This window comes from Cyprinodon tularosa, unplaced genomic scaffold (assembly GCF_016077235.1).
Source record: "Cyprinodon tularosa strain WSP-4 unplaced genomic scaffold, ASM1607723v1 ctg920, whole genome shotgun sequence".
Classification (NCBI taxonomy): Eukaryota; Metazoa; Chordata; class Actinopteri; order Cyprinodontiformes; family Cyprinodontidae; genus Cyprinodon; species Cyprinodon tularosa.
In genome coordinates, this window is record NW_024039697.1 from 270200 (window position 1) to 342288 (window position 72089).

A 72089-nucleotide genomic window follows, 5' to 3' on the forward strand; every position below is an offset into this window, starting at 1 on the left:
CTATACGTTTACTTTCAGATTTTGATATAATTTTACTGGCATATCTTCTTTTTTAATACTTCTTCCTTATTGTTTATTTCTATGGCGCCAATTCACAGCACATGTCACCTCAAGGCACTTTATAGTTCACCAGATCATCGACTCATTGACTCTTCAGCAATCCCTCACTCTAAGCATGCTTGTAGCGACAGTGGAGAGGAAAAACTCCCTTTGAACAGGAAGAAACCTCCAGCAGAACCAGGCTCAGTGTGAGCAGCCATCTGCTGAGGCCCACTGGGGTTCAAGGAGACAGAAGCAGACATAGAAAAAGAAGCATAGATACAAAAGGCAACTGTCAACCAGCTCCACAGGCGGCCCCGTCCAGGAAACACACAGCCAGGCAGACGAGCTCCGAGCCAGCTCCCATGTCAGAGGATGAAGAGAGCACATCCAGTTAGTCACAGTCAGAGAAACAGGACTACACTGGAAAACAAGCTGATCTCCAGCATCTATAAACAAGAGATAAGAGATTGAACTATCAGATATTGCAGAGTAGGAGAATAGCGATAGAATCAAGCAGAATGATGAAAAAAGGGGTTCCTATGTCCTCCAGCAGTCTAAGCCTATAGCAGCATATCCATAAAGCTCTGGAAATGTGGTTGTGATCTTAATAAATTTAATTTCTGAAAACATATTTAAAGATAAATTCCTCTTAACTGGGAGAGGGAAAATTTGGTAATTTATATGCTGTCTTATTATTTTTTTGTTGAATGTGAGATATTTATTTATAAGAGGAGTGGGAAAGATCAGAACAGATTTCTTGATGGGTTGTCTCTCGTTTTATTTTGAAACAGTCTGTGTTTAGTTTTCGGTTCGGTGGGGTTCTAGACCGGAAGTTGACCTTAAATGAAAATGGTGACGTCATATAGCGGCATAGATATCGCAGTTGGTGCTGAGGAGAGAGCATCTGACCGACATCATTGAACAGAAGCCAGCGATGGAGCAGAGAAGGTTCTGGAGCGGCCGCTCATAGTCAGCTCCGCCATGGTGGACTCGGTCCAAACTGCTGCGGACAGACATGGGTCCGGTTCCCTGGCGAGTAAAGGGAAGAAATCACCCAGAAAGGCGCGATCCAGGCGAGGAAGACAAGGCAGGAAGAGGCGGAATAAAAGGAAGAGGAACAACAGAACCCCGCCGCCCACCTTCCCCCCGGAGGTAGCTAGCTTGTTATGACTGCGGCAGAGCAGAACCAACATGGCGGCTGACAGCAGCCGAGCCTGTTAGGACTGAGCAGCTGCAGAGCAATGAGAGGATGTTCTATGACTAGCTGACAGGGCCGCTAATTAAAGCATTTAATAAAGATGTTAGAAAGACTTCACCACCGTCAAAGATTGAGGAATGAACCCTGATGGTGGTCAGACATGATGGGCAGGTCACAGGGTGATCAGAGATAAACAGCAGAGATGATGATGGGCAGGTCACAGGGTGATCAGAGATAAACAGCAGACATGATGATGGGCAGGTCACAGGGTGATCAGAGATAAACAGCAGAGATGATGATGGGCAGGTCACAGGGTGATCAGAGATAAACAGCAGAGATGATGATGGGCAGGTCACAGGGTGATCAGAGATAAACAGCAGAGATGATGATGGGCAGGTCACAGGGTGATCAGAGATAAACAGCAGAGATGATGGGCAGGTCACAGGGTGATCAGAGATAAACAGCAGAGATGATGATGGGCAGGTCACAGGGTGATCAGAGATAAACAGCAGAGATGATGATGGGCAGGTCACAGGGTGATCAGAGATAAACAGCAGAGATGATGATGGGCAGGTCACAGGGTGATCAGAGATAAACAGCAGACATGATGATGGGCAGGTCACAGGGTGATCAGAGATAAACAGCAGAGATGATGATGGGCAGGTCACAGGGTGATCAGAGATAAACAGCAGAGATGATGATGGGCAGGTCACAGGGTGATCAGAGATAAACAGCAGAGATGATGATGGGCAGGTCACAGGGTGATCAGAGATAAACAGCAGACATGATGATGGGCAGGTCACAGGGTGATCAGAGATAAACAGCAGAGATGATGATGGGCAGGTCACAGGGTGATCAGAGATAAACAGCAGAGATGATGATGGGCAGGTCACAGGGTGATCAGAGATAAACAGCAGAGATGATGATGGGCAGGTCACAGGGTGATCAGAGATAAACAGCAGAGATGATGATGGGCAGGTCACAGGGTGATCAGAGATAAACAGCAGACATGATGATGGGCAGGTCACAGGGTGATCAGAGATAAACAGCAGAGATGATGATGGGCAGGTCACAGGGTGATCAGAGATAAACAGCAGAGATGATGGGCAGGTCACAGGGTGATCAGAGATAAACAGCAGAGATGATGATGGGCAGGTCACAGGGTGATCAGAGATAAACAGCAGAGATGATGATGGGCAGGTCACAGGGTGATCAGAGATAAACAGCAGAGATGATGGGCAGGTCACAGGGTGATCAGAGATAAACAGCAGAGATGATGATGGGCAGGTCACAGGGTGGTCAGAGATAAACAGCAGAGATGATGGGCAGGTCACAGGGTGATCAGAGATAAACAGCAGAGATGATGATGGGCAGGTCACAGGGTGATCAGAGATAAACAGCAGAGATGATGATGGGCAGGTCACAGGGTGATCAGAGATAAACAGCAGAGATGATGATGGGCAGGTCACAGGGTGATCAGAGATAAACAGCAGAGATGATGATGGGCAGGTCACAGGGTGATCAGAGATAAACAGCATCTCATTCATCCTTGAAGGTTCCTTTCGGTCTAAGTTTCCTTAGAGAAAATGTTAAAAAGGAAGAATATGGAAGTAAATATGTGCCATCAGAATTTGAATAAAAAATACCTCTGAAATTTGAATGTTGTATATTAGTGCTTACTTTTTCAGTATTAAAAAAAATTCAGAATATATTTTTAACCTAAAAAAAATTCAATGTCATTATTTGTACATTAAAAAAAAAATTCAGTGTAATTTTTTTTACATGGTTGCATTTTTTAGTTATTAAAAAAATTCACATTCCTATTTCAAAGTGATAAAATTTTCAATATACATATTTTTCACAGTTTAAATTTTCAGTGTTAAAAAATTCAGCATATAAAAAAATCAACTTTTCAAAATTCAAATGCAATATTTTCGTTGTCCACCAATTCAACTTGCTCAAATTCACTGTCTCAAATTCAGCGTCTAAAAATTCGCTGTAAAAATGGCCAAGGTTACTTCAGGTCACAGACATTAGCAATGGATGTCCGATTCCAACATCCACCTAATCACGTGACACAACCGTCATATTGAAGAAGTACTAGTATCACCCAGGCTGGCAACCATGGAGGCGAACTCAAACCCAACGCTGAGTTTAATGCTTTCATATTTCTGTAGTATATTTTATTTTGCGCATGAAGTTTGATACATTATCTTAAAGCCTGATTTAAAACACTGGTTTGGGCCGTTGTTAATCTTACACCGTGTGTGATATGCCGGCACACCGTGCAGTGCCGGCATATTACTTCTCGCCCCCCCCCCCCCCAAATTTCCCCCGTTTTATTTCAAAAAGAAATACCCCTTGCGCCAAGTCTAGAATCTTTAAAAAGAACTGATGGGTGGTGACTTTCTGGGTTGTTTGTATGTTGTCTTAGATGCCTACTGTGCTCTTCTCCCATTAAAATTGTAGAAACTATATCAAGCACAAATAAATCTACAATTTGGTAGGTAACTGGTATTTTGAATGATGTTGTAATGACAATAAATTTCTTAATTAATTCATAAATGAAGTCACCTAACAATACAGTAGCTGATCAGAGTGGGGTCGGAACTGTTCACAGCCCCTCTTTGAAGCACACAAGGCAGCCATATTAGCTTACTACATTAGCGGTAGCATCTCCTGAAAAATTACGGCTTTACTAAGACTGCCTGGAAAAGTGGTATTTCTTTTTGAAATAAAACGGGGGAAATTGGGAGGGAGGGTGTTTTAAATCAGGCTTTAAGATAATGTATCAAACTTCATGCGCAAAATAAAATATACTACAGAAATATGAAAGCATTAAACTCACCGCTGGGTTTGAGTTCGCCTCCATGGTCACCAGCCTGGGTGATACTGGTACTTCTTCAATATGACGGTTGTGTCACGTGATTAGGTGGATGTTGGAATCGGGCATCCATTGCTAATGTCTGTGACCTGAAGTAACCTTGGCCATTTTTACAGCGAATTTTTAGACGCTGAATTTGAGACAGTGAATTTGAGCAAGTTGAATTGGTGGACAACGAAAATTTTGCATTTGAATTTTGAAAAGTTGAATTTTTTATATGCTGAATTTTTTAACACTGAAAATTTAAACTGTGAAAAATATGTATATTGAAAATTTTATCACTTTGAAATAGGAATGTGATTTTTTTTAATAACTGAAAATTGCAACCATGTAAAAAAAATTACACTGAATTTTTTTTTATGTACAAATAATGACATTGAATTTTTTTTAGGTTAAAAATATATTCTGAATTTTTTTTAATACTGAAAAAGTAGGCACTAATATACAACATTCAAATTTCAGAGGTATTTTTTATTCAAATTCTGATGGCACATATTTACTTCCATAGAAGAAGCTTCAAATGACCTCAGGCTGTTGGTGCGCTGCTCACAGCTGTTTTCACTAAACATTGAAGTAGTGATGATCAATGATGCATCTGGAGGCGTTTCGACCGCTGCTCTCTATTCCCTGGATCGCTAATTGAAAGTTGGTAGTACAAGGTTGAAGTGAAGCCACTGGCTGCCATATTGGTACTCCCTAGTTAGACAGGTGGCAATGTAAACAATCTGTGCGCTACAGCATCGAACATCGATGATGCTCTCATTTGATCTTTATTTTTGGAATAATAAATTCATCATCACTTTGACACTGGCTGCTTCATAGAATCAATAGAGTACTTTAACTTAAAATAATTTAAAATGATAGTCACATCACATTGCATAGTCATTGTGAAGACAATTAAGTCTATAAATCATGTGATATAACATATTATACAAATCCATCACAATAAATTGAATGTGTTAATGGAGCAGAATAATACAGATGAGCCAAAAGTCCTAAATGGATGATGTATGTGTATACATGTATTGATGACATCGTTATAGTAATAACATATTACATGTCTAGTAATACAATACACACACACACACACATATATATATGTATATATATATATATATATATATATATATATATATATATATATATATATATATATATATATATATATATATATATATATATATATACATAGATATGTATAAAGGGGTCAAATGTTTGAGTTGCTTTTTTTTTCCGTCAATATAACGTGCAATATATTTCATGACTTTTTCAAATGACAAATAAACCAAACACTACAAAAACAAAAGCATCATCCACCTAATAAAGAATTACTACATTGACATTTCACCGTGAATTACTTTCTATTTTCTAACGTTAGACACAATGACAATGGCTAACTCAGTCAATGTCTTCCAGTCAGTCCCAGATAGCCAGACTAATGTTACGCTACAGACTATACTATAGGATCCATCGGCTATAGATGGATTTATTGGTTAGTTCATCCACTGACTGGGAAAAACCTGTGGATCATCTTCCCACAGCCAGAATACTGCTGGTTTTTGCAGCCAAGTGCAGCACAGGGAGGCATTTTTACTGCACATCACCGTGGGAGTGGGGAGTACCAATGAGGCGGGAGGTGGCTTCACTTTTTTTAGCCAATCAGCAGTAGTCCAGTTGTAAAAAAAAAAAGAAGGGGCATGGTGGAATTTTTTTTTGGAAACATACGTAACCTAATTAATATAATCTATTAACCTAAAGCAACATGCATGGTCTGGTTGTTCCATGTCAGGCACGTCAGTCATTCACCTTGACCAAGGCACCTTCCAGTAGATTTGCAGACAGTTCCTGAACTGGCATGACTATCACTGCCCCTACACAGTTAGCATGGCTATCACTGCCCCTACATAGTTAGCATGGCTATCACTGCCCCTACACAGTTAGCATGGCTATCACTGCCCCTACATAGTTAGCATGGCTATCACTGCCCCTACACAGTTAGCATGGCTATCACTGCCCCTACATAGTTAGCAGTGCTAGCACTACGCCTACACATTTAGCAGTGCTATCACTGCCACTACATGATTAGCATGGCTATCACTGCCCCTACACAGTTAGCATGGCTATCACTGGCCCTAGATAATTAGCATGGGTATCACTGCCCCTACACAGTTAGCATGGCTATCACTGCCCCTACACGGTTAGCATGGCTATCAATGCCCCTACACAGTTAGCATGGCTGTCACTGCCCCTATATAGTTATGATGGCTATCGCTGGCCCTAGATAGTTAGCATGGCTATCACTGCCCCTACACAGTTAGCATGGCTACCACTGCCCCTACACAGTTAGCAGTGCTATCACTGCCACTACATAGTTAGCATGGCTATCACTGCCCTACGTAGTTAGCATGGCTATCACTGCCCCTACACAGTTAGCATGGCTATCATTGTCCTACATAGTTAGCATGGCTATCACTGCCCTACATAGTTAGCATGGCTATCACTGCCCCTACACAGTTAGCATGGCTATCATTGTCCTACATATTTAGCATGGCAATCACTCCCCCTACATAGTTAGCATGGCTATCACTGCCCCTACACAGGTAGCATGGCTATCACTGCCCCTATGTAGTTATGATGGCTATCGCTGGCCCTAGATAGTTAGCATGGCTATCACTGCCCCTACACAGTTAGCATGGCTACCACTGCCCCTACACAGTTAGCAGTGCTATCACTGCCACTACATAGTTAGCATGGCTATCACTGCCCTACGTAGTTAGCATGGCTATCACTGCCCCTACACAGTTAGCATGGCTATCATTGTCCTACATAGTTAGCATGGCTATCACTGCCCTACATAGTTAGCATGGCTATCACTGCCCCTACACAGTTAGCATGGCTATCATTGTCCTACATATTTAGCATGGCTATCACTGCCCCTACACAACTAGCATGGCTATCACTCCCCCTACATAGTTAGCATGGCTATCATTGCCCCTACATAGTTAGCATGGCTATCACTGCCCTACATAGTTAGCATGGCTATCACTCTCCCTACACAGTTAGCATGGCTATCATTGTCCTACATAGTTAGCATGGCTATCACTGTCCCTACACAGTTAGCATGGCTATCACTGCCCCTACATAGTTAGCATGGCTATCACTGGCCCTAGATAGTTAGCATGGCTATCACTGCCCCTACACAGGTAGCATGGCTATCATTGTCCTACATAGTTAGCATGGCTATCACTGCCCCTACATAGTTAGCAAGGCTATCGCTGCCCCTACACAGTTAGCATGGCTATCATTGTCCTACATATTTAGCATGGCTATCACTGCCCCTACACAACTAGCATGGCTATCACTGCCCCTACATAGTTAGCATGGCTATCATTGCCCCTACATAGTTAGCATGGCTATCACTGCCCCTACATAGTTAGCATGGCTATCACGGCCCCTACATAGCTAGCATGGCTATCACGGCCCCTACATAGTTAGCATGGCTATCACTGCCCCTACACAGGTAGCATGGCTATCACGGCCCCTACATAGCTAGCATGGCTATCACGGCCCCTACATAGTTAGCATGGCTATCACTGCCCCTACATAGTTAGCATGGCTATCACTGCCCCTACACAGTTAGCATGGCTATCACTGCCCCTACATAGTTAGCATGGCTATCACTGCCCCTACATAGTTAGCATGGCTATCACTGCCCCTATATGGGAGTTAGGACAACTGTTAGGACAGCTCAGCAACAGCAGTAGGGGAATATTTTATAATTGGAATATTAAAAAAGTATATAGTTTTGACTAGTTCAAATCAACTGAAATATTTTGATTATAATTCTGGAAGTGTGACACTTTAAATGACAAATCAGATGACGTCATTTGAGATATCTCAAAATGCATGTTGACTCTCCAAAATGTGATTAAAAATATCTTTCCCTAGACATAATATAAAATATAAAACATCATTAAGGGCAATCAAAATTGAGTAAATAATGTTTGTCTATTCTATTAAAATTTCTGTATCTCTATAATGGGTCTTTCTTATAAGTTGTTTTCTCTATTCAGAGGGCCCCATGTGTGTCTTTGCCTAGGGCCCCAAATTTCCTAAATCCGCCCCTGCTTCGATTCTCTCCTCCGGGTTTCATCTGTTGTGTTATTTCATGTTTAAATTCAAAATATCTTTTGATATTTTTAGATGGAGCCAATGAATAGTGTCAACTCATATCAGCACCGATGCAGTGTTTAGCTATATGGGCTCCATGCATGAACCCACACATCACTGTTAATGCAGCTATTACTAGATTGAAGGTTAAATGTGTTTTGGTCGGGCCAGGAGCTAAGATATTTCTCACTGCTGTTCTAGCAGCTTTACACCATCAGATATTCGTTTTGTCTCTGATTGTTTTTAATAAAGTAGAAACATCATTTTCATCATGGTCATTCTGTCTGAATGAGGAGCATCTCTTCCACTGCATGAACAGTGAAAGCTTTCACCCAGCAGGGGCTTATTTTTCAGCTGAAAGTCCCTTCCATAGTCTCTCAGTAAACTCTTCATATTATTAAGTCAATTTTTCTCCAAATAAAGTCGACATTTTATTCAGTGATTTATTTATTTGGGCAGCATAACTAAAAAGTTGCCCTATTATCCGATAGTCTTCAAAATGGAATCCAGGTAAAGGTGAAAAATAAAGAGTTATTCCACCTTTCTGATTCCTGATCCTCCACGGACGGGTTGGTCGTTGGATCGCCAACTTGAAGAGGGAGGATTTGCCATCGAACTTCTGGCCAGAGAAAAAACCCGTAATATGTAGCCAACATTTGGAAGAAGAATGTTTTCAAGATGACTTGGATAATAGCGCGTTGTGACAAACACCAGATACAGCACTGGGACTTGATCAACAGCCGATACCGCACCGTGACGTCACAAACCAGTAGGTGGCAGTAGTGTTCTTTGACAAACATGGATGCCTCCAGTAAAGCACATTCAGATGAAAATTACTCTGAATTAAAAACACTGAGCATTTAATGAACAGCATGTAATAATTTGATATTTAGAGTACTTTTAGAATTTTGAATTCTGAATATGACCAGACTTTTCCTTTAAACCTTTCAACCATAAATCCCTCACCTCAAGTTTAAAAATATGAATGACTCCCAAGTTGTAAAATATTCAGTTGTTTTGGTCTCATAATGCCCTGTTTCATACTGCTTTACTAACCATAGCTTTGTTTATGTCTAGGAATATAGGGAGGGCCAATTCTTGGAAATGTTAACTGAATCTGAGCCAGGGGCCAGTCGTGGCCCCCAGCTGCTGATGCATAAGGAGACTTTTAATCATCATAGCATTAAAATCTGCTTATAGTTTGGTTTTTAACCTGACCCAATGGGCTGCTTGTCATCTGTGGCCCTACAGTAACGTACCCAGAAAGGTTGGAGCTAGCTGGTTGTGCTGCTGAGCAGGTCATCTCTGTGATAAACACAGAGATCCAGTGACCTGCCGGGGGCCTCATGTGTTGCATCTTTTAAAACTGTTCTGACTCGGAGGATCAGTGCTGCTCTGCTTCCCTGTTCTGGATCATGGTGTTAAACAGCAGGCAGGTCCGTGTTGGCGTGTTCTGTGTTTGATCCATGTGCTGCTGAGGATTCTGACATGCTTTCTGTTTCTGCTTGTTTCCAGGCTGAGGAGGGAAACATAGAGTATAAGGTAGGGTTCATCTTTCTGCTTGGCAGAGCTGCTGTGACCAACTTTATCTGCTGGGGATTAAAGTAGCTCCGTTGTTTCTGCTGTTCTCACAGTTAAAGCTGGTTAACCCCACACAGTACCGCTTTGAGCATCTGGCCACCCAGCTGAAGTGGCGTCTGCAGGAGGGCCGCGGCGAGGCCGTGTACCAGATCGGAGTAGAGGACAACGGCCTGCTGGTGGGTCTGACAGAGGCCGACATGAGGGGATCGCTGAAGACCCTGAAGAGGATGGCAGAGAAGTAGGTGACCACAGGCGACCCTGTCTGCCAGGCATTAGGGCAAAATCTACAGTCCTGCAGATCAAGTATTAATGTCATTATGATGATGATGATTGATGACCCGCCTCAGCCAATCAGCATCAAGTATCTGCAAAAGTAGTTCCCTCCTCTGGAAACAGAGAATATGTGTTAATTAGTGATGGTGAGATGAAGCCTCATTGAACCGTTTGGGCTAATTGCTTCAACGATCCCCACAGTTCATGAAGCTTCATGTGAACATGTCACCACCTACTGGTGGAGTGCAGAACTACAGATAGTAATATAATTGTGAGTTTTTTTTTTTTGCAATTGTTTTTCTTGTTTTTTTCCCATTTAGGTTCCTTTAAAATTGTTAATGATTGGTGTGTATAATAAATCTTTTGTACGTTTGTTTAGTGTGTAAAGGTATTAGAAGAGAACAATCATTTAAGGTACACAGTTTTTCTGCCATTTTAGTGAAATAATTGCAAGCAGACATTGAAAGTGTTTATGCAAATTGGGCAATGATGAGCAAAATGAAAGGTGTTAGTCATTTTATTTAAAGTTAAAGTTTTTTGTCTGGTTGGCAGTTATGTGTTCAACCAATCTTTTGGCTAAACCCTCCAATCTAATTTGGCAGGTTTTTTTTTATCCAATCTATATTTGTACTAGGACCAATCAATACAAATTAGTCACATTACCCAAAATACTTGTTAAATATTATCGTAACTTTCAAAAATCTAAGGTGGGTCTGGAACCAACAACCTCAGGGCTGCAGGACAATGTCTTACAGCCGACAACACTATCAATGGTTACTGCAATTTAGAGAGAAATACTACTTAAAAATAAAGTTCAGAGATGGGATCTGTGTTAATAGAAAGATGATTACGCTGGGCAGACCTATAAGGGAGCCTTTACTTTGAGCACTTTGGTCTTTAGATGGGAGAATTCAGTCCAGCAGCCTTTAGAAGAACGGCAGCTCATCCCATCCAGTAAAGATAAGCATCACGGTATTAAATAGAATAGAATAGAATAGAATAGGATAATATAAAATAGGATAATATAAAATAAATTACAATATATCTGATTCTATAATCAAATATGTTGTGTTGTTTAAGGTGGCTGCATGTTGGATTAGCTCTGCTAGCTTCACTTTGATATTTTTTCTTTTACGAGAACTTCTGGTCTTGAGCTGATATTTCTTCCTTTTTGGATACTTGTTATGATGCGTAGCGACAGCAACCATTGAAAGTTGATTTTTTTACATCTTGAAGCAGCTCTATAACATCTATTCAGCCACACTCGTACCAGCTGAGTTGTAAAGGAGGTACCAGAGGTGCAGAGCAGGAGCCAGGAGACTAGAGAGGAAGAAGAAATAGAAGCCGTCTCTTCCATTGGCCATCAGGGGAACTCTTTAGGAAACTAGTTAGAAGACCTCCAAGCCCTGAAAGGACCCAGCCAGAATATCAGCAAAGCAGCATTATGTGTTTTACTCAAACCTGGCTGCAGGAGCATATCTCTGACTCAGCGTGTCTCTGCCAGGCTTTCTGACCAAATGAGCAGACAGAGATTTAAAGAAGACTGGGAAACTCAAAGGAGGTGGTCCTGGGAGAATAAGTGGAGAAGGAGTAGAAATACTCTGGTGTTCACCTGGACAACAAACTAGACTAGAGACACAAATGTGAAGCCGTCTACAAGAAGGACAGAGCAGACTGGACTAATAGAGGAAGCTTAGGTCCTTCAGATGCTGCAGATCTTCTATCAGTCTGTTGGGGAGAGTCTGATCTAGGGCTGAAACAATCAGATTAATCGATTATTGAAATAATTGTCAACTAATTTAGTGATCGATTAATCGTTAACTGTAGTATAGAGACCCACTTAGAGCAGGAAAATGTACCAAAATTGTGAAAACGTATATAAATATGAACCATTTAAGATACAAAAATATATATATATTTTCTTCTTTCAATATCCTCTATCGAGACAGTTTATCGTTTCACCTGGTGTATTTCTTCATATAATCTTCTTTAAGGAACACTAACCGATTATTAATTGATGAATTGAAAAAAATAATCGACAGATTAATGGATTATCAAAAATAATTGTTAGTTGCAGCTCTAGTGTGATCTCTTCCTCCATCATCTGCTGGGGTAACAGCATCAGAGCTAAAGAAAAGCTCAACAATCTAATAAAGAAGACTGGCTCTGTCCTAGGAACTCCTCTAGAACCTCTGGAGATGATTTCACAGAGAAGGAAGTAGATGATGGACAACAGTGAGCATCCTCTTAGAATATCTATAGAATAGCATAATATAGAATAGCACAATATATATTAGCACAATATAGAATAGCCTAATATAGAATAGCATAATATAGAATAGCACAATATATATTAGCATAATATAGAATAGCACAATATATATTAGCACAATATAGAATAGCATAATATAGAATAGCATAATATAGAATAGCACAATATATATTAGCATAATATAGAATAGCACAATATATATTAGCACAATATAGAATAGCATAATATAGAATAGCATAATATAGAATAGCACAATATATATTGGCATAATATAGAATAGCACAATATATATTAGCATACTATAGAATAGCATAATATAGAATAGCATAATATAGAATAGCACAATATATATTAGCATACTATAGAATAGCATAATATAGAATAGCATAATATAGAATAGCACAATATATATTAGCATAATATAGAATATCATAATATAGAATAGCACAATATATATTAGCATAATATAGAATAGCATAATATAGAATAGCACAATATAGAATAGCATAATATAGAATAACATAATACAGAATAGCACAATATATATATTGGCATAATATAGAATAGCATAATATAGAATAGCACAATATATATTAGCATAATATAGAATAGCATAATAAAGAATAGCACAATATATATTAGCATAATAAAGAATAGCACAATATATATTAGCATAATATAGAATAGCACAATATATATTAGCATATTATAGAATAGCATACTATATAGTTGCATAATATAGAATAGCATAATAAAGAATAGCACAATATATATTAGCATAATATAGAATAGCACAATATATATTAGCATAATATAGAATAGCACAATATATATTAGCATATTATAGAATAGCATACTATATAGTTGCATAATATAGAATAGCATAATAAAGAATAGCACAATATATATTAGCATAATATAGAATAGCACAATATATATTAGCATAATATAGAATAGCATAATAAAGAATTGCACAATATATATCAGCATAATATAGAATAGCATAATATAGAATAGCACAATATATATTAGCATAATATAGAATAGCATAATATAGAATAGCACAATATATATTAGCATAATATAGAATAGCACAATATATATTAGCATAATATAGAATAGCACAATATATATTAGCATAATATAGAATAGCACAATATATATTAGCACAATATAGAATAGCATAATATAGAATAGCATAATATAGAATAGCACAATATATATTAGCATAATATAGAATAGCACAATATATATTAGCACAATATAGAATAGCATAATATAGAATAGCATAATATAGAATAGCACAATATATATTGGCATAATATAGAATAGCATAATATAGAATAGCACAATATATATTAGCATACTATAGAATAGCATAATATAGAATAGCATAATATAGAATAGCATAATATAGAATAGCACAATATATATTAGCATAATATAGAATAGCATAATATAGAATAGCATAATAAAGAATAGCACAATATATATTAGCATAATATAGAATAGCATAATATAGAATAGCACAATATATATTAGCATAATATAGAATAGCATAATATAGAATAGCACAATATATATTAGCATAATATAGAATAGCATACTATATAGTTGCATAATATATATTAGCATAATATAGAATAGCATAATATATATTAGCATAATATAGAATAGCATAATAAAGAATAGCACAATATATATTAGCATAATAAAGAATAGCACAATATAGAATAGCACAATATATATTAGCATAATATAGAATAGCATACTATATAGTTGCATAATATAGAATAGCATAATATAGAATAGCACAATATATATTAGCATAATATAGAATAGCACAATATAGAATAGCACAATATATATTAGAGTAATATAGAATAGCATACTATATAGTTGCATAATATAGAATAGCATAATATAGAATAGCACAATATATATTAGCATAATATAGAATAGCATACTATATAGTTGCATAATATAGAATAGCATAATATAGAATAGCACAATATATATTAGCATAATATAGAATAGCACAATATAGAATAGCACAATATATATTAGAGTAATATAGAATAGCATACTATATAGTTGCATAATATAGAATAGCATAATATAGAATAGCATAATATAGAATAGCACAATATATATTAGAGTAATATAGAATAGCATACTATATAGTTGCATAATATAGAATAGCATAATATAGAATAGCACAATATATATTAGCATAATATAAAATAGGATAATATAGAATAGCATAATATATATTAGCATAATATAGAATAGCATAATATATATTAGCATAATATATATTAGCATAATATAGAATAGCATAATATATATATTAGCATAATATAGAATAGCATTATATATATTAGCATAATATAGAATAGCATAATATATATTAGCATAATATAGAATAGCATAATATAGAATAGCACAATATAGAATAGCATAATATATATATTAGCATAATATAGAATAGCATAATATAGAATAGTCATTTGTTGTCCAGTTTCATTGAGGTTTTCCAGCAGGAGGTTTTTTTCTTAGCATATTTGAGCTTAAATATAATCAGACCAGCAGCAGAATATGACATGAGCTAAAATAACAAGAAGTTTATAAAAAAAAAAAAAAAATCATTGTTCATTATTTTATTTCTGCATTAACAGTTTCTATGGAAACCAGAAACTTGTTGGTCAGGTCCGCCTGTCATAGGTCTATAATTGGAAGGAAGCAAATAAAACCAAGCCCTCTGTTCAACTGTGGTTTTGATGCTCATTTATTGGACTCTGATAGAAACAGTTATGATGAAGTCTTCGCTCCTGACAGCTGTGATGTGTTCTGATTTCTCCTTGGAGGGTCGGAGCCGACATAACACTTCTACGAGAAAGGGAAGTGGACTACGGCCTGGACAGAACCAGCCGGAAAATAGCAGAGGTTCTAGTGCGAAAGGTTCCTGATGATCAGCAGGTCAGTGTGTTCTATGTATTGTAGTTCTAGGTTAGGATGTTCAGAGGCTCTAAGCTGCTGTCAGCCCGTCGCAGACTAAATGGTTTAGATCAGAGGACTTCAACAGGGGTTCCGCGACCCCTAGGAATTCTACAGAGGTTCTGCATGGGGGTCGCAAAAGTTTTGGTTGATTAGATTTTTTTTTATATTCCTTCCTGCATTTTTTTCATTAATTGAAATGTCTTTAAATCCACATTAACACGAATTCAACAAACTGTAGTAAAGAGATAAATGGAGGCAGAAGATGTCTTTCAGTCATCAATGCACACATTCAGCGACACACAGGAGCTCTTTCAAGCTGGACACCGTTTCATTCACAACACCTGTCCCATCAACCAGGAATCAGAAATACTTTAATAATCCCAGGGAGGGATTACTTTAGTTACATTACTCCATCTGTAATAGAGTGACTATAGGACCAGTTTGATAGAACACTATTTAATTCAATATATATAATTAGGCAGTCCCTGCTCCATCTAGCCATCAGTTTGGGTTCCTTGGCCTGGAAAACATTGAAGACTCCTGGTTTAGATGAACAGAAAAGTGCTGAAAAACTGAGAACTGAACTCTGTGGCCTCTCTGTCCTTGGGGACGTTCTAGGTCAGCTTGGCTGTCCTATGGCTGTGATGTTTGCTGTGTCCACTCTAAGATGACGTACCTCAGCTGAAGGCTTTCAACTGCTTTAAGTGTTGAAGATGATGCAGTTCTCATCTGTTCCTGTGGGTCCACAGTTCCTGGACCTGCGTGTGGCGGTGCTGGGTAACGTGGACTCTGGGAAGTCCACCCTGCTGGGCGTCCTGACGCAGGGAGAGTTGGATAACGGCCGAGGCAGAGCGCGGCTGAACCTCTTCAGACATCTGCATGAAATCCAGACAGGACGTACCTCCAGCATCAGCTTTGAAATTTTGGGCTTCAACAGCAAAGGGGAGGTATGACACTTCAGCTCTCTATTTAGACCCAAATCACAAGAAAAAGGCTCTGATCCAATCCCTAAGTGATCCAAATTCTGCCTGTAGCACTGTCAAAGTTCTGTTCATGATCCAGTTCTCTGCTAGAGGACAGAGATCGCTGATGTTCATCCAGGGTTCTGTCCCAGGTCCAGTTCTCTGCTAGAGGACAGAGATCGCTGATGTTCATCCAGGGTTCTGTCTCAGATCCAGAACGGTTCTGATCTGAAGGTTCCAGGGTGCTATCTCTCTCTCTGTTTTCTTGTGTCGTTCAGGTGGTGAACTACAGCGAGTCCCGAACAGCCGAGGAGATCTGTGAGAGCTCCTCCAAAATGATCACCTTCATTGACCTGGCAGGTCACCACAAGTACCTGAAGACCACCATCTTTGGTCTGACCAGCTACTGCCCTGACTTCGCCATGCTGGTGGTGAGCGCCAACACGGGTGTAGGTGAGCTGCCGACCCCGCCCTCCACTGGAACAATTAAACCCAAGGGCCTGGGCTGGGGGTGAAATGCTGCTTCAGGAACTGATTGAAGTTCTGTGTTTAGATGATCTTCCACTGAATCCACTGTGGTTCTAGAAAAGCCAAACATTCAGCATTTACACTATTTACTGAGACACACTGGATCCACTCTCACAGAGTGCTCTGATCACGGTGAGGAGAAGAACCGGCCCCAGGGCAGACCCAGTGGATTCCACACAGATATAACTACTAATATAACAAACAACCATTTTTACTCTGGTATTGCTAAGATTCGTTGAGAGTAAAGGTGTGTATTTATTGCTTCTAGTGGAAGCTACTACTATGCACTACGCACCATTCAGTCCACAACAATATTCCTCTAGGGGACAATAGAGTCTACTCTATTTTGTTCTCTTCTCTTCTGTTCCATTCTATTCTGTTCTATTCTAGCCTGTTCTATTCCATTCTAGTTTGTTCTATTTTCTTCTATTCTTTTTTATTATGTTTTATTCTATTCTGTTCTATTCTGTTCTGTTCTCTTCCATTCTATTGTATTCTATTCTATTCTATTCTTTTGTCTTCTGTTCTAATCTAATATGTTCTATTCTATCACGTTCTGTTCTGTTCCGTTCTGTTCTATTCTTCTCTTTTCTATTCTGTTCTGTTCTATTTTATTCAGTTCTCTTCTGTTCTGTTCTATTCTATTCTGTTCTGTTCTATTTTATTCTGTACTATTCTATTCTATTATGTTCTATACTATTATGCAGTATACCTTAAATGCATAACACTTAGAATTGACCATCTATAAAATGGAGCCTTATTGCAAAGTTGAACAAATTTTAATGTCATCATTAATTTAAAATTCTAAAGTAAAACATATCAGTTATTTATATCAATGAACTATTGCTTGTTAATAAAGGACATATTTTCCCAGACATTATAATGATTTCCTTAATGAATAATGTTTTCCATCATTTCGAGGATTCTGTATTAGGCTGATATACATAGATATACATATAGAATGGACTCATGCTACCATTGCGCCCTCTGGTGTTGTAGCAGTGTAAGTACATGCTCAGAGCAGTTGGGCTGCATAAATGGCTACCATCCTACCAGTGGATAAATGGCTACCGTCCGACCAGTGGATAAATGGCTACCGTCCGACCAGTGGATAAATGGCTACCGTCCGACCACTGGATAAATGGCTACCGTCCGACCAGTGGATAAATGGCTACCGTCCGACCAGTGGATAAATGGCTACCATCCTACCAGTGGATAAATGGCTACCGTCCGACCAGTGGATAAATGGCTACCGTCCGACCAGTGGATAAATGGCTACCGTCCGACCACTGGATAAATGGCTACCGTCCGACCACTGGATAAATGGCTACCGTCCGACCAATGGATAAATGGCTACCATCCGACCAGGCTAGCAGCAGCCAGGCTGCAGGAGTCCAAGAGGACGGTGTGTTTAGAACCAAGACAGAAGGCTCCCTAGGTCTAACTGGTCACACTGTGTTTGTTGATTGTGGGACCTGTCCAGGAGACGGGCACTGGCTGCCCCCTCCCAGGCAGGGCTGCAGGTAACATGTGTTGTCTCCTCTCTTCCATGTCCAGCCGGTACCACCAGAGAGCACTTAGGCCTGGCCATGGCTCTGAAGGTCCCCATTTTCATCGTGGTCAGTAAAGTGGACCTGTGCTCGCGCGGCACCATGGAGAAAACTGTCCGCCAGTTGGAGCGAGTCCTCAAGCAGCCAGGCTGCAACAAGGTTCCCATGATGGTGCTGAGCCCGGACGATGCTGTGACTGCAGCGCAGCAGTTCGCCCAGTCTTCATGGTGGGTCCCACCTTCACCAGGAACACTGAAAGCAATAATGCAACCGTTTTAGGTATCTACTTAACCATATTTAGCTACTTTAACACAATTGTTTTTAGTCCTACAATATTAACATGAAAAAAATGTTAAAGTACATAAATATGATTAAGTAGATGCCAAAAATGGTTGCATTGAACCAAGCAGCTTCTATCAGGATAGGAAATCCTGTTTGTGATGTCACCTTAAAGCATGTTTAGTCTCTGAAGCCACTGAAACGCCACGCCTTATGCTTCCTCGCTTTGTTTCTGTGCTTGCAGCATCACTCCCATCTTCACCCTTTCCAGTGTGTCTGGAGAAAGCCTGGACCTCCTGAAAGTTTTCCTCAACATCCTTCCTCCACTGAGCAACAGCAAAGAACAGGAGGACCTGATGCAGCAGCTTCCTGAGTTCCAGGTCTACAGCACTCACACAACATGGAGACCAGGTCACAACACTTTAAACTGCTGTGACTCATCCAGCATAGATTCACCGGGCAGAGGGAAACACAGCACCGATATCATCAAGTTTAACCCATATTCAGAAAGTTAAGTGGAGGGGAAACATGTTCTTGGAGGAGGCTGCGGTCACAGCAGATGAGCTCCTGAACCAGAGACAACATCAGAACCATTTCACATGGTTCTGTTCTGTTTGGAAATGAAGGTCTGGATGAAAAGTGGAGAGAAAAAGAATCAAGTTTGCTTAAAATCCAGCATGAAGTTTCCTGTCAGTGATGGTTCTGCCTTTTATGGCTCTGGTCTACTAGGATTACCAGAACATTTTAGAGCTTTTACTGCTTCCGCTAATCCGCTGGTCCAATACCAATGGTGTTCTCTGAACCAACAAAGATGGCTGCTCTCAGAGCAACCTGTTGGCCCTGAAAAAGTTGCTCTGGGCTCCTTCATGCCGAGTCTCTTTCATTGAGCTCATGTCATATCTAACCACTTGAGACCCAGAAGGTTGTTTATTAACCGTAAGCCAAAAACATCACCATGAGTAGAAATAAAGGCCTGACTGGATTCAATTCAGTTTATTTATATAGCGCGAAATTCACAACATATCATCTCAAGGCACTTTACAGTTGAACCAGATCATCCAGTCAGATTGATTCAAAGTTTTCTATCCAAGGAAAACCAGCTGATTGCATCGACTCATTGACTCTTCAGCAATCCCTCACACTAAGCATGCTTGTGACAGTGGAGAGAAAAAACTCCCTTTTAACAGGAAGAAACCTCCAGCAGAACCAGGCTCAGTGTGAGCGGCCATCTGCTGAGGCCCACTGGGGTTCAAGGAGACAGAAGCAGACATAGAAAAAGAAGCATAGATACAAAAGGCAACTGTCAACCAGCTCCACAGGCGGCCCCGTCCAGGAAACACACAGCCAGGCAGACGAGCTCCGAGCCAGCTCCCATGTCAGAGGATGAAGAGAGCACATCCAGTTAGTCACAGTCAGAGAAACAGGACTACACTGGAAAACAGGCCAAGCTCTAATATCTATAAACAAAGGTGTTGATGGCAGCAGCACAGCTGATATTTCTCTCCAGGATGGAGTCACAGCCAAACAGGAACAGACCAGATGAAGCTACGATGAGAAAAAGCAGAGAGAGCAGAACGTTAGAGATTGAACTAACAGATTCTGCAGAGTGGGAGAATAGAGATAGAATGAAGCAGAATGATGAAAAAGGGGTCCCTATGTCCTCCAGCAGTCTAAGCCTATAGCAGCATAACTATAGAGATAGCTCAGGATAACCTGAGCCACTCTAACTATAAGCTTTATCAAAAAGGAAAGTTTTAAGCCTAGCCTTAAAAGTAGACAGGGTGTCTGCCTCACGGACTAAAACTGGTAGTTGGTTCCACAGGAGAGGAGCCTGATAACTAAAAGATCTGCCTCCCATTCTACTTTTAGAAATTCTAGGAACCACTAGTAAACCTGCAGATTGAGAGCGAAGTGCTCTGTTAGGAACATAAGGAACAATCAGATCTCTGATATCAGATGGAGCTTGGCCATTTAAGGCTTTATATGTGAGAAGGAGGATTTTAAATTCTATTCTGGATTTAACAGGAAGCCAATGAAGAGAAGCCAGGATAGGAGAAGTATTGCTTTTTAAAACAAGGTTAGCTTTAGCTGCATTGCTGAGCGATGGCCTGCTTCCTGCTCCAGATGTCCCATCATGCCTTTGTGTCTGCAGGTGGATGAGATCTACTCGGTTCCCGACGTTGGGACGGTTGTGGGAGGAACTCTGTACAGGTGAGACGCCTCGAGGCTTAACGCCGATGCACATGCTTCTTGTTCTTGTCTGATGCGTCCGTTCAGATCCAGGTTTCATCCAGTCCACTTCATTAGAAGCCTCAGAATAAATGTGCTGAGTCTGAGTCGGCCCTTCTGGATTGTTTTGCCAGCGGAGTGTGCAGGGAGGGCGAGCGGCTGGTTGTTGGTCCCACAGAGGAGGGCCGCTTCCTGCGTCTGAAAGTGGGCAGCATCCACAGGAACCGCTCGGCCTGCAGGGTGTTGAAGGCCGGGCAGGCAGCCACTCTGGCTCTGGGCAACTTTGACCGCTCACTGTTACGCAAGGTCAGAGGTCACCTTCCATTGAGTTGTTGATCTGCTGCAGACTCTGGACTGTTCCTGCGTTTAAAGGGGTCATAGAATGCAAAACTGAGTTTCCACTGTCATAGATGAATAACAATAGTTCAGTGGGTGAAATGGACGTACAGAGAAGTTCAAACCCATCACACCTCCTTTCTTTGCAACTCTCACAATTCTAAACTTCCACAATAAAACGGGTGAATCCAAATGAAGCCCAAAATTGACATAACTCAGGGATGTTGCCTTATTTGGTTCAGGCCTGTAGTTTTGTCATGCCCTGTAATTGACATCCAGACCAGCCCGCTGGTTCACGGCCCAAGAACATGAATAGAGGTAGATGGAAGAAGTTTAGCTGTTTAGTCTGCAGTTGGGTTTACTTCTACAATGATTACAAAGCAGGCAGTTTCTCTATTGGAAAGGAGGCAGAACCACTGGGGTAAATGCAGTTTTCTAGGCTGCACGGAGAAAGGGGAACATTTTTTTGTTTATTAGAGGCTCCCTGCAAAGTTTGCTGCTCAGCTGTTCATTTGCTCTCAGCATTTTACCAAAGACAGCTTTCTAAATCTTGGACAGTTCAAAGCTGAAATTGCTAAACTTCTTTTACTGAAACGAGGGGCTCCGACAGCTGAATGGACCGGACCGGCCATTCGAACAGACCCATCAGCTCCGGGGCTGGTCCGGGTCCGGAGCCGGCCGGGAATGGAGCGGCCGCTGTAAACCAACCAATCAGCGCACAGCTCATCTAAATATTCATGATCATATAAGGAAGAAAAGCTGTTGTTTCATGCAGGGTTTTTAACCAAACTTGCATTAGGGCTCATAGAACAGCAAATATGCCATTTTAGGCCCAACCCATGTTACACACCCATTCAGAGACCTTAAAGGGGAAGACCATTTTTTTACATTAGGCTCTTATTTTACATTATTCCATCATGTTCTACTCACCCATATGAGTTTTGTGTCATTTGGAGCCATTCTGAAGATATTTCAAGTAACGTCTTCCTTTGGGCAACGACTTGAAGGCACAAACTAAACTGTTCATCATTTAACCGCGGTTATATATTTTATATTGATATTTTTTTAAAACAAAGCAGAGCGTGGATGAGGTCATTGTGACAGGCAGCCCGGGCCACAGGCTGCTACGCTCTACCCCTTCTATTCATTCTAGCTAATCTGAATCGTTCAATTCCATTTGGAGAGCGAGATCATCTGTGGCAGCAGCACTAGACATCTTCCAGGCATGTGAGGAAAACTAGCAGCAGTTCAGTGGACAGGATGAATGAACGGTAGCTGGCGCGCGTGGATGACGTCATACACACTCCGCTTTGTTTAAAAAAAATATTAATATAAAAAAATATAACCGCGGATGTCTGGCGGACAGTGATTGGCCTCCATGTAATAAATGCTGGCGTACCATAAAGAATAAATGATGAACAGTTTAGTTTGTGCCTTCAAGTCGTTGCCCATAGGAAGACGTTACTGGATATAACCTAACGGAATATCTTCAGAACAGCCAAATGACACTAAACTAATATGGGAGAGTAGAACATGATGGAATAAAGGAAAATCAAGGAGCCAATGCTTAAAAAAACGGTGCTCCCCTTTAAGGAGCAACACCAAAACCGGATAGAATCATTCTATGACCCCTTTAATCAAAGCAACATGCATCAGCTGGACCCTTTCTCCCTCTGGTTCATTAAAAGGATTTATAAAGATAAAGTTTTATTAGATCAGTAGGAGCCTCCAGAGGACATTGTTTTGGTAGAGTCAGGCTGTCGTCCTAAATGCAGCCATCCAGGTCTGCCTTAAGGGAAAAGTCGCTCATATTCAGAACTCAAACTACTGAAAGTCCTTTAAATAAGAAATGATTCCATCCTGTTCAATAAATGATCAGTGTTTCTAATTCAGAGTCATTTTCATGTGAATGTCCTTTACTGGAGGCAACACTACTGCCACCTACTGGTTTGTGACGTCACGGTGCGGTATCGGCTGTTGATCAAGTCCCAGTGCTGTATCTGGTGTTTGTCACAACGCGCTATTATCCAAGTCATCTTGAAAACATTCTTCTTCCAAATGTTGGCTACATATTACGGGTTTTTTCTCTGGCCAGAAGTTCGATGGCAAATCCTCCCTCTTATTCCAGCATCCAGCTGCCATGCACGTGGGCATTGTCAGTTTCACTATAGCTCTGGTGAATTTCAATGGTGAAGTCCTCTGGAAATCTTCAATAATTGTTGTTGATTGCAGATGTGTCTAGTAGTTCCCATTGATTTAGCTTGTAAAGCGGGGAGAATGGCGCTAGGCTTACCGCACCGTGACGTCACTGCTGGAAGATGGCAGGAGGGAGGGGCTACTATATTTGGGCAAAAATGGCCGCTCACAGACTCAGTGATTGAGACAAAGATTATTATTTTAATATTTTTACATATTAACACTAAATTCATTAAATCACTGCAAACGTATAAGTTTGAGGTAGAGATAATGATCCATTGTTTATTCCCTGCTGAGCGGACTTTTCCTTTAAGCCGGAGGGGAGCTGAGCTGCAGGTCTGCTGCGCTTCTGTTACTGTGAATGAAATGCTTGGTTTCAGGGCATGGTGATGGTCAGCCCCAGGATGAACCCCACTATCTGCCGCCAGTTTGAAGCCGCCATCGTTCTGCTCTTCCACGCAAATACCTTCCGGCGCGGCTCGCAGGTCACGGTCCACGTGGGTAACGTCCGGCAGACGGCTACGGTGGAGCGCCTTCATGGAAAGGTCGGTGAGTCCGTCGTGTTTGGTTTGTCATTGAGGAAGGGAGGTTTAACCCCTTCACTGCTGCTTGCAGGAGGAGCTTCGGACTGGAGAAAGGGCCGTCGTCTGCTTTCGCTTCATCAAGCACCCAGAGTATCTGCGCCTGGGTGCCAAGCTGCTGTTCAGAGAGGGCGTCACCAAGGGCATTGGTCATGTGACAAGCCTGCTGCCCCATGACCAGAATCTGAGCCGGGATCAGAACCTGCAGGATTATTAGAGCCCGTTCATTGGCTCAGGTGCTGTTATCTGCTGCCACATGGATGCCCCCTGCCCTCCCTAAACAACCCCCCCCACCCCCATGGCGCACCGTCTGCTGGTCATCAGTGTTGTGAACGCACCCCTTCAGACGTCTGACCGCTCACACAGAAACCACAAGGAAAGGATGATGAAACCCAGAGCAGTGCTGGGAGGAGGATGGCACCAGAACCGATCCAGAGCATCCATGTGGATCTGCTCCTCCTAACTGATCCTTCCTCCCATCTCTGCTCATCATCCTGTCTCACCAGACTGATGCTGTGCTACGCTAGCTCCCTTCACTGTCTGTTTGTGTGGCAGCAAAATATTCCAAGAAAACAGACTTTCTGATTGAAAGAAGCTAAAGGAGGAAGCTAAGGTTGGGTCCTCTAGGGGCCACTGGGGGCCATGTGAGGGGAGGTGATGCTTAAGGGTAAAGACCAGGAGTTCAGCTGAAAACTGTTTCTTAGGAAGGAAAGAGAATCATGACATCATCATCCAGAGCTGAGAGGGTCTGTCTACACCAGATAGTCAGACCAGCATACCTACAGTCAATACGCAGGAGCAAGACGTCACATTTGCATTTAACCCTTTAGTTTTGTAGGAAAAATACACTTTAAACTACCTCAGCGGGCGTGCATCCCTTTAGTCACGTACAAAAAAAACATTTTAAGGTCAGATCGCCATACGCTTCAAAACACACCAAAAAGTAAGTAATGAAATAGTTTTTTTCACATGACTAAAGGAATACACGCCCATTGAGGTAGTTTAAAGTGTCTTTTTTTGTACAAAAATGTAAAGGGATGAACGGGTATTCACTATGGGTATGCTGCTCTGACAGGAGGTGACATATTGATCCAGAACGAGCGCAGAAGAGGAGTCCGACTTGAAATAAAGAAACAACTAGCAGGGAGGCTTGTTGGTTGTGATGGTGCCCAGAATGGACCCATGGTTCTGCCTGAAGATACCAGCTCAGCAGCTGTTCCTGCTGGAGGAAACAGCTTCTGCTCCCAGAACCTCCTCAGATGTTGTGGATCCAGCTTCAGGTCCTTCATGAGCCTTTTTCAAACCAACTGTGAGGAAGATTCAGACGGTTTCTTCTGATATGGATCCCCGCACAATGGAACCTGTTCTGGTTCCGTTCCTCAGAACATCTCAGCTGTTTGGGGAAACCTGAAGCTTTGGCTTTTTTCCTGGACTTTGTGTGAAGCTGCTGTTGAATGTCCTTCAAGGCTTTTGTCCGTGTTGGAATAGAGATCCAGCCGACTCCTCTCTGCTGACCCACAGTACCGCGGCAGGGCCGGTACTGCTGGTCAGCAGAGAGCCTTACAGCTTTTCCTTCTCTCTGTCCTTCAAGCATTGAAATAAAAACATTTTAAATGCTGAGAATTTCTGATTCTTCTTTCCTTCCTCCTTCCTGAAAGATGTTTCTATGGAGATCATGTTTTCTGACGTCTGTGACCTTTCCAGAGCATCAACCCTGCATGGATGAACAGCTGTGGACAGAATGAAACTGCTGCAGGAATCTGTTTGTGTCGCATTCAAACATCAAGGTGGAGCTCAGAAACCAGCAGGAAGCTCAGAATGAGCCTTTATTTCTCTGCATTACGCCTCAGTCTGCATTTAAAGCAGGAGGATCTCAGACTGCATAGAAACCAGGAAACTGATGAAGCAAACAGAGTTTAGAGAAAACAACAACATGTCGTAACGATCAGCTCCAGCATTAGTGGACATGTGCTGAACAGCATCCCCATCTGCTTCCGTCTACATTAGTGGGAGGACTTTTACAACCTCATATCCCTGTGTCCTAATTTGATTAACCTTTATTAAAGATTACATAAAATCTTACTTTTAAGGTGATTTGATAAAAAAAAAAAATTATATAAAAATGTTTAATGATCTTTTTTGGCCAGTTTTTAAAGTCACTGGAAGAAGAGTCAAAATTGAACACAAGCTTAAGAGTCACACGTATAACATTAAATAGGGTTAGGAAACCAGAAGCACGTGAATTGGCAATGCTGATGTCATCGGACAGGATGAGTCTCAGTGGGAGGTCGTCCTTGTTTGGGCAGGACTCGCCTAACTTTGATCGCACGTTCGCAGCAGCTGCTGCTGGCAACGTTGATTGGAGATTCGACTGTTTCCAGTGGATTGTCAAGCATTTTGGGTTTTCATGCCGAACTGCAGATATTTCATCCAAATCTTCAGCGCAGAACAATCATTTCATACTCTTATCATTTTAAACAATCACAGCTGCCCACAAGGACAAGTTAGAAGTGTTTCAGGTATCGTTAGTGTATTGGTACTGTTTGTTAATTCTTTCTTAGGCTTAACAAATTTAGTCCCACTGACAGTAATAGTGATTTTTTTTGTGGTTTGTGCGTGACCCTTTTCAATGTCTCAGTGGAATAAACATAATGTTACTCATTAAGAGGCAAAAGTTTATCAATTCGTGCTACAGGAAATCATTTTTGAGAAAAACAGTCCAAAAATCATCACCCTGGTCTCCATCCTTCTTCCACACCTCAGTGAAGCAATGAAAGTAGAGGCTGATGTCATGTCTGTCCATCTAGTTCTGCTGCTGATGGACAGCAGTGCTTTGATCTGTGGGAACCAGGAAGCTCTCCTTTCCTCAGGTCCTTGTCTGTTGAGGCTGTCTGCTGTTTCTGCTCATCAACACGTTATGAATATCCCGGTTAGGCCAGGCTCCGCTGCCGGGGCTTGATCCTCGGATAGAGCTATGAGAAAAAGAGAACAAAATATTAAAAAAAATATTAGAGTTCATAGAGCGGACGTCTTTAAATCAAGAAGACCTGGGAAGGACAGGAAGGACACAGACCGACCCGGGTTAACCCAGACTGTCCTCTCTGTGTTCCGTGTCTTTATTAAAGGAGAAGTCGGCTCATATTCAGAATTCACTCCTGAAAGTCCTTTAAATATGAAATGATTCCATCCTGTTCAATAAATGATCAGTGTTTCTAATTCAGAGTAATTTTCATGTGAATGTGCTTTACTGGAGGCATCTATGTTTGTCAAAGAACACTACTGCCACCTACTGGTTAGTGACGTCACGGTGCGGTATCGGCTGTTGATCAAGTCCCAGTGCTGTATCTGGTGTTTGTCACAACGCGCTATTATCCAAGTCATCTTGAAAACATTCTTCTTCCAAATGTTGGCTACATATTACGGGTTTTTTCTCTGGCCAGAAGTTCGATGGCAAATCCTCCCTCTTCAAGTTGGCGATCCAACGACCAACCCGTCCGTGGAGGATCAGGAATCAGAAAGGTGGAATAACTCTTTTTTTCACTTTTACCCGATGTATTCCAGCATCCAGCTGCCATGCACGTGGGCATTGTCAGTTTCACTATAGCTCTGGTGAATTTCAATGGTGAAGTCCTCTGGAAATCTTCAATAATTGTTGTTGATTGCAGATGTGTCTAGTAGTTCCCATTGATTTAGCTTGGAAAGCGGGGAGAATGGCGCTAGGCTTACCGCACCGTGACGTCACTGCTGGAAGATGGCAGGAGGGAGGGGTTACTATATTTGGGCAAAAATGGCCGCTCCTGGACTAAGTGATCGTGAATACAATTATTGTTTTTATTTCTTTTACTGATTAATGCTAAATTCATTAAATCACTGCGAACGTATTAGTTTTAGATAGAGATAATGATCCATTGATTATTTCCTGCTGACCGGACTTTTCCTTTAAATCATAATGTCATGGTTCTGCCCTCTGCTTGGGTTTATTTTTAAGTTTATTTGTGTTCGGTATCTTTGTTAGTTTATTTCCCCTTGTGCTTGTTTCCTTTCCCCTTGGCTTCCTCCTAGTTGGTCCTGCCCACACCTGCTCCTAATCGGCTGATTAGCCCGCCTTGGTTCAGTCTCCCATATGCACACCACCTCTGCAGTCACTCAGTGACGGCTTTTTGTTTTGTTGTTTCCTCATCTCTGGTTTCCCACGTGAGTTCTCCCTGACATTTATGTTCTCAGTGTTTTTGTATTTCTGCCTCGGTTGCCTATTAAATGTGCAAGACTCAACCCTGCCTCTTGATCTCTGCCTTTGGGTCCTCAAAATCCTCCAACCAACCGTGACGCAAACAGCAAGCGGTGCTGAAGATGCTGCGGTACCTATGCTGGGCCTTATGGTAGCGCTGTGACAATGCAACGATGGAGAGAAGTTAAAACACCACCACTTTTGTTTCCTCTCAAAGAGTTTCTACACTGAAAAAACGATCTAGTGAAGAATAAAAAAGTCTTACGTGTATTTCCCCTTAATTTGAGCAGGTAAATAAGTTGATTTGCCAATGGAATTAATCATTTTACTCTTAAAATAAGATAATGCAATTTTTTTCTCTTATGTTAAATGTAAGTCTAAGTGTCCCACTTACCTCCTCATTTCAAGAAAAAATGCACCTGTTTTTATAAAAAAATTACTTATTTAGATTTCAATTTCTTTTTATTTTTTTAATCCTAATACTCTGAATCTGTGAGGAAGTAGAACTGGTGTTCTGTCAGATGAGCATACCCCATCAGACCAGCATACCAATAGTCAATAAGCATGCGCAAGATGTCAGGTTTGCGTTTATCCCTTTAGTTTTGTACAAAAAAAAGACTTTAAAAAAATGTCAGATCGCCAACAGTATCAAAAAACACCAAAAGAAAGACATTAGATTGTTTTCTTGTTTTGTTTTTTGTACAAGACTAAAGGGAACCAATCCTGTTGAGGTAGTTCAGTTTATTTTTGGTACAAAACTAAAGGAAGGGGAAACATTTCAACACAATCTACCTAAAATCACAGTACTGAGAAAGAAAAAAATGTCATCACAGTTTAGTGTAAAGCTTCTAAAAAAAACTATTTTAAGTTCCTTCTTTTGGAAAACTGTGGAAATCTGGAGTTCAGCCAGTTTGGGTTTTAAATGTTTTCATTATTATAATAAACCCAGAATAAATGATCCCAACCAAACACAACTACAGGAAGATTATTCACAGTTACCATCATGAAAATGTTTCTGTTCAGTAAGGAGGAAACGCTGCCTACATCTAGCTTGCAGCATCATTAAGTCCCACCCAGCCTACTGACTCCTCTGGACCAGGACCAGCAGACCAGAGCTGGCTCTTTATTGAACCCTAATGATAGACTCTCCCTCTTCACACCTGCCTCCATTCTGTTATTTTCTATACTATAACGTTCACTTGCTCTGCTGACTTCTATTATAGAAACTGTTTAAATGCACTTACCTTGACTGGAATATTGATTTGCACTGCCGATTGTTTATTTACTGTAACAATTGTTTACATATACATTTGCAATACCGTACTATAACTGCAATTACCTTCCACTGCACTTTAATTTGGAAAGCTGCTGTTTTATTTAATAATAGTAGCATTGTACATCCTGCACTTGCTGCTGTTGCACTTCTGGTTAGACCTAAACTGCATTTTGTTGCCTTGTACCGGTGTAATGGCAATAAAGTTGAATCTAACCTAATCTAAATGTTAGTTTCAGTGAAGTAAAATCTGATGAACTGCAGTTAAACTGATGTGCTGATGGATGGAGTTTATCACTTTAACAAGCAGGCTCCTCAGGGTTCCCCATGTAAGTCACAAACTCCTCCTTTCTATAAGCTAAGCTCACCCCGAGAAGGTTGCGGGGAATGAATCCTTCGTGGTCTCCACATCGGGCCCACCACCACTCCCTCTCCTCCTCCTGGCTCAGCACCGTCAGGCAGTCTCCTTCACTGAAGCCCAGCTCGTCGTGATGCTGAGGCTCATAGCTCCACAGGGCGTACACCACCCCACGGTTCATCACTCCCATCTTCTCCTGGACGCCTGCACAGACAGGGATGGGATACTAGACTCATAGTTCATTCATCAATCCTCTGCTGATAAGGATTCATATTTTAGGTAAAGGAGCCTAAGGCTGTGGCCATGTAGCTTATTTAAAGCTGAAGCAATAAAAACATGTGATGATATTTTATTCAGTGTAGGTGAGACATCCTACCATAAAGGAACTTGGAGCACTGTGCATAGCCCTCCTCCATCTCCTCACACTTGTCAGCTGCAGTCTGCATGTCACTGTATGTGGCTGCAAACACAGCCGCCCCAGATTCCACCAGAAACCTACAAATCTGGAAACTGTTGCAAGAAGCAGCACAATGCAGAGGAGTCCTAAAAGTGGAAAAGACTGTTTTAAATCAGAAGATCTTAGCTTAAAGTCAACGCCATCAAATGACCACCATGGTAATGCTCACCGCTAAAGATGGGACTCACCAGCCATCGCTGTCGGCAGCATTGACGTTGACACCAAATTGGACCAAAAACTTAACGATCTCAAAGTGTCCGGCGCACACAGCATTATGCAACGCTGTGATTCCTTCATCATTAGGCCTGCTGGCATCATCCACCTGCATGGAAAACAGCTATCTGTAATGTCTGTCTGTCTGTCTGTCTGTCTGTCTGTCCGTCTCTGTGTTTCTCTGTCTGTCTGTCTGTCTGTCTGTCTGTCTGTCTGTCTGTCTGTCTGTCTGTCTGTCTGTCAATGGGTGGAACCTAGGGCTCTGGACAGGACAGTAACGTACCTCATAGATGACTCTCTGGACCAGGTCAAATTCCCCCTCAAGAGCAGAATCCAGCAGCAGGGCCAGAGGGCTGAACTGGACATGCTTCCCACGGTCTATCCAGGCTGCTCCAGGCTTATGCAGGATAGACTGTTTACCCTGAAAGATGGTGACCAAACTCTAATAACGGATGTGTTTAGTGTAGAAACGTAAACTATGTGAACAGCTATTCTTTGTGTCTAAATGGTCCAGAACATTGAAAACCTTGTAACATTATGTAACACTATCCTGAAAACAGGCATCAGCTGGGCTGCCACCGTCAACAACTTCCTTTATTTTTAGTATTTAGTCCTGTTTCTTTCCTGAACATAGTTATGTAATCAGGTTTTACTCAACTACTGTCTCACTACCACAACCATATTAGACTGATGACATATCAGACCTTATTTGACTAATCTTACGTGATTCATTTAATTCTATTCATTTTATTTCTATAGCACCAATTCACAACACATGTCATCTCAAGGCACTTTACAGTTCAACAGATCATCCAGTCAGATTGATTCAAATTCTATCTAAGGAAAACCAGTTAATTACATCGACTCATTGACTCTTCAGCAATCCCTCACACTAAGCATGCTGGCAGCAACAGTGGAGAGGAAAAACTCCCTTTGAACAAGAAGAAACCTCCAGCAGAACCAGGCTCAGTGTGAGCGGCCATCTGCTGAGGCCGACTGGGGTTCAAGGAGACAGAAGCAGAGATACAAAAAGCAGCATAAATACAAAAGGCAACTGTCAACCAGCTCCACAGGCGGCCCCGTCCAGGAAACACACAGCCAGGCAGACGAGCTCCGAGCCAGCTCCCATGTCAGAGGATGAAGAGAGCACATCCAGTTAGTCACAGTCAGAGAAACAGGACTACACTGGAAAACAGGCCGATCTCCAGCATCTAGAAACAAAGGTGTTGATGGCAGCAGCACAGCTGATATTTCTCTCCAGGATGGAGTCACAGCCAAACAGGAACAGACCAGATGAAGCTACTATGAGAAAAAGCAGAGAGAGCAGAACGTTAGAGATTGAACTAACAGATTCTGCAGAGTGGGAGAATAGAGATAGAATGAAGCAGAATGATGAAAAAGGGGTCCCTATGTCCTCCAGCAGTCTAAGCCTATAGCAGCATAACTATAGAGATAGCTCAGGATAACCTGAGCCACTCTAACTATAAGCTTTATCAAAAAGGAAAGTTTTAAGCCTAGCCTTAAAAGTAGACAGGGTGTCTGCCTCACGGACTAAAACTGGTAGTTGGTTCCACTGGAGAGGAGCCTGATAACTAAAAGATCTACCTCCCATTCTACTTTTAGAAATTCTTATGTCTTTAACATCTTTTTTCTGGAAACTAAAACAAACTTGAAGCTGCTACTTACAGGTGGGTCTGTACTTTGGGGTATTGGTTGCTCAGAGCTAAGGACACCATCTGCCTTTTCTTTCTCCCCACAGCTGGGATGAGGGAAGCTATCTTTATTTAAGGTGCATGGCATATTTTCCTCTTCTTCCATGTCTTGGGAATGGGAATAGCTGGGCTCAGGGAAGGCGGGAAGGGGGGCCAGTGGAGGTGATGTCAGACCGTCGCTGGGCTTTATGCCAGCTAAGCTTTTTTCTTTGACCCTAGAAGTGACATCGTTCCTGACAATCCTGCTGTCAGGATTTATGACCGGACCATTCTCCCCTGGTGCACTGATAGTCTCCATAGGGATGGCTTCCATGGCAGCCAGAGTTGTCTTCTGGTATAGAAGCTTCTGGATGTTAGGTCCAATGGGGCCTTCAGGCTCCACAACAGAGCTGCGTTTTTTTAAGGGGCGGGGGGCGTGCTGCAGTCGGCGGCGGAATCCCTCCGAATCAACATCAGAGTTCCTATGAGGGTCGGACACAAAGGGGAGGAGCTTGGAGGGACTGAGAGGACGAGGAGTTTCAGCCTCGACAGCTTTGTCATCAGTGGCAGCAGATAAGCTGTCATCGGCCTCGCCCTCATTAAAGTCAGAGAGCCCAGATGTGCCTGAGCTGACCCTCTGCTGCTTCCCCTCAGCAGGAGGGACAGGTTTACCATACGCTGCATGGGAGGAAATACAGAGGAGAGACATTTGAATCAGTCTATTAAAAACCTGATCTTCTTTAAATAAGGATGTAATCATTTAATTCACAGATGTCAAACTCCAATCCTTCAGGAACAGTGTGATTCTGGAAATGCGTTTCTCAACAAGATGAATTCTAATAGAGTTTAGTTTAAATTCAGAAACACTGATCCCAAAGAACTTACCTTCATTCAGAGTTTCTAATTTCACCCATCATCTCTTAGAGCTTCCAATAAGGAGCATAACATTCATGCACCTGGACCCTCATTTTGAATAATACATTTAAACAATATGTCTATTAATGTATTTCCCACATTTTAAAATGCTCTTAAAAGCTTTTCATTTTCTCCTTATAGTCCAGATTAACCTATACATGGACTAACTGCAGTAAACTGCAAAGCCACAGCACTTCCAGCTTAATGCTGAATTGACACCAAAGGTGTTCTACGCGAATGCATAAATCTGATCAAACTGGTCCAGATGCTCTGACGCTCTGGTTGTTTATCTGCTCTGTTCTGTAGCTTCAAGCTAGAGAGCAGCTTGGCTTTATTTACTTTATGAGTTGGAAAAATAGTTTTTAAGTGAGCAAGTCCACCTCCAAACACCTTCTGTTCATCAGTTCATCAGGATTATAATAACACTTAAATCTGCAGTTCTTCTTGGGAGCTCCAGACCTCCAGCATTCTGCCGGGAGGCAGCGCTGGGAATCCCCACTGAAAGCTCTCTGCTAAGGTCAGCCTGAGGGGGATTTCCTGCTGACGTTCGCAGCAGCTTTTCTAATTGGTTGACGCTCCGGCATGCAGCGGCAAAAGTTCAATTTACTGTCAAACGCTCAAATGTGCCTCTGCTGATGCTCAGATGCGCCGCTGGACCTCGCAATGCCGTAACCCCGTAAACTAAATATTTTGACCTCCAGAACGCACCTGGTGATAATGCAGCATTACTGCTACCGTAATTAGAGGCAGATGGGGTAATACTGCGTTTCACCATAATATTACAGTGCGTGTACCAATCAGAGGAAGGACCTAGCTAAGCATGAGATTTAACTCAAGGCTAAGGAGTGTTTACATCAATGGCCTCAGGTTTAACTCCTGGTAAATAATTTGTGTGTGTGTTTAAGGCGATGTTAGCATGGCAGCAAACTTTCGTACTGATGAGTACTGGGTGTGGTACCTCACAGCTAGGGTTGCCAACTCCCTAAAAGATAAAGGGACGCCTCATGTGCGTGCCAGCTGAGCCGAATGCCATCACCCCTCCTGGTGTGGTGATTTTTTTAGCCCCCGTTTTTGTGTGAAATCATTTTTTTAACTATTTGACTCAAATCTGCATTGAACTAGATGGATATTTGTGAGTGACATGAACACATAGAAAACAAATTCTAATCCAGCAATTCATTTTAATACCAAATAACAAACTTTGCTGAATAAAATAAGCACCTTAGACATAAATCTGTCCTGCTGAACTTCAAAGTGTAAAAATGAATATACAACAATAAATAAATCGTGCACATTTTTGGTGCAACAGCAAACTTGTGCAAACTTGAAAACATATTTGTGCCTTAAATGCAAAGATTGCAGGCTACAGTTGTAAAACAAAAAATAAAAAAAATCATTGTGAGGATGAGGGGATTCTGGATCGTTACCTATATGTTGTGCTCATTGGTCATAACGCAGGACACGGCCCAGGAACAAGTTTACCGTAAGTTTTGTATCTAACGTGCCCTTGTTCTTTATTTTCAATTAGCTTTTTACTGACAATATTTTTAAATACGGGACAAAGTGTGTTCCTTTTCCATTAAATACGGGACAGGTACTCCTATTTCTAAATACAGAACGATTTTGTTTTTCAAAGGACGGTTGGCAACCCTAATCACAGCCATGAGTGGAATATGAAGATGGGTGGACCCATGAGGGCCTGTGTCTTCCCAGATTAAGCTCATGTCCTTTTCAGGACCAAGGACACCCAGACGCCCCATGCAGTCATTTTTTAATGATGATTTAATGATTGTTGAAATTATATTTTTTGGCATAATAATTCAACAGCACCAATAAATAAATATAAATTTTGTGAAGTTTCACCTTTGGGCTTGCTGCTGGGCAGTGTTCCCTGGCCGTTTGCCTGTTGGGCTTTACCAGGGCTTGCCTGCTGGGTGTACATCCAGAAAATGGATGAACCTGCCAGAGTCTTCGGTTTGTGTAACTCAGGAGGAGGGCCATCTGTGGGTTCTGGTGTGTATGGACGCACAGCGACCGCGGGAGAACTTCCCCTGTTGCTATGGAGAGGAAGGCTGCTGTTTGACAGGACCGACGTATCCTTCAGCTGACTGCCATACAGTTTCTTTTTACCAGGGAAGGTCCCTGTGTAAAACTCAGGCTTGGAGAAGGTTGGTGGAGCAGGGGACGGTTTAGGTTTGCTGGGTACTGGTGGCGGCACAGTCGACTTGGACGGGCCATTGCTAAATGGCTGTGGATATAACAAACAAACAAAAAGTTAACACAAATATTAATAGCAGGGAAATCCAGTGTAAGTTCAGATCCATACAGGAAGGTAAGAATAAAACACACGGCTTTACTCTGATGACCTCTAAACAGGCAGTCCATGCAAACATGTTCTACCGTTTTGTAGTTTCCTCAGCTTTGGTGTCAAAGGAACCGTCATATTTAGGGGTTACAGAAAAATTCTATGTTTTCTGTAAAATTGCAAATCAAAGCAACTGTTTAAGTCAAATGTGGAACATTTTCAAGTCATTTTTAAATCTAAATACATTGTTTGATCTATAGGCTTTAAAGGACAGCTGTAAGTGCTGGTAGCCATCCCTGAACAAATGTCTGTGTTGCAATGAGGCCTCGATCCAACAATGAACCTTGAACCTGAGCAGCTCAACATATTTAGACCCCATTTTTTATTTATTTATTTTTTTGCCATCAACTTTGTCACGACCCGATCCGTCCCATCAGCTCATCACCGGATATATACCAGCTCCACAGACAGCCTCTTCCAGGAAATGTCAAGGTTTTGGTTCTGGTCAAGTTTTATCTCTGAGTTTTCTTTGCTCTTATTTCCATTTTTGTGTTCTATTTTTTTTTATTGTATTTGAGTTCTTAGGTATCTCCAGTTTGCCCTCTTGTGTCAGTCCCCTTTTCCCTAGCTTCCTTCTAGGCTCCTCTGTTCACACCTTTCTTTCTCTCTCCCATATATTCTCCTCTTGTTCAGTCACTCTTTGCTGGTTTGTCGTCATTTCTTTTCCCCCTTCTTGTGAGTATTTCTGGTTTTCAGTAGTTTTGGATTTTTGTGGATTTATGTTTTAGGATTTTTGCTTCTGTTACCCTTTTTGTTATTAAATGTTCAAGAAACCACATCTGCTTCAGTGTCTGCATTTGAGTCCTATCAAAACTCCAACCCAGTGTGACAGAAAACACAGCCAGGCAGACGAGCTCCGAGCCAGCTCCCATGTCAGAGGATGAAGAGAGAACACATCCAGTTAGTCCCAGTCAGAGAAACAGGACTACACTGAAAAACAGGCCAGGCTCCAACATCTATAAATATCTATAAACATGGGAATTGAAAGAAATACGCTCTTATCGTGTCCTATGAAGACGTCAGACAAGCTGTTTAAAACCGAAAATGTAAAAACCATCAAATTGTTTCAGGACAGTCATAAACGTTTTTTTTCTGAATATGTGTATTAGCATTCTTTAGTTAATTAAGGATAGAAATAACTACTTTTAGTACCATAATTACAATATTTATTGAGACCTGGATTAATATCTGTTTGCACATGTGCTAATGAGCGATGGTACGGATCGTTCTTCTGGGACGGTTCGGGTAGTGACACAGCTAAGCAAACATCTGACCCTGAGACGCCCTTGCAGCGTCTAACTCCCCATTTTAAGGCTTCTTTTTAATAGCAGTGAGACATTTAGAAGAGTCCAGTGATACCTGGGCGTCCTTGAGCTGCTTCTCTGTGGACTGGCCAGGTCTGGAAGAATCTTTGGAAAAAATGTGAAAGTCTTCTTTCAGTGTCTCCAGTCTTACAAAGAATGCTTCACATTTAAATCTTTTATTTAAAGATACTTTCCCCCTCAGCATCATAAACTGTTCATCTAACAGTCCCTTCATTCCATCCTGGAACATTTCATGACCTCTACATCTCTGTCCTGATGGCTGTTACTCTCTACTGCCACACTCACTCTGAGCTTCATATTTACATCATAATACTAAACTATGGAGACAAACTAAACTTTCTCTTCTCTTGATTTGATGGAACTAGAAACAATGAAGTTCAGCTTGACTGCTGGTGTCAGTAAATATCTCACTAAGTTATAAAAGCAGCAGAATAAAGCACATACCAACAGCTGGGACGTCTGGTCTCGGTGGCGGCTTTAGACATACTGGTAAGGTAGCAGTACCATCTGGATATGTAAACTTTACCAACACTTCCTTGGATGAAGGCCCAGCAGGATGCTGGGAGCTGGACCTGGAAGCGGACTTGATGTACGGTCCCACTGCTGCTACTCTGGAGCTCAGCTCATGCTGTGGGTTGATGCTTTCTGAGGCCACCTGACAGAAGATGGAGGAAGCAGGGATTTACCATCAGGCAATGCTAGGCAGTTGCATAGGGCCCCATGTTCCTGGGGGCCCCAAAAAACTATATTTACATGTATGGATAATACAACTATTCCTTATGTGTGCACAATAATTATGTTTTTGATTAAAAAAAATCCTTTGGCTAAAATGCCATCCATCAGAAAGCTCATATTATTAAGTGTGTCTCATCCAAATGAAAAATGGAGAACAGAGAAGCAGATCATGGCTTGTCTACAGTGAAAAGAAGGACTGGGTTATTTACTTTGGCCTTTTTGGAAACACAGGAAGGAGCAATCAGCTAAGTGAGCTTAGTGCTTGGAAAAAATCTTTCATTCCTTTAGAGACAGCATGAAAAGTCAGCTGAGTACAAAACATAGAGAGGAAAACAAGAAGAAAAGAGACAAGAAGAGAGGGACACAACCTAGAACAGATGATGGATGTCTATTCTATTAACATTTCTCTATCTGTATAAAGGGTCTGTTCTATGTATTGTCTACTCAATTCAGAGGGGCCCCTGCCTGTATTTGCCTAGGGCCCCAAATTTCCTAAATCCTCCCCTGCTAACAGGCATGAAATGGATTAAAATAGCAGTCTTTATGTAAATGATCTTTACTAATTGTTACTAAAGTTAAATAAATAAACTTGGAGGAAGCATGCTTTCAAAGAGCTGTACCAAAGCAACAAGCATATGATGGAAATGTTTTGGATATTTGTTCTACTTTGGTTTATTTCCAACTCACTGGCAGGCTTTCTTTCTGCTGCAAGGTAGCCTTCTTTTTGGTGAGTCTGTCTCGGAGCTCAGCCAGACGCTGGTCCATCGCAGCCACTTCCAGATGTCTTTTTCTCAGGCTGTCTTTCTGTTGCTGCAGCTTTAGTCTCTGTTCCTGGTTAAGCTCGCTCCTCAGCTGGAGACGAGGAAGCATTAAGATCAAGAACATGAGAAGTATCTGCTTGGTTCACCAGGTCAAATCTTTTAAGGTGCTGCGGTTGTTTCAGAAACATGTTTAGGTCACTCGTCTCATGCATCATTCAAACAGTCTGACCATTTTAAAATGAAAGGGATTCTTAGGACCATGTTCCTGCTGCTAATTACACACTCGACATGCACTTGAAAGTTATTTCAGTTTGTGATACGAATATGCCGGTGAAGGTTCTCACTCATTCAGGTCATAATCATTCCAAAAAAAATCTAAAGTTTGAAGATGTTTCGCTTCCCACCTAGGAAGCTTTTTTCAAATCGCAACCCCTTCCCTTTTTACAGGGTTACGGAAGACCTCGCCTATTCAGCCAGGCCAACAATTGCCCCTAATGCCCCCCCTTTCAGAGACATAGACAGGTATGGGGCATTACAGGCTAACAAAGAAGCCAAATGACCCCCATTCCAAATGGTTGGACCCGTTCGTCTGTTTCTATTTGCATGTTTTTTAAACCAAAACCAGGCTTTGTTGGGCTGCTGGATAAAACCTGGAACTAAACGCTATTTCTGACATTTTGAAGTGAAAAAGCTTCCTGGATGGAAGAGAAACATCTTCAAACTTGGAAACAAAGTCCAGTGGAATGGTTTTTAACTTTCTTTGTAATTTGTGTTATGAACCATCTGGTTACTGAAATCGTCTGAATCATCACTTCATAAATCTTTGTTAAAAACTTTTACAGTCACAGCAGAAAATCAAAGAAATGTTCCTCCCCATAACTGTGTCTCTCTTCTTTTCTCCTTATATTAGCTTCATCTGGTCTGATCCTGTCTGACTGTAACACCATCTCTTCCTTCAGTGTTTAGTCCTGGTTCTCTCATGGATGTAGCAATGGGCTCAGTTTAGCTGTGACAACCAGCTCTCTCTCCGTTTCCTTCACCTTCTCTGCTCCAGATCCTCTTTGGCTGAAAGAAATTAAACTCCTCCTCCCTACTCTTAACATTTTTTCCACTGAAAAACGAGATACTGAATCACTGAAGAATAAGATCCAACAGTTTTGATAAAGAGAAACACGTGCACACGTTTAGTTTTAATGAGAGACCTGCAAATCCTTGTTTAAGCCTTTAACCTCAGCAGCAGAGGTAAAGTTGTAAGGATGTGAAGGAATAGCTGAATCCAAATGAGTATTCCTCAAAGCCTCCAGCTGCTTGCTCAGATCCTCCACTTTGTCTTCAGCTGACTGCAACTCATTTTGCTTCTGGTGGATCAGGCTGGTCGTCTGCTCAATCTCCTCCACTGGTACACAGAAAAAAATACAAAATAAAAACCATCTCTGCAAACAAATTCCTCTTTCTGAGATCTGTTTTTGTGCTACTTTTAAAGCAGCCATCTTAGATTCAGTCTTAGTCTTCAAGATGAAAACTATTATTAGTTTTAGTAGCATTTTAGTCGTTATGATATGTGATAGTTTTAGTCAGTTTTATGTTGAACTTCAGGGACAGGGAACCTTTACAACTTAGAATAAGAACCAGATTCTTTCCCAGACTGACAGCTCTATCCTAGATGCTGCAGTAGCTGGGTATAGAATGCTGCCGTGCAGATCATCATTGCTGTTGGACAGAAAACATTGATTTAGAGAATTCAAATAAACTTTTTTAATGAATTAATGCCCTACTTTATAAAAAAAAAAAAGTGTCACACAAAAGCTGTGAAAATAGTGGATCTAGTTCATATTGGTTAATATAGCACACAGATAAGCTAACAAAACGTCCAATAAAGGAAGTTTTAGACAAACAAGGTTTCCATCCCAAAGCAAACTCTTCCTGATCTACTATGAATTATTCATAACACACAATCAATAAAATCTGAATTTCTCCAAAAAAAAAGCAAAGAACAAAAACATTCTGCTTTCTACTTTGGCAGTTTTGGCTTTATTTCTGAGAATTTACCCCTCGGATACTACTGCTCAGGGGTCAAAGTAGATTTAAATTCACAGGGTTTTTATATTAAATAAATACAGAGAGAACCTACATCACTGCTGTGTAATGCAGTGGCAAACCAGACCTAAATAGAATGAATATGCCAACAAAAATGTTGAAATATTTAAAGAAAACTCAGAAAATGATTTGAAGAAAATGTTTTGACAAAAGAGAACATTTGTATCATATTCAAATAGAAACAAAAACAATTAGAAAGAAATATTCAAAGATCTACAGTATGCATCTTTTCATCTGGATCTTTATCCAAAGATGAACAGAATGCAATGAAATATTTGCTTTGGATATAATTCAGGGATTCCATTTGGTAGAAATTAAAAGTTTTAGCTTCACCTCTTGTGAGCTGGAAGAAATAAAATCGATATTTAGACAAAGGCTTTTTTTTTTGCTTGACAGAGGATGATATAGTTTATTAAGTAGCAAGAGCAGAAAGAGCCATACTGCTGAGGGCAAACCATCAGAGTGGAGCCTATGCGCAGACTCTGAGCTAAGATACTGTGTTTTTTTGGGCACGAAAACGCATTTCAGCGCAAGCACAGCTGGAGCATCAGAGTTTATCAAAGTTCAGGACGCAGGAACGAACCATTCCGGCTTATTTTCTCAGACCCTGCCGGTGCTGCCATGATCCATCTGTGCTCCTGCAGAATGTGCAATGCTGTGCAGCAGGTGGGTGGCAGGATCAAACAGGACGCAGCAGCACGACTGATACTGCTCACCAGATTACAGCGTGATGATGCATTTTAGACGTGTGACCGACCACTTTTTTCACTTTTCGTTATCGTCATGAATAAGCTGTAATTTAAAAGCTGTAATTTATGGCGACCTGTAAAAGTTTCAGAAATGTTTTATAACGTGAACATGAAGGTAGTGAGGTGACTGACACATTAGGTCTACGTATCCTACACAATGTTAAGCTGTTTCATAAAAGAACTGATGAGTGAATGAGAAGTGGTTAATTCTCTCATTACAGGCCATATTTGTGTCATGAGAGAAGAATGATCCCCAGTCATCAGATTTCATACTGAAATGTTGCACAATGTGAAAACCCACTGACCTAATTTGGCGTTTGTAACACGTTTCTGCTCCACTTGGCTCCTGAGAGCCCAGAGCAGCAGCAGTCTGGCCTCCTGGTTTTTGATGTGCTCTTGGAGCTGCAGCAGTCGCTCTCGCTGAGAAGCTTCCTGGTCCTGCTTCAGATCATGCTGCTTCCGGTAACGCAGCTGATGCTCCTGCAAATATGACCAAAAGAGCCCCTTACACTGCCACTTTCACACAGAGATTGGAGGTAAACTTTTTAGAACAACAGACATGTGAAAAAGCAGATCTGGAAAGTGAATTGGCATGCTGCACAAATCTAGTGCCATTTAACATTGCTTCTCAACACAATTACTAAAAGGTAAATGTCCTTTTCTCATACCAATCACCTACAAATAGTCAGAAAATGTCTTTGTCACTTTTCTGCCACAAAGTCTTGATTTTTTATTCCAAACTTCATTGTTTATCCCACATAGAGATTTTGTATTAGTTAACCAGTTATTAAATATGTTAATAGCTGTAAGCAGCAAGGAGTGTCTGCATTGGTCTGTCATGATGTGGGTTGTCATGGCAACGAGTCTATAGTCAGTGAGGACTGCTGGCCGAGTCTTGTTTGGTCCTGGAACAAGGGGGGAGGTCTTCCACATCCCTGGAACCGTCTCCAGGGTCAGACTAAGGGGGAAGAGGAGCTGTAGAATCCCACAGAGCTGCTCTGCTCAGGCCTCCAGGACTCTGACACCATCAGGACCTGCTGACTGATTACCATTCAGTCTCTCCTGTTGCCTCTTTACTGACTTCTAGAGACAGACAGGTGGAAGGTGGAGGGAGCAGCACCACCTGCTGATCTGACTGATAAACTAATAGCAGGAGAGAGAATATCAGAGGAGGGCAGGATGTCCATGTGACTGTGGGCAGGACAGAAAGATGCTGAGCTTCTTCCTGAACTGAACCTGTTGAAGAATGGATTCAGTTCATTGGTTATCTTTGCTTTATTATCTGGGAAGCTGTTCTGGTAGGGATGGTGTTTTCTACACAGGAGTTGATGTAGTCAGTCTCACTCAGTCATTGCTTTGATGTCCTCTCCATGTGGCTGACACAGAGCATCCCAGTCTGTAGCCTCAAAACAACCTTGCAGGGCTTCTTCAGCTTCCTGTGTCCATCTCCTTACTGTTCTTTTTAATGCAGGTTGTCTCTTATAAAGTGGTTTATAATCTGAACAGAGAAAAACAAGATGCTGATCTGATTTCTTAAGATGATTCTTTAATACTGCAGCTGACAAACTGTTGGAACATTTGACGTGAAGCAGAGACAGGATTCTGCTCCTTAATGCACACAATAAGAAGTTATAGTCTTTGGACTAGAGCCTTTGAAAAATAAGCTGATTAGTCAGTCACTAAATGGGACCTTTTCTCGCACCTTGATGCGCGTCAACCATTTACTTTACATGTTAACTGGCTGCTTCTACTGCTTGTGGTCCGAACAATGGCGTGGATGGAGCCAATGATCTGCATTGGATGGCGCACATGATGTTAAATAAATATTTATAAACATTAACCAGAGGTAACCAATTAAAAATCAGCCGGGTCTGAATAAAGAAAATCATCAACCAGTAAAGGTCTGGAGACCTTGAGTTGTTAAATAAAAAAATATAAAAAGAATAGAAAATGATGTGTTCTTTGAAGTAGAGAACAACAATCGTTCAGTTTAGTATATAGACAATTTCCTGATTCCCATATTTTATCAAACCCCTGAACTGCCTGTTTGTTTTCTTTTTTCTGTCTTAATGTTGGCAGTGGGCTTTATGCTGCCCTGCAATGCTTTAAACCTGGGTTTGAATGGAGACTAAGCCGTTCTAAAGCACATATCAAGGAGCTCATTTTGAGCCTGGATCCAGATTTAGTGTTGATTCTGTTCATGGTGGAGAATCCTGCTTCACAGCAGCAGGTTGAGCCAAACATCCTCTAGATGTTCAGGCTCCGCTCAGGTCCGCTCAGGTCAAGATCCTCTATTGCGATCGCACCAAACAGGAGAAAGAACGGCGAGAAGATCCGGTTTGTCGGATTAAAATATAGTTACAACAGATCGGTAAGTACAGATTAGAGCATTATTCTTATGAATTACAAAAAATTAACACCTTTTATTTAAAAGATTGGATGCAAACTATTGGTACTACTCATCTCCGTCAGAAACCGTACATCTACTGGATGCTGATGGGGATTTTTTAAATGTGTCATTAAATTAAGTGTTAATTTCTGCAGGTTTTGCTCCTACAAATTTAATGATAATATCACACATGCTCTCCTAAAGCTCAGAGGAAGTCAGAGCAGCAAAACAGGAGGAACAGCTGAGGCTGGAGGCTTTGCTTTGCAAGAGGTCTGGAGGGCAGCGGGGAGGAGTAGAGGATGTGGGATTTCAGGGGAACGGGAGAAGCGGCGCAAGTGGCGTTTAGACACTGTTCTTAGACAACGTGGTAATTTATAATTGTTTTAAATCAGGTTGCGTCCAGATTAGCCAGCAGGTGGGTCTGGATCCAGACCATGGTCTGCTAATCCCTGACCTCTGCATTAAACCAAAGCCAAGAGTTACGAGTAACATGTAAAAATGTAAGGAATAAAAAGTACAGATACTTGTGTGAAAATGTAATGAGTAGAAGTCAGAAATACTACAGAAGTATAGATTCATAAAAAGTATACTTAAGTACAGTAAAGAAGTATTTGTACTTTGTTACTTGACACCTCTGGTGAACTGTGCAGAATACTAATTGGAGACCCCAAAGTCAGAATGGGACCCCCCTCCAAAGGTGGTGGAGAATGACAGAGCTAAGGTCGAAACCTATTTGATATGGAATTAAAATTACATCGTGTGTTTTTTTTCCTTTTTTAAAGGTTCTATTTCAAAAACTAATGACACTAGCAGGAATATGCTGTATAAGACACTGCATATGCAGAGTGCTTCAGTGCTTGTTTTGCTACCTTGAAGGCCAAAAGCTGCTGCTGGGCATCAATCTGCTGCTGCTGCCTTGTTGCCAGATCCTGCAGCTCACTCAGCGACGCATCCAGAGGAATAACTGAGAACTGCAACATGAAGCCAAGACAAAGAAAGGAGCTACTTTTCTATATTCTGTTTCCCTCCCTGTGCTTTGATCAAACAGCCTCTGCAGCGTGACGTGATCTCAGTGTTTCTAAAGTTAAAAACTCACCCCAGTCTTCCTGTTTCTTTCCACAGAGGTCTCCACATTCTCAGTCATCACTCCCTGATCTGTGGCTCTGGGCTCATCTGAACATAAAGGAGATGATTTGTAAAATTATTTTCCTTTGCCACTGAATCACTCTCTCAATGAATCATTTACCAACAACCGCTGGTGAGATATGGTAGAGTTTGATAGACAGAAATGTGATAATAATCCCCAATCTTCTGAGAATGAAATATCCTGTCATTCAGCGGTCCACTTGATTTTAAGCTGGTCATTTCCTGTAAGCTGCTGGAGCGACCTCCTGGGGGGGTCAGTGCTGTTTGGAATCTGTTACCATGCATTACTAGACACAAGTTAGATGACATCTGAAGTGACCTGAAGTAAATCAGCCAGAGTAGGAAAAGCTGTGGAAAAGCAGGCTGAGCTTACCCCGTGTTTCCTTCTTTTTCTTTAGCCTGGTGTTTTACCATCTTTTTTAACTAAAAAGATCCTTCTTGTTTTTTCAATCAAAATAGAAATTGCATAATTATTTTATTCTGCAGTGGGTATAACGTTTCCCACCAGTGTTTCTGCATGGAGTTTGCATGTTCTCCCTGTGCATGCGGGGGTTCTCTCTGGGTACTGCAGCTTCCTCCCACAGTCCAAAGACATCACTGTTATTGGCTTCTCTAAATTTTCTTTAGGTGTGAGTCTGTGCGTGGTTGTGTGTCACCCCCACCCTTACAAGAACTAAGCGGGAGAAGATGGATGGATGGATATTGTATTCTTCTCTGATGCATCATGTCTCTGGTTGCACATTTCTACCCTGTAAATGCAATGGAAAGTTTGATGGGGTTAGCAATGATTAGACTTGCTCTTTAAAACCTTTGAGTGGGACTGATTTTTAACAAACAGCCTTTTTCCCTGCAGAGCCAAGCAGCGCTGTGGTCACATGCTGATGTTTTACCAAGATAAGCTTTCATGACACTGACCATCATAATCATTGGAGCAAACACCAAGCATCGCCCCTAACTGTGATAGTTTCCAACCTGTCCCTAGTCCAGGAGCTCTCTGGTGATGCAGGAAATAACGCACCTCCCCCTTCTGCTGCCTGCATCGCTGCAATACCTCCACCATCTGCTCCTCTTCCTTGATGACACGATTTGGAAGGTCAGAAAACAGCTATAGGTCTTTACCAGGCAGCTACTAAAATAGCTGGACTTGGCTTCATCAAGGGAAAACAATTCAGAGGGAAAAATGTGACTTAGACCAAACCACTTCATGCTGCAGGGAGTTCACCGCTGAAGTTAGAAACATTCTCTCATCTCACAACCAACAGACTGCCCTCTACTTCTTTAGCTTAGCAAAAGCATTTACTCTGGATCAGACTTTTAGGTAAAAATAGCTGAAGGTTAGATTTTAATGGACACCTTCATAATTGCAATAACAGACCTTATTTAAATCACAGCTCAACCAGAATGTCTCTGATTTCCATAGTCGGAGGTCATCACTCGTTGACATTATTTAATATAGAGCTGTTCACTTTAAATCCAGTGTCTTTTTGTGCATATTGCATCATGATAAAGACCCTTAATAAACATAAAACCGATGGTCTATTAGTGTCTGCACTGAAAAAACAAACTAGAAATATGTCTTAAGTGTATGTACCCTTAATTTGAGCAGGTAAATAAGATAAAATAAAATACAATAATAATTTAATATGCACTGGAAATAAGACAATGCATTAGTTTTTTGTTTTTTTTCGTTTTTTTTTTTTCCACTGGCAAAGTGTCCCACTTACCTCCTCGATTCAACAATAAATCACTCATTTTAAGAAAAATGACTTATTTACATTTACAGTTTTTTGCATTGTAACAGATGCACTGTTAATGAAATCACCTGAGCCTCTCCACTCCCCAGCCAGGCAACAGTCAGTCTCACAGGGCTCCTCACAGAGCTTCACAACATCTTTGCACAGCATTCCAGGTATGAAGGGATCCTCAGTGTCATTGCTGCCACGGTGCACATTAAGGAACATCTAAAATAAAGGGCAAATTATTCAGGAAATGTTAGAAAATCAAACCTCAAATGCAGTTCCATGTACTTCAGAGAGATTAACACAACAATACCTAAATAGTGATTCTATTTATTTAACATCTAATTTTGATTTTGTTATGGTGGAGAATTGAGCTGCACATGGAAACTATGCTGTGAAATGAATGCTAGTAGCGACATGTTCTCAACAATCTGCTGCTGGTAAATAGTCTGATCACAGGATGGTGGTGCTAAGCTACATCGTAGCCACAGCTACAATGCCCAGAGGTGTCAGGCCAGCGGTCTCAGAGCAAACCTTTGGAGGTTACTTCCGAGCTTCTCCCTGGGCTCCGCCTCCTTTACACCAGTCAGGTGTCTCCTCCTTCAGTTCTCCCAGGCCTTCTTCTGAGGTTTTGAGGAGTTTTTATTTTTCCAGTGTTGCCAAATGTTCGAGATGGTATTGATAGAAAGAATGGAACTCGATGAAACCAGCTGGCTTCCTTAGATGCACAGCTTTTTACCAATAAGTGATCAGTTATAAATCTGTTTTTTTTTTTTTTTTAAGACTGAACTGGGACAGTATTCAGTGGCTCCTGTGGGTCTTTGTGTTGTCACCTGATGGACTGATGACCTTTTGAGAGTGCCTATACCCAATGGCTGCTAGAGAACCATGACCAGAGGAAGTTATTTAGACTGAAAGGGTGCTTTTAAACTGGATTATTTTTTCTTAACAATCAAATTGTATTTATTGCAAATTGCTAATATTACAGATCTAACAGTTTCATGTTATGGTTTTTGTGTTGACTCTTTAGCAGCAAACCATTAACAGTCTGTTTAGTGCAGCAATTTCTCCACATCTACTAATATTACTACTTGGCTACTTTTTTAAATGAAAAACTAAGAAATTACATCAACTTAAATATTCAGAGCATTTACCACGAAGCTCCAAACAAATCAAGCAAAGTAGCACTTTGGCCATGATTTTGATGAAAGAATAACATTACTAGATAGTTGGAAGCTAAAAGGTTGGTTTTGCATGACATAGGCCCTTGAACACCAGAGAAATATTGATTTCTTTTTTAAATATTGAAGAAGACGCTTTACTGTATTGTAGTTAGTATTTAGACCTGAAGTTATCTTCTCCTTCACCATTGGTCTGCACCTGTAGTGTATTAATCTGCACCAATGATTAGAATAAAATAGAATTTAATGTTTTATAAATGTTTAAAGAGTTGTTTTCACAAATACATTTATGTTATCAAGGCCAAAGAGAGAAAAGGAGAAGCAGTGTGTGTATGACTCTGCACCTGGCCCTTTGAAGTTTGGGATCCAGTCAAATGCAGGTATTGGGTTGAATCCAAGATTGGGATGCTGCAGAGCTACAGGGTTGAGGCCTTTTAGTGATAGAGGCACACTCATTAAAAATGAATTATTTGTCATATCAAGGTTGCACAGCTCAGCTAAAACTAATTGTGGTATATGAGTTGTCATAACCAAAGTAATACTGTATGGTACTAAGCAGGTAAATAGCGACATACAAGTGATGTGATACCAAGATTTGAGTTTTAAGGTTATGCTGACCGTTTTCAAAGAAATGTAATAATCATAAGTCACTGGATGAAAACTTTGTTTTGAAAGATTAATGATTAAGACTATGATGTGTTTTTGATTTAATGGCAATATATGTCATCATGATTTGCAAAGAAATGTCACCATGACCTGTAACAAAGGCTTTTAATTAAATATATAAAAAATATGTTTTGAAAGGGACTTTCCCCCGGTAAGATAAAAATGATTGGACTTACCCGAAGAAAAACACCTGAAATGATGTAAAGAAAGGAGGGGGCTTGGGGGAGGAGCCCCACAAGCCCAAGAGTGTATAAAAGATGCCCATTTTCTACATTTGTTCAGTTGCTCACCGGTGGTCAACTCGTGTAATTCTTTGTATTTTGCAATAAATCACGTTGGACCTGGATTCAGCTGCTTCTGCCTGATTTTTGGATCATTGTTTGAAGACTTTTCTGCCTTTTAAGAACTTAGAATTTTTATAAAACTTAGCTCCCATTCTAAGTCGTTGTGAAGACACACCAAACTTCTCTTTGAGCTCCTTCCCCCTTGAACCAATTTCTGTAATTTCTACTGTAAAAAATACAGTGTGTACTTGTTTTATAATTGTACAAGGCATAACTGTATATTGCAATGCATTTAGGTTAAAAAAATATTACAGTAACTTAAAGCAGAAGTTTCCAAAGTGTAGAATTACAGGATGGGTTTCTTTTCACTTGGTTTCCTAGCATTTTGCTTCAAAGTACGCAGCTCTGCATTAAACCAAGGAGCAAGCTTTCTATTTTTAACGGTTTTCATTTTCATAGGAGCTGCGTTGTCTAAGGCAATACGCAGAGAACTAGCAACCCCATCAACAAAATCATCAACCTGTGAAGGAGAATAAACTAAAATAAAATTTTCCCTCCGCAGCACTGCTCAGCGACAAAAAAGAGAGAGAAAGTGAATCAGATTCTTTAAAAATTATAACTGCACTATTTGATGATTTGCTAAAGTGGAACCTTCTTTAAGGGGAGGAGAACCCAGTTAAAGTTATTCTGAAGGTTATTAAAAGTGGTCAGAAAGGACAGGGTTGTGAGGAAATACTGTTATTTCTTCACATTCTATGCCGTATGTCAGCACAAGATCCAAAGTATGAAGATGAGAATGTGTGGGACTATTCACATTTTGAACAAAGCCAATAGTGTCTAAGATAGCATTAAAGGCTGCTCTTAAGCTATCGCCTTCAGTGTCAGCGTGGATGTTAAAATCCCCCGCTATGATGACCCTGTCAGTATTTAATACATAATCATAAAGGAACTCTGAAAACTCATCTAAATTTCAGAGTAAGGACCTGGTGGACGATACAAAGAAGAGATTTTCTCGCTTGGCAATTTGGATTAGGGAAACTAAGGGTTAAATGCTCACAAGAGTAATTATTAACTGTCTTTGGCATAATCAGCAAGTCAGACTGAAAGACTGATGCTACTCCTCCTTGTGTGCTCCTCTTGTATGTGAAAATTTGAATAAGTAGAAGTAGTTGCCTCATTTATGCTCACATAATCCTCTTACTGCAGCCAATTTTCTGAAAGGCAACATAAATCAATGTGATTATCACAAATCAAATCAATAACTAGCAGACTTTTTGAGGAAAGAGATCTTATGTAAAATAACCCACAATACCTGCCTTTTGCCCTGATTGGTATCATTTTAATTTTTATTGATTTTCATGATTTACTCATTTATGATTCTTTTATAATTAATTTGATTTTGGTCGTGGGCAACACACTGGATGGAGTAAACAGTAGAGAAGCTGCAAAGAGATGTGTTAAACTACGACTCTGCTTGCTGGTCTGCACCCTGCTGTCATTGTTTTGGAGGACTAACACATTTGGTCGAATTCCTAGAAAGAAGAGCTGCCCCACTGAGCAAATATTGGTTGGAAAGACATCCAAACAACAAGTTTCAGGACATTGAAAGAAGTTTTCAAAGTCTTTTCAACAATCTAAAAGTTACGGCTTTTGTCCAAACGTGGGACATCAGACTGGCCAAACACAGCCTGATTGTTAACAGCTATTTCTGAGCTAAACCAGATGTAGCCAAAAAAACATTGCTAAATGATGTCTGGTGTTCTTGGGGGCACCATCCAAATGTTTGACAGTGGTTCCTGGTTTCTCTCTTATGATGCTATGTGATCTCTTTGAGTAAACAGCTATACTATTATATTACCTTGACCTCCAAATCTGAAATCAAAGAAGATATTAGTTTTGCACTTTTGCATATTTAGAAAATTGATCAGCTTCTCTCCACAACTTCTTGGATTCTACTGCCTATTGCAAACAATGTATTTTAATATGTGTCCTTTTCTTTAATCATGTAACTTCCAATGCTTCATTGGAATCACCCCAACCTCTAGCAGAAGAATAATCAAGTGGATCGATCCTAAAAGCAGGAAGGTAAAAGAGAAGAAGAACAGTTGGACCAGCCCTCATGTTTCTGCACGTCTCGAAAGATTAATGGACTTGGAATGGTTTTGTAGCAAAATAAAAGACAATGGGAGCCTTTATTTCATTACCTAATTAGTTCAAAAGTATGGTACGTTTTTACATGTTGCACATGTTTGGCTGCATTACTAAACATTACAGTTAAAGTTACTGTATGGCTGCAATAGTTTTCTGCAGTCTGTTTAAAATAATGACGTGTTGAGGTCACCTCAACTTTAATGCATTTCACTGCATTATATCTTAATAAAAAGGTTTTGTTTTTGCAGCTCTGGCTCTTGTTTTATTTAGCAGGCAGAACATCAATTAATGTAGGATTGATACCTTTTGGATTATCAGCAATCCCAGCTCTAAGTTTAATAAACAAGGATCAACTGTAAAAACATACTACAATAAAATATTGTATTGTGAAAACGAGGCTATTTTCCAGGTGCAAAGTATTTTTCTTGTTAAAACACTTTACAGTACAGTATTTTATTTGTTTATTTTTTTACTTTTCGCTATTATGTTATTCTTATAGATTTTTGTGTAATCATTTTGCTGCTGTAAACCCCAGAATTTACCAATTGTGGGACAATAAAATGATTTTCTATTCTATTCTATTTTATTCTATTTACATGTGTTCTATTCTACACATGTAATTTGAATGGAACAGAAGATAATGTTGTAAACTGAATATAAAATTAATGGTTGTTCCTAATATAAAACATTACATTAGTGTAATCAACATCAACAAGCTTTGTGTTCAATGGGTTAGCAGCACTAGATATGGAAAAACCTGCAGAGGAGAAATAGGGATTTGTTGTGATACTAAGATTAATTTATCACTCACAGGCAGAGCTCTGTATGACAAAAGCCTGTTTCCAACCATGTGACTAAAAAGTGTGGTTAAGACATATGCCTGTCTCAGAGAGTCTTCCTGTTGTGGATTGGCTCCATCAGACGCTTTCCAACAGGAGCTTTGCTCCGTTCCAGTAAACCAGCGCCGTCCCGCTGTGAAAAAAATGATGAACTACAGCAGAGCCACAGGCGTGTAAGAGCTGACTTTCCTTTGTCTTTTTGATTCTTCACTTTGTTAATAGTTGGTAAATCTCAGCCCTTTGCAGCTCTATGAAGATGAAAAGGTTGAGAATGAGTCTTTGAAAAAGGAGCACTGAGTTCAAATCCAAACTAAATATTAAAAAAGCTAAATCTAAATGTTAATATTATATGCTAACAAACTACACATTTTGTTGCTTTGATATGTTGATAAGTACAATGTGATTATAAAGAACAGCATACTGAGACATGGATGTGTTTTGTTTGCAGCAAACTCACAGGAACAAGCCTGACAGTCATGAACATGATGGACATCAAGACATAAACCTATAGGTGAGATAATTAAACAGATGTAGTAATCCTCGGTCTGCTTGTTTCTCAGTTAAAGCCTTTGGACTGTCAGTGGGAAAAAGAGCTGATGGTGCTCTGATCACTGAGAATGTGGAACTAACACCATGGGTAGGTTCCTTTTTAGAGAAGGTGAAACATGAAGGTTTGCTTTTAGCTTCCTCTATTCGTGCCACAGGAGTATCATGATCCAACTAAAAGGTAGCTGGATAACAACTCTGCACACAGAAGTTTGGCTCTATTTCCTCAAACTGACAGCATCAGCTTCCCCTCTCTTTCACCCTTTAACGTTTGTTACAAAGGCTGCGTCTGAAATATAATTAATGTCCTGGACAAAGAAACACAGCGTGCCAGATATACAGTACAAGACATCATTAATGTTAAAGCTTAGAAAAATAAAACAAGTGAATCCACGATCTGCAAGGTTAAAGTTCACTGGAATCAATAGATAGATAGATAGATAGACAGACAGACAGACAGACAGACAGACAGACAGACAGACAGACAGACAGACAGACAGACAGACAGACAGACAGATAGATAGATAGATAGATAGATAGATAGATAGATAGAAATAGAATAGATAGATAGCCTTACCGGTGTCATCCTGACTGCCTGCTTCTCTCTGACCTGTTGCAGAGAGTTGCTGTCCTGTCTCCACCTAAACATATTGGAGGGGGCGGGGCTAAGCTAGAGACCCTGCTGCTCTGTGATGCACTATGAATCATGTTTGGACCAAGAACTATCAAAATAAAAGTTGGGTGATATTTCAGAATATATGCATAAAAAGAAGTCTACCTCCAGGCCGTTCAAGTGGTGAGCTGTTCTGCTCCACTTTTCCTAACCCTGTGTTTAGGCTCCAATAAAGGCAGGTTTATCTACAGCACATCTCAGTAGCAGCACCATTCATAGTGGTGTACATAGAAAAAAGAGACAATAGAAAGACAAAACAACAGAGAAAAGCAGCCTGCTATGCATAAAGGCGATCAAATGATTAATAAAATCAAATAATTAAACTGAGATTCTCTCAGTTTAATTATTTGATTTTATTAATAAAAAATAAATTACGGTAATTAATTATTTAATTATTAATTAAATAAAAAATAAATGGTAATTTAGTTTTCAAAGTCAAAGGCCACTCTAAACAAACACATTTCACATCTGGATCTGAAGTGGCTTATTGTTTCAGCAGTTTTAGCTCTTTCAAGTTCTTTCTAGATCAGTGCAGCATAAAAATGTCAAATCCTTTATTTTAAATCATTTCAATCATAAATTAATTTTCCAATCATTACAGTGAAACATAAAAAAATGACATTATCCCAAAGAACTGATCGGCTACGCTGTCAGTGCCCAAATATTAACATTAGTTTTATGTCTTCATTAACTCTCATACCTCCTTTCCTGTAAGCTTAAAAAAACGAGCCACTAGTGTCGTAAAAAACTCAACAAAAAAAAAAAAAAGTAAAAAATCAATGCGTGTTTGACCATCCTTTAAGAAACCCATACCCAGTTAGAAGGCCATGCTCCTTAATTACATCCCAAAGGTGTTCAACTAGGTTGAGGTCAGGACTGTATGCAGGCCAGTTCAGCTCATCTACACCAAAATCTGTCCTCACCTTCACCAAACTTTACACTTGGTTGAGTACAGCCAGACAAGAACTGTTCTCCTGGCACCCAGCAGGCCCAGACTCCTCCATCAGAATGCCAGATGGAGAAGAACAATTCATCAATCCGGAGAAAGCATCTCCGATCCTCTAGAGTCCAGCAGCCGAAGGCTTAAAAGGATAGTTCGGTATTTTTGACATGAATCTGTATGGCATCCCGATCACCAGCGGCATGCAATCACACTGACTTACCCCTGGCAGCGTCCTGTGAGCAGAGTTATTGTCCAGTTTTGGTCAAGCCGAAAGTAGTCCTGCAGGTTTTTAGGAACAGCGAAATAAAACTTTTCTCTTCCCAAAACATTATGTGTCCAAAAGAGTGATATTTTCGCATCCCAAAAACATTGTAGTGGAAAAAGTCCACCGCGGAAGGAGACATGGCTGTTGTTGGGCTCGCTGTCTGAATGACGGCGCGCACTGATACGAACAGAGAGAAAATAGGACCAATTGATAACGACGTGTGACTTTTTCCACTACAATGTTTTTGGGATGCGAAAATATCACTCTTTTGGACACATAATGTTTTGGGAAGAGAAAAGTTTTATTTCGCTGTTCCTAAAAACCTGCAGGACTACTTTCGGCTTGACCAAAACTGGACGATAACTCTGCTCACAGGACGCTGCCAGGGGTAAGTCAGTGTGATTGCATGCCGCTGGTGATCGGGATGCCATACAGATTCATGTCAAAAATACCGAACTATCCCTTTAAATACTACTGCATCTTTGCTGACGTATGTATGGCTTTCCAATAAGCTCTCTATGCACTGTTCTGGCTGAAGGTGACATAAAGTTAGGAGGTCTGTAGAAGCTTGCTGACCCCTGCACAGTATCACAGGTCACGCACTGCTCCATTAGTTTAGGTGGTCTAGCGTGGCCAAGCTGCCGTTGCTCCTGATCACTTCCGCTTGGTTTCACAGTAACAACGGCTGATCATGGAACAGCGAAGAACACATCCATCACAGTAACACAAAGGATTGATTTTGTAATCATGTGACCATGGAGATTATTTAAATGGGAGATTAAAAACCCTTTGTCAATATGGAGTAATTTCCCTGGAAAGAATTTGTGTTATAAACTGATAATCTTAGAAATTAGGATAAAGCTAAGATAGTCATGGTCCCAAAGTCTCAAAGATGAAAAAGGATGAAAGAGTTGAACATGATGCTATGCTGCTGTATTTAGCATGAGATAGCTCTGCCCACGGCAAATTGTAACAACGGTTGAAATAACTTCCAATAGCGCAGACTCTTATGGTAAATGGCCTGTACTTATATAGCGCTTTTTCGAGCGCTTAAAGGTGAAGTGTCTTGCCCAAGGACACAACGACACTGAAAGCCAGAGCCGGAGCTTGAACCGTCAATCCTTAGATTTCAGGTTAAACTCCTACACCCAAAGCCAATGTCGCCCCTCCTATGACATTGAGTTGGGTGGAACATTTGCCTTTATCAATAAATATTAATACAAAGAAGAAAGTTAAAAAAAAAACTTTCCAAAAACTCAAATATTAGGTCAATGAAGCGATCTGAAGCCATCAACATATTAATCAACTTTATTCCATTATTTCTCCTTTACCCACTGAGCCCTTAAGATATCAAGTTGGAAGTTAAACTAACAAACAATGCAAAATTGCAGAGAAGAAGAGGAATGAAGCAGAATGATGAAAAAGGGGTCCCTATGTCCTCCAGCAGTCTAAGCCTATAGCAGCATAACTATAGAGATAGCTCAGGATAACCTGAGCCACTCTAACTGTAAGCTTTATCAAAAAGGAAAGTTTTAAGCCTAGCCTTAAAAGTAGACAGGGTGTCTGCCTCACGGACTAAAACTGGTAGTTGGTTCCACAGGAGAGGAGCCTGATAACTAAAAGATCTGCCTCCCATTCTACTTTTAGAAATTCTAGGAACCACTAGTAAACCTGCAGATTGAGTGCAAAGTGCTCTGTTAGGAACATAGACAACATTTAGGTCATTGATTGTTATTCAGAGCTGGTTAGCCTTATTACTTAAGGCTTTGAACATCAGAAGGGAATTTTTTTATTCTATTTTGGATGTAAAAGTGAAGCAATGAAAGAAGGCAGAAAGAAAATGATTTCTTAGCCTCAAAGTAACATCATCAATCTAATGTTGGCAATACTACATAACTTTTTTTTTTTTCTTGTAGTTGAATATGATTCAATCTAGTGTCTCTGTATGGATGGTTCACCAGATCATCCAGTCAGATTGGTTCAAAGTTTTCTGCCTAAGGAAAACCAGCCAATTGCATCCTCTCATTGACTCATCCTCCTGGATTCATCCTCCTGGATGAACATGCAACCACAGTAGATATAAGGGTGTACTGTGCTGTTGACCCTTTAGCAAATCCCTCATAGAAAACACTGCACTGCACAGCAACAGTGGAAAAGAAAACTTTTTTAGCTGGAAGAAACTTCCAGGTGAAGCGGGTTCAGTGTGAGCGTCCTTCTGGTAAGAACATCTGGGACACAAAAAGGAACATAGAAGCACATATTTAGGAGAACTTTCAATCTGAAAGGAAATAAAAGGTAAGCTGTAGTCATAGCTTAAGTTATAGCTTCATCTAAGAGAGAAACCCTACTGAGACATGGGGAACAGTCAAATACAGATCCTAAAAGGAACCAAGACTCTAAAAGAAGGAACATGTTAGTGACGCTATTTTTTGACAATTTGGTGCATTTCTTTTTTGCAGCAATGTCAACAGTGGGTGGTGAGGTTGCTTGAGGACCCAGATGCAGAGACAAGTGAAGCAGAGATGAGTTCTGAGAGGTTTAATTGCAGACCAAATAGCAGCAGAGGCAGAAATCCAACTTAAAATATAAAACAAACCAAAATCATGGAGACATCAGGGGAAAAACTAGTCTGAGGAGTCGGGGAGAGACGAGCTGAGTAGACAATACAGCAACAAGAGAAGGAACCAGCACTGAGTGACTGCAGAGGAGGAGTATTTAAGGACAACCAAACAAAAGGATGGACTAACGAGCTGAATGGGGAGCAGGTGTGGGTGGAACTGGCAAGAGGGAATCCAAGGGAAAAGAAAACAACCACAAGGGGGCAACAGAGAGTAACTAAAGAATGCTTGAAGATCATGGAAAATAAAAACAAAACAACTGATAACAGAAAACTGAAAACTCAGAGTCACAACAAATAAGAACCATAACAAGCAAGGGTTTAACAGATTCCAATTCAATTCAATTCAATTCAGTTTATTTATATAGCACCAAATTCACAACACATGTCATCTCAAGGCACTTTACAGTTCAACCAATTCTACATATTACTGCTCTTTTTAAAGGTTCTTGCAGTCTAGCAGCACTTTGTGCAGTAAATCTTTTCATTTCTACACTTAAAGGCACATTCAGGAGGAATCTTTTTTTATTCCATTATATCAGGCTTATGAGTGTTATGTGACTGTGAAAAGACCTGCGAGGTCATATTATCTGTCTTCCTCAGAAACACAAGATGATCAAACAGTTTAAAAAGACTAATCCCCATCAGTTACATACAGCAGATGATCTGCTGCCATCTGGGAGTTTCTCTTCCTCCAGAAACAAAATGAACCGGTTTAAAGTCTAAATAGACTTTAGATTAGCGGTGCAACTAACGATTATTCTGCAAATCAATTCATCTGCCCATTATTTGATTTATTGCTTAATATCTAAAGATTCTTTAAAGAAGATTTTTTACTAAATTGAACAGGTGAAACTAAAACCTTTCCACTTTAGGAGTTTTGGATAGAGCAAACTGACAGGAGAAAATGTTTTATTGTCTTAAAGGCAAAATGTTTACATATTTTCTTTTACAATTTAGTAAAATAGCTGCTCTAAGTGGGTCGCTCTGTCAGCTAAAGACACCCAGAGTCTCTTTACTCCATCCATCCATTTTCTGACATGCTTAATCCAAAGTGGAGTCCTGAGGGGTGCTGGTGCCTCCAGCTGTCTACGGGTGAGAGGCGGGGTTCACCCTGGACAGGTCGCCAGTCCATCGCAATGCTCTCTATACTCCAGTTAACCATTAATCAGTTACTAAATTAGTTAACGATTATTTCAGTAATCAATTAATCTGATTAATTGTTTCAGCCCTACTTTAGTTCGAAGGAGTATTAGGGCCAGGTTAGAGATTCATGACTTTATTCTTGTAATATTACAACTTTATTCTCTAATATTACAACTTTATACTTGTAATATTACAACTTTACTCTGGTAATATTACAACTTTATTCTCTAATATTACAACTTTCTTCTTGTAATATTACAACTTCTCGTAATTTTACTTTATTCTCTAATATTACTTTATTCTTGTAATGTTACAAATTAATTCTCGAAACAGAAGAAGAAAAATCTCTATCGTGGCCCTGATACTCCGTCGTAGAAATACAGTATTTCATATCATTTTTTAAGAGCCGGTCACAATAAATGGATGCAGTGGAAGTGTATCAGAGTAAGACATCTTCGTTCTTCAGCTATCTTTGTAGAGAGGCAGAGCGCAGCTGTGGAGGCGGCAGAGAGCAGCAGACAGACAGAGGAGCTGCTGAGATCAGGCCGCTCCGCTTTTCCAGCCTACAATCATTATCTCACACCTTCCTGAGATGGAGGACAAGGAGGCAGGAGGAGGCCAGGGAGGAGATGGAGGACTCTACCGCTCAGCTAAACGGCCCCGGACCGAGCAGGTGGAGCAGGAGGCCGGGGAAAGGGACCTGGAGGAAGGGGAAGAGAAGGAGGAAGAACCGGGCTCTGCCGACGAGGATGCAGCGGGGAGCGGATGGAGCGACAGCAGGAGCCGGAGGAGCGCGAGGAAGGTCAGAGCAATGCAGCATGGAAGGAAAGATAGAAAGTCACACATGCTGCCGAAAATCATCAGCTGTTTGCGTCACATCACAGATTGATTTGATCCAGAAAAACACTTTTCTAGATTCTGCTGTGAAGAAAGGAAACATGCAGGTGAGATGAGAGCAGGATCAGAGCAGCTGAAGACATTTGGTCAGATCTCCATCCTCATCATTTCTCACATCATCCACTTCCCTCTCACATGGTCAGCAGCTTTGACTTGTTCAAACTCAGCAGGCAAACACTGCGCTGCAAAACATCTAAATCTACATGAGTCATTCTTTCTTAAAGAGAAGGTAAAATAGACATTTTGTCAAAGGAAAGGCACAATTTACACTTAAAATGAGAAAACACAATTGCATTGTCTTATTTCAAGTGAATATTAGCGGATTATCTTATTTTAAGAGTAAAAATACTCATTCCATTGGCAAACTATCACTATTACCTACTCAGATTAAGAGTAAATACACTTAATTTAAGACATTTTTTCTTATTTCTAGATCACTTTTCCAGTGTGAGCCTTCACTGCAAAAAAGCATCTAGAAAAATAAGTCAAGATTTCCTAAATTAACTGTATTTACCTTTTAAATTGAACAGATAAATAATATGATCTGCCAGTGGAATGAGGATTTTTACTCTTAAAATAAGATAATTATATAACAGCACATGAAATAAGAAAGGAAATTGTCTTACTCAATTGCCAACGTGTCTCAGTTATCTCCTGAATTCAAGAAAAATATCTATCTAGTTTAAGAAAAATTGACGTATTAGATTTCCATTTTTTGCAGTGTGGTAGTCTGTGTTCATGATCACTGCCATCATTTAGCAAACCAGTGCAGAAGATCTGGCCCAGTGCGTGTTGACATGCTGCCTCCATCTGGAAGCAGCTCCTGTCTAGGAGCTCTTCTACTCATCCTATCATCATTTCTCCACCTCTGTCTCAGAAATCAGAAACATGTGTCCTCTTAAGGAGAAACAGTGTCCATGAGTCTGCTGGTCCTCCTGCTGGTGGTCAGGGCAATGAATTCATGGCAGCCATGTTCCAGTCAGTCTGCCCCAGTAGAACCATTGAGCTCACCACCAGCATCAATTAATGGGTGAATTAAACCCATCTGTTTTTGGACGGGATAAAGTAAAGACCATTCTGTCCAGCTTTGAACACGCTTACACGGCGGCGTTCATTTTGATGCTCTGAAGATGTGAACGTCTGCAGACATCCTGTGCATGCTGCTTCCTTCATGACGGGTTTCCTCTAAAATGTGACACCAGCTGTGTGGGTTCATCTGATACGCAGCCTGATGTTTGCTGAAAGCTGTCTCTACCTGCTCATCCAGGAGGAGTGCGTGGGAGAATGCAACCTTCAACCGGTCCGATTCAGTCATCACTAAAGATCCTTGAGATGACGTGTTGTGAACTGGCAGTATAGAAATGAACTCAGGAGATTTCATATAGAGCCGTATGCCCCTTGGTTAGTCCTTGGCTGGTCCTTAGCTGGTCCTTGGCTGATCCTTGGCTGGTCCTTGGGCGGTCCTTGGTTGGTCCTTGGTTAGTCCTTGGCTGATACTTGGCTGGTCTTTCACTGGTCCTTGGCTGGTCCTTGGTTAGTCCTTGGCTGATCTTTGGCTGGTCCTTGGCTGGTCCTTGGCTGGTCCTTGGCTGGTCCTTGGTTGGTCCTTGGTTAGTCCTTGGCTGATACTTGGCTGGTCTTTCACTGGTCCTTGGCTGGTCCTTGGCTGGTCCTTGGTTAGTCCTTGGCTGATCTTTGGCTGGTCCTTGGCTGGTCCTTGGCTGGTCCTTGGCTGGTCCTTGGTTGGTCCTTAGCTGGTCCTTGGCTGGTCCTCGACTGGTCCTTGGCTGGTCCTTGGTTGGTCCTTGGTTGGCCCTCGGCTGATACTTGGCTGGCCCTTGGCTGGTCCGTGGTTGGTCCTTGGCTGGTCCTTGGTTGGTCCTTAGCTGGTCCTTGGCTGGTCCTCGACTGGTCTTTGGCTGGTCCTTGGTTGGTCCTCCACTGGTACTTGGCTGGTCCTTGGTTGGTCCTTGGCTGGTTCTTGGCTGGTCCTTGGTTGGTCCTCGACTGGTCCTTGGTTGGCCCTTGGCTGGCCCTTGGTTGGTCCTTGGTTGGTCCTTAGCTGGTCCTTGGCTGGTCCTTGGTTGGTCCTTGACTGGTCCATGACTGGTCCTTGGCTGGTCCTTGGTTGGTCCTTGACTGGTCCATGACTGGTCCTTAGCTGGTCCTTGGCTGGTCCTCGACTGGTCTTTGGCTGGTCCTTGGTTGGTCCTCCACTGGTACTTGGCTGGTCCTTGGTTGGTCCTTAGCTGGTCCTTGGCTGGTCCTTGGTTGGTCCTCCACTGGTGCTTGGCTGGTCCTTGGTTGGTCCTTAGCTGGTCCTTGGCTGGTCCTTGGTTGGTCCTTAGCTGGTCCTTGGCTGGTCCTCGACTGGTTCTTGGCTGGTCCTTGGTTGGTCCTCGACTGGTCCTTGGCTGGTCCTTGGTAGGTCCTCGACTGGTCCTTGGCTGGTCCTTGGTTGGCCCTTGGCTGGCCCTTGGTTGGTCCTTGGTTGGTCCTTAGCTGGTCCTTGGCTGGTCCTTGGTTGGCCCTTGGCTGGTGCTTGAATGGCCCTTGGCTGGTCCTTGGTTGGTCCTCGACTGGTTCTTGGTTGGTCCTTGGCTGGTTCTTGGCTTGTCCTTGCTTGGTCCTTGGTTGGTCCTCGACTGGTTCTTGGCTGGTCTTTGGCTGGTCCTTGGCTGGTCCTTGGCTGGTCCTCGACTGGTTCTTGGCTGGTCCTTGGTTGGTCCTCGACTGGTCCTTGGCTGGTCCTTGGTAGGTCCTCGACTGGTCCTTGGCTGGTCCTTGGTTGGCCCTTGGCTGGCCCTTGGTTGGTCCTTGGTTGGTCCTTAGCTGGTCCTTGGTTGGCCCTTGGCTGGTGCTTGAATGGCCCTTGGCTGGTCCTTGGTTGGTCCTCGACTGGTTCTTGGTTGGTCCTTGGCTGGTTCTTGGCTTGTCCTTGCTTGGTCCTTGGTTGGTCCTCGACTGGTTCTTGGCTGGTCCTTGGCTGGTCCTTGGTTGGTCCTTGACTGGTCCATGACTGGTCCTTGGCTGGTCATTGGTTGGTCCTTGGTTGGCCCTTGGCTGGTGCTTGAATGGCCCTTGGCTGGTCCTTGGCTGGTCTCTTACAATTCCTTTTTAAATATCAATCTTTGTACTAAAATATTATTTCTGTCATGATTTGTGGACATTAAGATCTAAAGCGAAGCGCCATCTCCTGGTCAGACCCTGTAATTCAGTGAAAGGGTGGAGTCAGAGTAAAAAAATATGCAAGTGGGGGTCCGTCCAGTGTGGAAGTTGGAGGGGATTGTGCTGGGAGCCGCAAGGGAGTGGGCTTCCATTGGGATGGCATTTGACTGGGAAGGGCCATTTTGAATGGCTGCTACTGTTGTCCATAAATAGTTGTTTTAAATTGGGCTGTTTGTTCAGTCAGATTTTATTCCCACTGTAGTCCAATAATAAACGTTAAAAAGATGTTACAAACCCAGATTTCAACGTCTTTTAAACAATCTGAAATTTACGGCTTTTTGCATTTCAATTTTCAACCAAATATTAACTTGTTTGGATGTAAATGATGTCTTCTTTTCCACCAATTTTTTCTCGGTGTGGAATTAATGATAGAGTGATGCAAACATTTTAGGCGACTGTCATCCTATCGAATGTTTACTTTACTTGGACAAGAAGACTTAGCCTGGTTTAACAACGTTTTTTTTTTTTAGTATTTCACTTTCACAGTATTAGCTTCATGAGCTAACAAGCTAATAGGGAAATAATGGACAGAAGACAATGGATGCCATTTTATTTTATTTTTAGATTTTGAAGAATGTCAAACGGTTTAGTCTTTTCACAGAGCTGATGTTGAATCCGTGACAGAAAATACAAATGAAATGCATTAATGTTATCAATGTAGTAGCATCAGGTTAGCATTTCGTCCCATTCTGACAGACGGCGACATTAAAAATCACACCAAGATCTGAGCAGGTGTTTACTGAAGTCTGATTTCTACAGGCAGGTTTACCACTATAGTAGATTCAACCCTGAAATTATGGCTTTTAGTTTCAGTGGCCACCCCATCTGCCCCCCCATGAAACATTTCTGGAGGCGCCACTGGATGGGGGGAGTTTGATTCCCCATTCCTTCCCTGCCATGTTCCACTGTGCCCTCTGGCAAGGCACCACTTTAGTAAATTAGACCCCAACATGAGCATTTCTAATGTTTTTTACTCCACCCAGAGGAGTGAAGCTACACACAGGTTTTACTTGCTTGATTGAAAGCATTTCAGATGAGTGCCGTGTCTTTAGTTATGAGGCAAACATCCTTATTTTAGCTTCCCTCAGGTTCTAGTTTCGGGTCATTTTATTCCTGATCTGTCTGGACTCTGCTCCCATCATCCGGTCACTAGAAACACAATCCCTTCTCTAAATCAAAGCACATCTTTTCATTGTATATTTTTAGAAACTCTGTCTATGGAAGTCTTGAAGCTCTGCTGCGTGTGAGGACTGGCATGATGTTATCGATTTAAAATGACGGCTTAGAAGCCATTCAAAAGGAAAGATGCCTTCATCTTTACAACCGTCAGTGTGTTCAGGGCTTTATGTAAAGATCTGAGCTCTTTTAAGGACACAGCGCAGCATCTTGGTGAGAGTGTGGCTTTGACAGGAAATGTGTGACCTCAGCAGGAAGTAGGGCCATCTCCCTCTGCATATGACTGGACCCAAAGCAGCCGCTCTCTGTAGAGACGGCTGGCCTTCTCAGGCTGGGTTTGCAGCGTGATGAGAGGAGGTGGCTGTGATTGGTTCAGAGCTCATGCTTTTCTGTGGGTTGTTTTTCCTCTGGGGCAGACCAGGCAGTGTTAGCAACAATGACATTCACCATATAGAAAGACACCATGACAATAAAACTTTGCTTTTTGTACTGAAACTGCCTTCTGACCAGGGCTGAAAGTATTAGTCTGATTAATCGATTATTTAAATTATCATCATCTAATTCTGTAATATGCCTTTAGCTTACATAGCGGCCCACTTAGAGCAGGAATTATATCAAAATTGTAGAAACATATATTAACATTTTGCATTAAAGATAAAAAACCTTTTTGTTTGTCTGTCACTATGCTGTATATTGTTTAAATCCGTAAATAGTCTTCTCTAATCTCTAAGGAAACTTTGGCAATCTGGTTATTAATCCACACCCGCCGACTTGGGGAGACAATTGAGTCATGTCCCAGGACAGAGGGGGGGCCAAAATTGACACTCTGACCATTAAAAGGCAGAAGTAATTTTTCAGATCAGAACAGCGAAAAAGGCTTGAGTGACTTTATGAGCGAATATTAAAAATAAACTGAGGAGGAGCCCTAGCAAAGCTGTCAGCTGGCCTGTATTAATAGATTAATCGAAAAAATAATGGATAGATCAATCTATTTGCTGAGCAATCGTTAGTTGCAGTCCTACTGGTGAGAAAATCCACCGTCACCCTGCTTTAGCTTTGCAAGGTCACGGACACAACAGACTGGTTCTCCAAATTGCAGCAGAGCGTCTCAGCCTTCAGATGGTTAAATACAGCCTCTGCAGGTTTAGTTCTTGCTGTTTTAACATAGAGGGCCGTCTGAATAAATTCTGTATAAATCTGGTGGATGACATCACACCACGTTCACACTGACTCACTGGGTGCTGCAGATGTCGTGGTGAAGTTAGCAATGCCCTGTTGGTCTGCCGGGGTGCGACATCATCAGAAGTGAGTACCTGGTGAGGTCCTGATGATGCTTTGGTTCTGCCGATCAGAGGTTTGAGGCAGGAATCAGGTCCACAGAGTCTCGTAGCTCCAGCAATGACGCAGTAGATCCTCTCCAACATTCTGGGATCTCTGGTCTCATTGTCTTCCACTTCCCAGATAAGTAAAGTAGAAGAGTCTCATGAAGTTTAAACCTTCATCAGGAGACCAGAAGTTTCTCCTTTTTAGCAAAGCAACAGGAGTTCTGAACAAAGAAGACCTAACATCCAACTTGGAGCTTCCCTGCTGCTGAAGATGGACCCAGAACGAAGCACAGCCCGCCAGCTCCACGGCAGCATGGAGGATGTTATGGTCCGCTACCTGCTCACACAGTCATCCATCAATTCAGTTTATAGCACCAATTCACATCACATGTCATCTCAAGGCGCTTTCCAGTTCACCAGATCATCCAGTCAGATTGATTCAAAGTTTTCTATCTAAGGAAAACCAGTTGATTGCATCGACTCATTGACTCTTCAGCAATCCCTCACACTAAGCATGCTTGTAGTGACAGTGGAGAGGAAAAACTCCCTTTGAACAGGAAGAAACCTCCAGCAGAACCAGGCTCAGTGTGAGCGGCCATCTGCTAAGGCTGGTTTGAATCAATGTGACTGGATGATCTGGTGAACTGTAAAGTGACTTGAGATGACACGTGTTGTGAATGTGTGCAATAGAAATAAACTGAATTGAATTGAATAAGGTTTAGTCTGAGCTTCAGATAAGGACCAGATCCCAATGAGGGAACAAAGTTCCCACCGTTGGTACACGGGATGAGCAAACATCCTAACATATTCATGTAAACATACTGTATCACAAAACTTAGAATGATCCTTTTCTGTGGACCCTTTACACCAAGGATAGGGATGTAGTTTCCCCCTAAAAACATATCCTAGCGGCACCACATCTCCTTCATTATTGTGATCTGAGATTACCTGATGTTATACTGCTGAAACAACCAGGCCTTTGCCTGCACCAGGCGGCAGGGGTTGTTATAAAATACATAAACATCCACACACACAGGTGAGGTGAAAACAGCACAGCAGCACAGTCAGTTGTAACAGATCCACACAGGCCTCAGGTGGAGGAGGCAGGAAGGATGCTACATGTAACCAAACACCTCCTCCCGTCTAAATAAAGACACACAACCTTATACAGGCTGACGCTTGGTTTCTACAGCAACAAGCCTCTGCGTGTGCACAGCTATATAAATATATTTATTTAGGGGAGTGTGTGTGTGTTTCACTACAGAGAACGAAAACGTTACCACGGTAACCAAATTCCATTACTTTTACTTACTCAGGCTACTCAGATATTTTTAGATAAAGCCCACTTCCCTTTCTGATCCTAACGTTGCCATAGTAACTAAGGTTACTTGCAGGTACGGCTGTGAAACAGTGTGCTCTGATGTTAGCCGTGGTCTGTGGGTTAGCATTAGCCACATTTCTGCTGGACCTGTTCCTGAGTGACTTTTGCTATAAAACCTGCTGTTTTTTACCTGCTTGCACAGAAACCCTTTTGGTTGTGAAGCTGATCTGTCCAGAAACATTAGATTGTGTCTTTTTTAAATTTTTTATTTATTTATAATACATTTGTAATGTGCAATAAATGCATCATAAATGTAGTTTTTGAGATAATCTCTTTTTAGATTGAAAAGAGAAGCTAGTCATTTTCTGCTGCTTGTTCTTCTGTATGTTTAGATCTAAAGGCTCCCATAGATCTGCAGCAGTAGAATGTGACGGCAGGCATCTATCTACGATGAACAGTTTTCTGGATAGATGTGTGACACAGCTTGCACAGGTTTTATTTGCTGCTTTGGAAACCTTTCTCTGCTGCCATGCTTGTTGTTGTTTCCTCGTCTCTGTGAAGCTGCTGCTGTTTTTTTCTTTTTTAGCACGTTCCCCTCATGTTTGCAGCATCCAGCATCTTCCCGTGGCTTTCAGAGCGGTCAGGAGATTTTATTGGTGAACCTTGTCCGCCCTTTTTTCACTGATGTTTCTATTCAGGTTAGCTTTCGGTTAACGTCTATCGCCTCATGTTTTTTGTGTTTTTTTCCCAAATCTTTATTTCAATTAAAGAATAAACAAGTACAACAGTGAGTGGAGGATCAAGTATTATAGAAATATTGCTTAAGATCAATGAAGTAAACATTGAAGTCTGGCTTTTTCTTTAGACATTTGAATTCATGCAAGTGGAATTTGGCTAAGATAATTAGGAGAATGAAAAATGATCTGTAGCCTCATGTGATGGGGCTTTGCTGTTTTATAAATGCGGCTGCAATCAGCCATAGTTTCCATAGATATGCTAAAATAACTCCAGGCCTTAAACATGGTCTGCCTTTCACTATAGATTCTGATTACTCATCCCATTTAAATAAAATCTTTCCACCAATCAATGCATTTAAATATGGAATTGAGTCCAATACTGATGATTTTTTTATTTGAAGTTTTGGACTTTTGGCCTGAGAGAAGCATAGAAACAAATGTCCCTGTGTTCTCTGCTGGACAGACTGCAGCTCAGGTTCCTACCAAAGACAACCAGAACAATCTGAGCCTGCAGTCAAACATCTTGATAAAAAAGGTCAGGCTGCAAAAACCCACATGCTTGCATAACAAAGAAAGAGAGAAAGAAGAGAGAACCGTGCCACTGTGCAGAGATATTTCCGCTTGCAGCCACCCTTGTCTTCACTTGCTGTTGTATTCAGGTTTTTTGCACCATGCTCACACCTTAAGTTTCTCTTTTTCTTCAGCGTTCATTCTCCTACACATCATTTCTGGCTCCCCCAGTTATTTCTAAAAAGCAAAACAACAACAAACCCTCAGTCAGTGTTGCCTTCAGCAGAACTTTACCATTAAAAAAGATTAAACTGCAACAGAAATCCCGAAAATGTTGTAAAATACCAGGAAATTAAATCAGTTTGCAGTATAGAAACACTGTAGAACTAAAAGATGAATTTCTTCCTAAAGACATTCAGCCAAAGGGTTTTTTTTTCTGTAATCTTTTGATCAGAGCATTAAAGGCCATTATCAACAGTCAGGCTTTGGGCTGAGCTCAGGGCTTCCTAATGATTTCAATCAGGAAGTTTTCATGAATGAAAAAAACTAAAGCTTCAAGTTATTGTTTTTCTTCTGCAATCTGTTTTTCAGTATTTTTAATGGTGAATAAATTATTTCATCTTTTATCTGCTCAAGAGAGGCAGAGGTGTGTGTGTGCGGCCATGTTTCTGCAGCATTGTGGGACAATTTCTCAAAACTATGCTTCATGTTGGGGACCTATAGCTACCTGTAGGGACCAATGACCGGTGGAGCTCAGCTGTACGACTGTTTATGGACTGAGATGAGCTCAGGTTTCTGGTTAAGCATGTGATGGTAACTGTTAGGGTGTGGGAAGTGAATGAAAGTCAATGGAAAGTCCTCACAAGGATAGTGTGTATGGTGTATGTGTGTGTTTTGTTATAGGTGTGTGGTGAATTACTGCAGCATCTGAAACTATCTGCTGGGTTTTCTGTCCTATGCAAACTTTTTATAGGACCTGTGACCCATTAAGAGCTTAAACGTCATGTTGTGTAGGTCAGCAACACAACCACAGTTACTCTCTCTTTCTCTCTCTATGTATATATATATATATATATATATATATATATATATATATATATATATATATATATATATATATATATATATATACACACAGCTTCAGGCGGTTGCAGGTGTAAATAAAGTCAGATTATTCAGTCTGTTATTTAAAGCAGTGAACAGTTTCAGTAAAAGATGCATCAGATAAATGTTGAACCAAGCATTACTTCTACTCCCTTTGATGTCAAAAGTTCACACATTTGTTACTTAAGTAGAAGTATAGATGCTGCAGTTTAAAAACACTGGTTAAAGTTGAAGGATCAACTTGACCTCTTTACTCAAGTAAAAGTGAAAAAGTATGTGCTCCAAAAACTACTTAAAGTATAAAAGTATAAAGTAACCTTTAAAAAACGGCCAGATGCCACTATATGAACTGAAAGCTCAATTTTTCAACTATTTCTATAAATTCTTAGAGATAGGGCCAAGGATGAGGGAGGTCTTGTTGGTCTCCGTCTCCCGATACGCTCTCGCCTGTGTCCGACCTTTCAGACATTTCAACATCTTTTTCTGAATCCCACATTGTAGCATGGCATAGACAATTCACGTTAGCAGTTTGAAGAACACCTGCTTGCTTCTGATGATTTCCTTTAGCTAACCAATGAGTGTTTGCGTTCTATGACTCATCCAATCACACTAGTTTTCACTAGATGTGGGTGGAGCCAATGATCTGCATTGGATGGAGCACATGACGGGAAATAAATATTTATAAACATTAAACCGAAGCCAAGAGTAACGAGTAACGTTTGATTTAAAAATGTAAGGAATAGAAAGTACAGATACTTGTGTGAAAATGTAATGAGTAGAAGTCAGAAGTAGGAACAAAAATAAGTAATGGAGTAAAGTAGAGATACCTAAAAAGTGTACTTAAGTACAGTAACAAAGTATTTGTACTTTGTTACTTGACACCTCTGTCTACTCTTCACATTTAAAAGATAGACTCATTAGTTTTATTTCATTAAAGCTCATTTTTATTATGGCCTCTTGGTATTTAAAGGAAAATAAAAACTATTGAATTAATTTTTCTCATTCAGACAGTTAATTTCTTTATGGTTGGACTCGGACCCCAACTTGTTGTTCACCACTTACCAAAATGAATAGTTTTTCACGATGATGCAATGTTAAATTTGACATCATTATTTATAAAAATAAGAGAAAGTAATTATCCAGACTGGTAGAAAAATGTTCCTTTAATAGGGTAGCGCATTAAACCTTCTGTCCTTAACATTTTTCCTGCTTTACTTTTACTTTTATACTTTAAGTAGTCTTAAAAATTTTACTTTTTCACTTTGAAAAAGTACCATTTTTAAAAAGCTGAAGTTGATCCTCTAAATTCTACAACAGGGTTCTTAAAAAAAGCAGGATTTATACTTCTACTGGATCAACAAACATTAATACTTTGACACCTTCAGCAGATTGAAGACATTTTATGGTTATCTCCCTTTCATCTCTTCTTTCTTTCATCTTTTCTCCTTTTTCCTGTTTTTCCTTTCCTCTGCTACTTTCCCATTGCAGTGTCCATATAATCTGCAATACTCCCTGCATAATAAAGCTATTTATGTGCATAAATCAGGCGGAACACGATGGCGATAGCCGAACTGCTCCACCTGTGAAAGCAAAATCTGCCGGGCTCTTTTTGGCATCAAAACAATTATTCTCATTGCCAGACAGGAAACTGTAAAAAAAATAAATAAATAATCATACTTTGACACCTCTGGCTGACAGTAGGACTAGAGTCTGATGCAAACAAGAACACTGCTAGATGTGATGCAGCACAAAACATCAGGATGCAGGAACCTGGTCCCTCCAACATGCCTGGGTTTGCTCAGGAGGCCAGACGGGATGATGATGATGATGATGATGATGATGATAACAGACGTTCTCCACCATCTGAGCTATCTCTAAAAGAAAATAGACATATAAAAGTACCTGGCAGATACAGAGAGCAACATCAAAGCAGCAGAGTGACACAGAAACAGTTGTTCAGTCTTCAGTCAGAATGACGGAGGTGGTTTAGCCTGCATGAAGAAGAAGACATGTTCCTGCTTCTGACACTTCATGAAGGAAACATCCAAATTCTCATAGAAACTGTCAATGTGCATCTTGAAATATATGCAGGATAAAAATAGTGTGGGTGGTTAAAAGGAGGATTGTGATGCATTTGAAGTGTGCCTGGTTCTAACACCTGTAGTTGATGTGAGTGTGGTTGCATAATATGTATAAAAACAGCTGCCTGCTTGAGCAACAAGCAGCTGTAGATGTTTAAATTCACAGCAAACCATCGTTCTGACATTCATCTCTTCCTTTTTACTACTTCTTCTGGGTTCACTTATTCTCTCTATAGGCTGGTTCTTCCCTCTTGTGAACATTAAAACATTAACTGAAAAGTTATTTTCTGCATCGCATCATTTAGATGATTTTCTTCCTAAAGGTGACTCTTCAAGTATAAATTTTATAGTTATATTCCATTTAAGATTCAAAATACTTTCCCTGAGGGAAATTATAATTTTGTAGCATAGAAATTAGATTATAACATAAAAGTTTATTTATTTAACTTTAGTAACAATTAGTAAAGATCATTTACATAAAGACTGCTATTTTTATCCATTTCATGCCTGTTAGCAGGGGAGGATTTAGGAAATTTGCAGGCAGGGGCCCCTCTGAATTGAGACAACACATTAAACAGACCTATTCTACAGATAGAGAAATGTTAATAGAATAGACATCCATTATCTGTTCTAGGTTGTGTCCCTCTCTTCTTGTCCCTTTTCTTCTTGTTTTCCTCTCTATGTTTTGTACTCAGCTGACTTTTCATGCTGTCTCTAAAGGAATGAAAGATTTTTTCCAAGCACTAAGCTCACTTAGCTGATTGCTCCTTCCTGTGTTTCCAAAAAGGCCAAAGTAAATAACCCAGTCCTTCTTTTCACTGTAGACAAGCCATGATCTGCTTCTCTGTTCTCCATTTTTCATTTGGATGAAATAATAGCTGCATGAATCATGACAGCAGACAAGATAGAGGAGAGCAGGAGGCGGGGTTACCAATCTACTTGCTCTGGAGAGCAGAGTTCGCTGCTTTTAGATGTTGTCTCCAAAGTCTCCAGTAGCAGAAAAATGTTGCTAGATTTGGCTCTAGGAGCTTTTTTGAAATCAAAGTGTTAGAGGGGTCTGAAAAGTCACTAAATATAGCGACTAAAGCGCTAAGTTGGCAACACTGCTCTTTGCATCGTTTGTTTTCAAATGGTGGGGGGCTGAGACACACTTAATATTATAAGTGTTCTAATGGATTTTTATCAAAAACATTATTAATGTGCACAAATAAGGAATAGTTGTATTAACCATACATGTAAACAGAGCTTTATGTGGCTCCCAGGTACTTGGGGCCCTAGGCAACTGCCTAGTATTGCCTAATGTTAACTCCCCCCCTGCCTGTTAGTTATGCTAATTCCCACCTTAGCCACTAATAAAGAGAAATGTCAGGTTTTAATTCACCTAAAGAATTGGTCTCTTGTAACCACTACAATAGCTACAAGAGGAGCCTGTAGCTATAGTAACCACTACAATAGCTACAAGAGGAGACTGTAGCTATAGTTACCACTACAATAGCTACAAGAGGAGCCTGTAGCTATTGTAACCACTACAATAGCTACAAGAGGGGCCTGTAGCTATAGTAACCACTACAATAGCTACAAAAGGAGACTGTAGCTATAGTAACCACTACAATAGCTACAAGAGGAGCCTGTAGCTATAGTAACCACTACAATAGCTACAAGAGGAGACTGTAGCTATAGTTACCACTACAATAGCTACAAGAGGAGCCTGTAGCTATAGTAGCCACTACAATAGCTACAAGAGGAGACTGTAGCTATAGTAACCACTACAATAGCTACAAGAGTAGCCTGTAGCTATAGTAACCACTACAATAGCTACAAGAGGAGACTGTAGCTATAGTTACCACTACAATAGCTACAAGAGGAGCCTGTAGCTA

General features: G+C 40.9%; 3 protein-coding genes across 3 annotated transcripts in view; 2 read left to right on the forward strand and 1 right to left on the reverse strand.

The window, feature by feature from the left end:
• Positions 1-879: 879 nt before the first annotated feature.
• On the forward strand, positions 880-24980 carry gtpbp2b (GTP binding protein 2b). The gene is made up of 12 exons (XM_038274588.1): positions 880-1194; positions 9810-9836; positions 9929-10113; positions 15288-15399; positions 16170-16367; positions 16661-16835; positions 18468-18687; positions 18984-19119; positions 20892-20950; positions 21103-21274; positions 23881-24045; positions 24116-24980. Exons 1-12 carry the CDS (start codon positions 1024-1026, stop codon positions 24296-24298), a joined length of 1803 nt encoding a protein of 600 aa, XP_038130516.1. The 5' UTR covers positions 880-1023; the 3' UTR covers positions 24299-24980.
• A 1215-nt stretch (positions 24981-26195) lies between these two features.
• LOC119776273 (apoptosis-stimulating of p53 protein 2-like) lies at positions 26196-52815 on the reverse strand. Its single transcript, XM_038274587.1, has 16 exons — positions 52767-52815; positions 46606-46744; positions 44734-44810; positions 44507-44608; positions 41554-41728; positions 39605-39798; positions 38329-38493; positions 37351-37561; positions 36941-36990; positions 35080-35464; positions 32297-32979; positions 30894-31031; positions 30586-30719; positions 30317-30483; positions 29951-30144; positions 26196-27053 (listed from the first exon to the last, which is right to left on the reverse strand). The coding sequence occupies exons 1-16, from the start codon at positions 52773-52775 to the stop codon at positions 27012-27014; spliced, it is 2865 nt and encodes a 954-aa protein (XP_038130515.1). The 5' UTR covers positions 52776-52815; the 3' UTR covers positions 26196-27011.
• Positions 52816-58310: 5495 nt separating this feature from the next.
• Positions 58311-72089, forward strand: part of LOC119776275 (heterogeneous nuclear ribonucleoprotein L-like) — a 31108-nt gene continuing 17329 nt past the window's right edge. The window contains exon 1 of the mRNA XM_038274589.1: positions 58311-58635. Within this exon, the coding sequence (XP_038130517.1) occupies positions 58426-58635 (210 nt within the window). The 5' untranslated portion in view covers positions 58311-58425. The remainder of the gene's footprint in view (positions 58636-72089) is intronic.

What these genes read in the sequence shown, in the direction of transcription:
- LOC119776273 (XM_038274587.1), bottom strand. An exon ending in AGCAGCTTTTGGCCTTCAAG is followed by an intron (nt 41,729 to 44,506) that starts GTAGCAAAACAA and finishes TCATATTTGCAG; the next exon opens with GAGCATCAGCTGCGTTACCG. An exon ending in AGCAGCTCAAGGACGCCCAG is followed by an intron (nt 35,465 to 36,940) that starts GTATCACTGGAC and finishes TTATATCCACAG; the next exon opens with CCATTTAGCAATGGCCCGTC.
- gtpbp2b (XM_038274588.1), top strand. Translation starts at nt 1,024, where the DNA reads ATGGTGGACTCGGTCCAAACTGCTGCGGACAGACATGGGTCCGGTTCC. An exon ending in GCTTCAACAGCAAAGGGGAG is followed by an intron (nt 16,368 to 16,660) that starts GTATGACACTTC and finishes TGTGTCGTTCAG; the next exon opens with GTGGTGAACTACAGCGAGTC. An exon ending in ACCGCTCACTGTTACGCAAG is followed by an intron (nt 21,275 to 23,880) that starts GTCAGAGGTCAC and finishes GCTTGGTTTCAG; the next exon opens with GGCATGGTGATGGTCAGCCC.